This window comes from Macadamia integrifolia, chromosome 11, assembly GCF_013358625.1.
Source record: "Macadamia integrifolia cultivar HAES 741 chromosome 11, SCU_Mint_v3, whole genome shotgun sequence".
Taxonomy (NCBI): Eukaryota; Viridiplantae; Streptophyta; class Magnoliopsida; order Proteales; family Proteaceae; genus Macadamia; species Macadamia integrifolia.
The window spans coordinates 26,835,393-26,898,335 of NC_056567.1; the positions used below are offsets into that span (position 1 = coordinate 26,835,393).

Here is a 62,943-nt window from a genome sequence, read left to right on the forward strand (position 1 = left end):
ATGTAAGATCTTTTATAAATTGTTGATAATTTAATAAAATATATTAAAAAATTTCAAATCTAAGACAATTACAGACCGTTTAAGGCTTTATTAGTACATTATCCATTTAAGATCTGATTAAGAAAACACCTAATTAAAAGTTCAAACCCAAAATCCAACCAAACCCAAGTTATTCCTTAAATAGGTAAGTCACAATCCAAGGGTATAGCACACTAGACATGGCTAAGTCCGATTGAAACTAACCTGGCTTGACTGATTGACACCCCTAAGTGTACCACACCTCCCACAACTAAAAGCAAAAGTAGAGTAGACTTGGAAATTAGAGGTCAAGAAGAGACTTCTAAGGTTTCTTTGAGTCTTGGTTGCAGATTAGAGAATACATTAAGAAAATTCTTAAGCTTAAAATGACTTAAATCCTGGTTTTCTACCCAACTAGTCTTCACTATGAAACTTAAGTGACAACAGAGTGAAGCTTGATCATTCAAATTTCCTCTTAAAAGTCATACTAGGTCCTCCATATGTGGCTAACCATGTCCTCTATATAATTAACAGTAGCTACTGCATAAACTAGCTTCCAAAACAATTAAAAAAGATCCACCAGCTTCTGTAAATGGTTTCCAGGTTTCAATTGGAGAATGAATCCCAAGTGCTCCTATTTTTGAGCTTGGAGACCTTGAAAAATATAAGATGAGATGACTTCTATTTTTTTTTTTTTTTTTTGATACTTTGGGTGTCCAAATCTTTTGACCTGACTAATCCCTGAGGTCACTGTGATACCGCTCACACAGACCAGGTCAGTGTAAGATGAGATGACTACTTTCCGTATGAATGGAATACTGAAATTTTAGTTCCTTTTTTGCTTAAAAACAGAAACAGATTGATTCATTATCAAATCAATCTGGCTGTGATTGCCTTCATCCTGGCCAAGCAAGTTTATAGACATAAGCATAGGTTTTCCCTCCAACTCAACCTAAAGACTACTACTCGGCATCCGCAAAAAAAAAAAAAAAAAAAAAAAAAAAAAAAAAAAAAGAAAAGAAAAGAAAAAAAAAAAGAACTGCTATTCGTTCTGCAAGAATAATATAAAAGAAACACAATGTGTTTCAAACATGATTAATGATGAAAAGGTGGATATGATATTGACAGAAGGTATGATGAATGACCCCCCTCCCCTTGACAACTACAACAATGAGGTGTTCATACGAAGAGCGGGGAACAATTCCCACCTCTTGTGGGGGTAGGGTTGGGGAGAAATTGTCAATATACAAAATAAACAACTAATAACAATAGAAAAAAAATAAAAATACAACACATTTATATAGGCAGATGCAATATGCAGTTTTGACTCTCATATAACTAGAGACAGACTCCTCTGGCTTCCAAGGTTATATGGCTTAATCTCCCAAGAAGTAACCTGTTGTTCCTCCTCAGGATTGATGAAAGGCAAAGAGATCTCGCGGATCATCAGGTCACCACAAAATGGGCATTCACTGGCTATGGCATCATCCAATTGTGAACGTATCTATCCATCAAACAGACAAGAAGTCAGTTCAAGTCAACTCGAACTAGCTCTGCTTTCAAAGTCACAAAATGCACAAGCTACATTTATTAGCCAACTCTTGTTTACAGCAACTTAGTGCACAAGGCTCCCCCTATTGCAAGGACTGGGAGGGGCAAATGTACACAGCCTTACCCCCCGCTTCACAAGAGAGGCTGTTTCCAAGTTTCAAACCTGTGACCAACATGTTGCAATAGTGCAACTTAACTGTTGCGTACAGGCTCTCCACTATTAGCCGAATCTTGTTTCAATACCGCAAATGAGACAACAGAAACAAACCTTATCTGCATGGATCATACTACCAATGGGTTCCTCAACAACACTACCATTGGAATGATATGTGGATTCACCACCCAACAAGCTGAGCTGCTTCTGTAAATCCAATACAAATTCTGCCTGCATGAATTATCAAATAAATGGTTAAGTCAACCAAAACAACCTCCTTCAAAAAATTCTTCTAGCCAAACATCGAATAAGGCTGTAAATGACTGCACTTTGTTCAGTTAAACACATGGAAAGCATTAGGTCAGTAAAATAGCAACAGGGCAATTCCCAAGCCTGAAACCAAGACCTTAAATATGAGCTTGGGAATGTTGAGGCAGTGATCTGGAAGCAGCCAAACAGTCAGAATACCTGCACTCAAAATATTGGGCTCAAGTGGCACTTTATCTAGGGCCCCGTCTGTCATTGGTCTGACAAAGTGACAACCTCCAGAGCTGTACTAGGAGTGGGTTGTCACCCAATCTATAGCAGCAGTGATGACCGAAATTTTTAGATATGTTGGTTTAGGACGTGCCTCATTTCCGAACAGATCAATTTAACTCGAGTTTTTAGTTATTCCAAAAGAAAAAGAGTAATTTTTGTTAATAATTTCTCCTTCTATCTGTGCAACTGATCTGGTTTTATTATGTATGGACATGTCTAGAGGGTTGGACTTTCCATATCCTTTTCTTTCCTCTCCACTGCACCCCAGTGCTTTGGTAATTGACTGAGTGCTCGTGTCCTTATGGGTGATTTTAATCATGAAAACTGAGTCTCCTTGAAGGAGTGCCTCCCAATCCTCAACCCTTTTTTTATCCAATTATTTCCTCTACTTTCACTATATCTACTACTATGTTTTACGATAGTAATGACGATTTTATTAGGACTGTTTGTTTTCCATGTAAAAACCACTTGAAAGGAGAAAATCAAGTAATATTGAGCATAAAAATGAAATATTTGCTAGTAAATTTTATTTACAATCAGAGCCTAAAGAGAAAGAGACAACGATGGGAAATACCACTGTTGTACAAGGGCAAAAAGTTACCAAGACGGACGATCCCATGGCCATGTGTGAATTGGCTCCCAGTTTACAGTGGGGACTACAGACGTCTGAGATAGTTGTATGAAAAAGGAACTACACCACTCTGTATACCTCACCGAACATAAAGATGAGCTGGATTCTATTTTTTCTTCTTATACACAATGGACATAATAGCCATATGACTCTCCCTTCCTTTGAAGTGATCAACTGCAACATCTTATCAAAGTACCATAACCCATCAATATCCTCACCCTTGGTGGGATAGGTCCCATCCAAACATTTCTTAAAGAGTAGCTCTGCACCACCTCTTCAATGAAATTCTTGTAATAAGATTTTGTTGAAAAACTCCCATTCAGGGTCTAAAAGTATTGGTCCGTACCATATCCGTATCAGTGGGTATCGATACACGTATCGGGATACACATATTGGTATCTTTAAAAGGTTACTATATGAAAGGTTTAAAGTATATGTCCATGTCGTATCGGTATCGGTGGGTATCGATATGATACGCAATACCAATACTTCAAACCTTGCTCCCAGTCCACCTCAGATTCCATACCTTACCCTTTCTCCATTAATTTAATAAAAATCCCAGTTAAAAGGTTAAGGAGAACAGAACATTCAACTTATTATGGATCAACATAGAGCAAACATCTAGAGTTCGAGAAGCCCACCAAATAAGATTGTGCTTGGCCTATCAGAGAGAGAGTGATAGAGAGGTGTGTGTGATGGAAATAGTTAGATACCAATTTTCATTTTCTGACCCCCCATTCCAATCTACTATATTCCCAACAGTCGCAACTACCTCAGCTGTCAAAGAAGGCATTGACTTCCCACTGCCTTCCCCTAGAGGATGAATGACTCCTGCTCCAATCCTTCCCCTTTTCATTGAGATGTTTCGGATTGGATTTTAACATAGGAGTCTCCCCTTGAAAAAAGTTGCTGTCTATGTCTACCAGATGCTTCAAAATGAGATGAAGCCAGGTGCCAGTAAACCTAGACTCCAGATTACAACAACAACAAACCTTATCCAACTTAATGGGGTCGGCTACATGGATCCAAACAAGAAAAGTAGGCATTAAATGAAACAAATTAGTAATAACACTAACGAAGTAGAACACAGCTAAAGTAGAACCTAGATTCCAGATTAAGAATAAAAAATCAGACGGCTGCTCCACAGGCCCAGATTTTAACTATTTTCCAGATAAAACACAGTTGAAAAGTCATAATGGTTTGTTGATTTCAGCAGCATGCAATGGGAAAGAATTGAGGGAAGAAGAAAGAGAAGATATGGGGGGGTATTCTGGGACTGTGAACAGTAACTTCAGAAGAAAAGAGGATAGGAGAAGAGAGATATAGGAGACAAGAAGTCTCACAACTCTCAATTCACTAAAAAGTATCTTCATGAACCAGCGATTTGGGGGTCGTGTTACATGCATTTAAAGAACCAAGAAAATATAAATAAAAAATACTCCTAATATTTGGTTTACTAAAATAAGTAAACTAAATTAGAAAATACTACAACTCTAACTTGCTAAACTACTAAAACTCCCAAAACAGGAACTGAATCTAAAAGAACTCTTCTAGACTTATCTATGAGAGCGAAGGAAAGGGCCCACAAGATCCCATTAAAAAAAAAAAAATCCAAAGAATTAAAAGGCCAGACCCCATAGATGTTAAAATAGGACCAATTTTTGGACCGGTCTTGCACTAAAATTACTCCTGTATCCTGATCGACACTAATTTAGATGCAAGCTTCGTCTTAGATATTAATGCACTTTCTTGCCATATCTGGGTTGTTCAAATATGTATGCAATGGAGGAATAATATTAGGGTTTTCCCCCTTCTACCTCGGTTAGAGGGGGGCATACTTGTAATTTTGTTCCTTCTTATTTGATTATAAATAGGTAGCTAGAGGTGGAGAATCAATCATCCAAGCATTCATCCCTAAACATTGTTGGGGTACGATGTCTTGTATTCCGTCGCAGTTTAATCCAGGAAGTACTGAAGCAAGATCTCATCTCACCGAGGACATAAGCAATCTTGCCGAACCTCATAAACCTATGTGCATTGCCTGTTCTTGTTTTTCCATTATCTTCTGCATCGTTTTAGGGTTGCGTTTCTACAGACATTATTGTTAACATTGGTACTATAGGCTAAGGGTGTCAATACATAACCGAAACTGTTTATCGGAACCGAAACCGACCTGTTATAACCAAATCGAACCGCATCATAGTAAATTGATCCGGTTTTGGTTTTATAGGCCATAATTCCAGTTCAGAACTGAATGGAACTGGAAAACCGATGGTTAACTGGCACCTAGTATTAAAGACTCAAAGTGTTTTAAATTTCGATGGATCACTACGAAAAAAGGGGAGGGAAAAAAAAAAAAGAAAGAAAGTGCTAACCGAGAAGGGAGCTTCATTTTCACACAATCACACTTCTTGATTTTCTAATTTATATGATCATACTTAAGTAGTTATAATATGTGTAGTATTTTATATAGAAAGTATATTGTCCTCGGCAAAATGAATGTATATTGTCTTAACTCTTTAGGAAATTTAATATATGTAGGATTCACACTAGTTGTAGGATGCAGACCATTTTCTAAAACAACACTATTAACCCCATGTAAACCGGTTGTGAACCGAATAACAAAAACCGATTAAAAACCATTAAAACCGAAACCGGATGAAAACGATTCTGATTTCACCTTATTCCTATCCAGTGCGGTTTTGGTTTCACTTTATCAAAATGTAAACCGAACCAGAACCAAACCGAATAACCAAAACCACACCATTTGACACCCCTACTATAGGCTTATACTCCTATTAACCTTTAAATTTGACTCATCTACTGAAAGCAACAGTAGCTATAGGGTTTCCCCTTCAGGAGAGAATTATTCACCTTAAATTGAGGTTAGCATTGCTCTAGAGATATAAGGGTTAGTAAGACTTTATTTTGTTTTACCTTTTTATGAAAAAAAAAAAAAAAATTAAGGATTTCTTTATTATTCATTTTTAGTCATTCAATGGGGATTTTTCAGCAGATGACATCATAGCCAATGAGCCTGAGCTGAGCTAAATGCCAACAATTACAGGCAATAGAAGCCCAAACAAATTCAAAATCTCATTCACTACAAATCAGTAGGTGTGATTTTGAGTGAGAAAATCTTGGGGAATTGATGCTTGAGAATTTTAAGGAGTTACTCCATTTCCTCAACTACAGAGAAACTGAAGAATTCTACCAAAACAATAATATACAGAACCTATTTCACGAATGGTTGTGAAATAAGAGCTTGTGCATGATAGTACATGTATTAGCAGAAAAAATTTAGTACTTGTGAGGTTAAGGCACATTTCTGTCAATAAAGCTAAAAATGTATACAAAGGTTACCTATTTCACAGATGGGTGTGAAACCAAACAACTGATACTGAAACAACACAAGGGGATAAATTCCAACTCATAAAACTTTATAAATGCTTTGGCAATTTCTTGATGAGAGGAAGAGTTCCAGAATGCATGTACGACCATATGAGTTTGCACCGTTAATGTGAAAGAAATAGTTAAACTACTTCTAAACAGGAAAATAGACCATTCGTAAGCTTACTTGAGCTTGGTTGCTACACCCGGTCACATGTGCAATAAGACATTCTGCATGAAAAGCATGCCCACATGGAAAGACATAAAAAGGGGCCATTGGTCCTGCAGAAGTATAGCCCCTTGCCACTTGACGTGTCCCCCCAACGATTAAGATTTTCCGTCTACAAACCTGATAACAAGCCCAGGCAAAAAATCAGACCCAAGGTGTTGCCATGTCACAAATGCAACAGGATCAATTCAATGTGATTGATGAAATGATGGAGAAGATTAACCCAAAAGCACAGTAGTTCCACAAAGACTTCAGATATTTTCAAACTGTGCAACTTCCAAGGCAGGTATGTGGAACAGGATCACACAAAACCAAAACAAAGTAAATGGACTTGGTTTTGCTTCAGATATCAGACACCAAATGCCCAGACGGTTTTGAGTATGAAAGCAACTGCCAACCATGTAAACATAAAATCAGGAAGATCAATACCCCACAATCCTCATCACGATCAATGACAGCATATCTTTGAGCAAGGGCACTGATATCATTTCTGATATTGTCCGCACCATGTGTTGCATCATTCATTTCCTGTTTAAGCTGTTCGATCTGCTTATTGTAATCCTCCAATGACGAGCAAATTGCCTCCTACAAAATATTGAGGAATTTAACTTATAATGGCAAATGAAGGTAATTCAGAAGTTAACTACCATGTGGCAAGTAAATAGGTTGAGACTTCACAGGTTGCATAAACTGAGTTGTTAATGCAACTTATTTAGGAGGAACTGGAAAAGATACCATTTTCAGAATAGATAGAATTTGTGTAGGTAGAACAGAAGGTGTCATTATAGCAAAAGCATGAAATATAACACAACAGAATTGGATATGCATAAATTGTATATGTGCATGAATGGACAAGATTATTGTCAAAAACTCCTTGTAGCAGGACTTACATGCTTATATACGCATTATTGTCATTTGATTTTGTAAGCCATTGAGATTGTTTAGTACTACCACAAAGGCTAGTTTGGGAATATCATATATGGGGTTATATGTAGCGGTTTATAGACCATAATATATATTGGGTTATAGACCAGGGTATACTTGTAATTGCCTTTGTTTTTTCCTTTATTACAAATACATCGTATTGCTCACAGTTAGGGTATTCTGCCCAACTGTGAGCCAGTTTTCTCCCTGTGACTCTCCTCTCTTCTTCCTTCTCTTTTCTTCCTTCTACTTCTCCTAACTTGAGGTTCTGGTTTATCTGCTTCTGATATTGTTTCATGGTATCAGAGCAGGTTTAATCAGTGACTACCTTCTTCCTACCTGTTTTGAGAGAATCTTCTTAGGTTTTCTTGTGGTGTGCAGCCAATGATTGCTGCCCTTCCTTATCATGAAACCCTACTTGGTAACATATTTGTTGATGTTGGCTAATGTCCTATTGAAGTCCTACTGCAGTTTCTGATTACCCTCATCCATCATGATGAACATTACATTCTGCACATGAATATTTCTTCTCTCTGAGTCAGCTGGAATTTGAGTATGTTGCTGACTTCATCTCCCCATGTGGCTCTTGTACGTGGCTGTGATTGATTCGTGGTGATTTGATCTACCCTCTTCCTGATCATATTAGATCTGTTTTTCCTCAAGTTCTTGCAAAACCCTAATTTCTGCAAGATTTTCAAGAACCCTACGTTCACTGGTCAGATCTCCGAGAGATTTTACAGACTTATTTTCTATATGTATCTCTGGTTGTTAGCAAAGTTTCAAAACTATCAAGGTGGATTTATCCTATGCGATTTTAGGGTTTGTATTGTGTACGATTTTTTGATGACTCTTCTCCATGTGGTTTGTCTTGTACTCAAGGATTAAAATAATGGTACAGATCGTCGTATCGGTCTGCTAATTTAAGATACATATTGGAGGGTATCGTATTGTATCAGAGATACACTAAAGATATGCACATTAATGGACAAGATACAGATTTTTATACAATTTTGCATTAAAATAAAGGAGTTAAAAAGCAACCCAATATATAACATGTATCATGCATAAACATTAAAATGGAGAACACCGTACTGAGAGACAAGTGTATTCTATTGAAATTGTTCAAAAGGATGAGGTTTCTTATATGTAATAGTCTATTTTCGAATTTCTAATAAATTTTGAAATCTACGAATAAATTGATGCAATAATTCATGTTTGATGCAATGTTTTAGTTCGTTTTATCTAAATCTACTAAAAAAAAAAAAAAAAAGTAAAAGAAACTTAATTGTTTAATCTTACCATCCAACTTCTTATAAAAAAAAAAAATATTAGAATACTGCAAAAGGGATGACAGTAACTAGATCAATTTCTGATAATTTATAATGATGTTGTGGATGTAGACCACTTGTAAAATTGTGCAACATGCTCACCGGGTATTGTTTGATCTTGTCATCTAGCAAAGTTGAAATGTTTCCCAGGAAGGGTAGTTAGAAATAAGGACTAGGGTTCGAGATGAAGGAAGAAGAGAGAAGAGAGAAGAGAGAAGACAAAAGAGAGAAGAGAGAGGAAGAAGAGGGACGGAAGATGAGAGAAGAAGAAAAAGAAGAGTGAGCAAAACGTGAGAGATTCCTTTGCTCATCTCACCTATATTAGATGCAACTAATACTTTAGGGAATTACATATTCCTCCCTAAGGGAGATGAAAGAGAAATAAAAGAAAATACATATAAGGACAAGTTAACATAAGACAGTTCCTAAAGTACCCCTATTACCCTTCTTTGGAAGGGTGGTGACCACCCTACATTCCTTCATCCTTTGAGTTGGGCTAAGGTCTGCCTCCCTAAAAATAGGAGGGGCTTGGCCTTTGTAGAGTCAAAGATTCCAACATTCCTAACATCATTAAACTCATCTGGAACATTGCATAAAAAAAAGAAGAGCATTTGGGTTGAATGGGTGTATTCTAGACTTCTCAAATCTAATTCTATTTGGACTGTTCCCATCCCCATGGATGCTTCTTGGGCCTAGAAAAAGATCTTGAAATATCGATCTCTTGTTTCTGATCATATACACTCATCTATTGGTGATGGTTTTGACACCTTCCTTTGGCTTGATAATTGGCACCCAGATGATGAGCTATTATTAAAGTATGGTGACAAAATTAGATATGATGCGGCTCTGATAGGCTAACTAAGGTCTCATCTATCTTATGTGATGACCTTTGGCTTCCTGGCCCTAGGACTTCACATTCTCTCATTGAGTTTTGGAGCAAGCTTCAAGGTATTCAGCTGCATCCTAGAGGTACTGATGACCTTGTCTTGTAGGGTGCTGATCCTTAAAAAAACCCAATTCTGCCTAGGATCTAATGCATTCAAGAGCTCCTTCTGTTCCTTGGTATAGGATGGTTTGGTTTAATTCTGCCATTCCCCGTCATTACTTCACCTTTGGAGAGCAATGACTAATTCTTTCCCCACCCAAGACTTTCTCTCTCAGATAATTTTTCCATCCCTAACTGCTGCTTTTGCTGGAACACTACTGAATCTGATGTGCTCTTACTATTTTCCCTTAGTGGGCTGTTGAGCTTAATCCATTATTTTAACATCACAGATAACTGAGATGGTGGTATATGCTTGGAGCGGATTTCGAGGGTGACTCGAAGACTTCTTTATTAGTTATTATTTTCGTTTTCCTAGATGGACGTTGTGATGACAATTAGAGTTAAAGTCTAATAATATGGATTTGAAAGTTTAACTAGGACGTACCTTAGATTGGAACCAGGAGTACTTAAGATTTATGACAATGGTGGCATATTTTTGTTGAGACTTGAATTTAATGAGTTTTATTACGCACGATTTTGTGAGTGTTATCAATTGTTTGATCAGCGCCCGTGAGGGCTGTACCCTCACCTGAGTCCCTGACATCTAGGCTTGAGTCGTGACAGCCCCAAACATTTGGAGCTTGTCATATATGTTTAGCACTCTAATGCCTCAGTTTAGGACATAGGAGTGAAAACAGAAACCAGATGAGGCCCATTAGGCACATCAAGAACACAAGAAAGAAAATGGAAAGGAATAAGATATGCGCCAAACCGACCAGTTTGATTGCATCAGAATCCCCAGATCCAGTTGACAGGTTTAAACAGAACAGGCACAACTGATGTTACTGATCGGATATGTGTCCAGAATTGATTGTATTGCAGCAGTCCAAGTGACTCTGGACACATAACCGTGGGCCTATATAACTGGTACCAGCCAACAATTTTTAATTTAATTAATTATTTTTTTAGTTCTTTTATTTACTGGGTTTCTCAAGTCTTTAGTATTCTTATTTGTCTGTGTTGGACATTGCAGTACCAGATTTTAGTACCTAAGCGAGACTATTTGTATTTTGAGTTAGAATTAGGTTAAAGTGACGGTAGAGATCTATTTAAGATCCATTTAACAGCATTATAAATTTAAAAGCCCTTCTTCATCACTCATTTTCCAGAAACTTTACAGCAGACCAATTGTTTGGCTGATTATCTCCTTTTCTTGATTTTTAGCCAGGAAAATTGAGGGCTTAACGCTCTCATTCACTTCCTCTACATTTCCATTACAAGCAGTAAGCTTTACAGTCCCACTCCACTCCCACTCATCATCATCATCATTCTTTGATGAAGCATACTTTGTATTATTACTATTATCATGAAATATCTTGTGGTTATATATTATGATAAAACGATCTCAAGAAGTGATTACCAACGTTGTAAATATATGACGAGAGATCAGTTGACCATTCTGTTCAATCACTTACAGTGGCACGAATTAATTCCATATGAGCAAATAAATTTACCATGAACTCTATCCATATCTTTTCTGTTTGCTTCAATGAATTTTAAAGGAAATCCTAACAGGTTTTTTGCTTAGTTGACATCATTCTAGGAAAAATAACAGACAGTAGCAACGCAAATATGAATCACTCTCTCTACTGCTGCCTAATATGATTATATCTATCATTTTAAGTTTCACTGATCAAGCCATATTTATTCTTGCAAGAAAAACCATAGGGAAACATTAAATTTGAACCTGCAATTACATAATTACTGCAAACCAGAATTCCGGGAAACCAAGTTTAAGGTATATTACCTTGAAATCATCAATCAGAGCAAAGTCTGGAAAGAATGGTAGAATATCCTCTATTTTTAGAAGGCCGTCAGTTTCTTTGAGAAATGCTATTGCCTTCCTTATGTTCTCCCTTTTAGCTCCTTTCTCCTGTTCAATTACATGCTTTGCAACCATAAGCCAAAGCTTCTTCCTCAAGTCTTCATCATCTTCAACCTTGTCAGCTTCTGCCATGGCAAGCTCTGTGTCCACCTAATGTACCAAAATGAGGAACATGAATCTAACAACAGTATTTAAGCCATATGGGTATTTACCACACATGGAGCAAACTAACCATTAAGATTATGTGTGCAGCCCCAAAACATGTTAAGAGCATTTTTACACAAGTGACAATTTATACTGCTACAACATCAGGGAGCAGAAAATTTGCACATTTGGTAATCTCCTAAACACGAAGTTCATGTATAAAGAACAACCAAAATCACTGTCAGTAAACAAGCACATATAAACCAAACAATTGGAAGTATCACTGTCAATTAAGGAAAACTGATAGAATAAGAAGCCAGTAATTCATTGCATGTAAGAAAAATGAAAATCACTCTTCATTTTTGTTAATTTTTGAATAATCTGAAGAAACTAACGGAAAATAATAAAAATACGATTTTTGTGAAAAGTTGCATCCAAATATAGCTAACACTTATATATTTTCAAATGCATACTGTTCTCTTGCCCCAATACTACATAAAATTCCAAATTTGTTCAAAGCCATCCCCTACAGTAAGCAAAGTAGGGTTGAAGCAATCATGTAATGAAACATCACTTTCTCCATGTTCCTGACAAATCATGCCCTTTACTTTTACAGTTTAAGATTCAGCATTCGGAAAGTCGATTCCAAACAATGAGAATTACTTTTCAAAGTCCCAAGATTTCAGTGACATGAACCGTCTTTCTGATATTTACTTCAAAAAACAAAAAATAATTAAACATTATAGAAGAGCTACAGAAAATACCTCGATATATAACTTCATTTCAGAAACATATTACTACTCATTCTTTCCCAAATGAGTGACTGTGTTTTCATCAATTTTCACTCCTCATTTCCCATGCCTTCGGCGTGTGCATGCATGTGCACACAGACTCTCGCGCGAGCATGCACACACACATACACAACTTCATAGGACCCATTTTTTATGACTTCCAAAGTTTTAAACTGCAGATTACTAATAGAAGGCAAAATAAAGTTTCAAAATGCAGATTAGCTTCTGTTGCTTGCATATGATGACATAAGACTTAATCAGAGAAAGTCAAATTTAACAGGCAGCTAGTTTTAGCTTTTAAACTCAAATTGGGGATTTAGGTAGGTAGGATTTAATGAGGTTTATGGTTTTAATGAGAGAATACATGGATGGCTGTAAGGAATGGTGCAGTTGAATCAGTTACCTGACCACTAAAGTTTATTGAGGGCTGGGCCAGGTTTCAGGACACAGAGATTGCCATATAGGGCAATTATCAGTTGAGGATGACAGTAGAGATTAGGGCTCAGAGGGGCCAATAGATTTCATAAAAAAGACCTAGAAGTGGTAGAAGGCATCACACATTGGTGGAGATTTTTAAGTACCAAAACGAGAAGCTATAGAATTCATCATCAATTATTGCAAGAAAACTTTTCGAAAACCTTATATAGGATCTCCCTTGTGTTGCAGCTTTCCCCTATTCAAAATTTCTTAACTGTATGCCACAAACTTAAATATGAAATACCAAAACTCATCTTATGGCAACCCAATCTTATGTTAAAAAATAAATGTAACATGTAAAATACATCCAAAAACAAATGAAGTTGACAAAATCTAAAACTTTGCCACATGATAACTTTATAATCGAAGTATGGAAAATAGCTCCACGGAATTGGACTAGGTAAATTGAATATTTAAATTTGACAAAATGGATACCTCACAGTATGGAAAATAGCTCCACGGAATTGAACCAGGTAAATTGAATAATTAAATTTGACAAATGGATACCAAAACATTGCAGGTAGCCCTGCTATTTTGCTTCTTTTTGGAACCATGGAATCCACTTGGTTTATTGGATCTCTCGAGTGCGTCCACCTGGACCAGGCTGAACCAGTAATATTTGAAATGATTGAATCCCCTTGATTTATTGGATCTCTCAAGTGTGTCCACTGCCAGATAAATTGTTTTACCCTTTTCTGGTTCTTTTATGTTGATCCCTATCAATTTTTCTTCCTCTTCTTATTTGAAATGATTGTATTATTAATTTAGGAGCAGCTCCAATACATGATAATTTGCGAAAAATCTGCGTGAGGTGGCATAGACATGTGAAACAGAGGCCTTTCTCAAGTACGCACAGGTGATTTGATTCAGATTGAAAGAACAAAAAGAGCCAGGGTGATGCAGGACGGCTTCCTTGGACCAGGCCGAACCTGTATGAGAGCCCCGACCAAGAACCGGGCCAGAATTGAGTTTTGGTTCTAGTAGGATATTAGTAGTTTATTTATTTATTTGGATTTATCTTTCAGTCTTTTGTTTTACTAAGGCAAAAGAAGTAGTAGTTTGATTCCACTATAGTTTTAGATTGGGATTAGGAGTCTTTATATTTTTCTTTATATATGCAAATAGTGTAACCGACAAACTTGCTTTTAATTGATAGAATGAATCAATTTGAGAAGCCTACGTGGCTGCGGTTATGCACCCTTCCCTTCTCTCTCCTCCCCCTCTTCCTAGCAATCTGGTTCCCCTCTTCTTCTCCTTCCTTCTCATTATACTCTCTTTACTTCTATTTCCTGATCTACTTGTTTGATTAATAACCAGTACCCTATTCTTCCGAGAGTTGAGATCCAAAAAAACAAAAGATAAAAGAGAACTCCCTCTCTCTGTCATGTCCTTCCCTCCCAGCATCAAACCTTCGGTTGTACTCACTATCAAAAGGTGACTTCCTCAGCATAGTTCCAGTCCAGAAGTAAGTCGGATTTGAGAGCTTCAAATCAAACTCAGTTCTGAACTTTCCTCTTTCCACGAAGCTAGTTTCAGATTTTTTTTCTTGTAAACTCTAATCACTGATGTGATCGAATGTTGGATGGGATTTAAAGTTAGTGGGTTAGCAACATCACCTTTAAATTTCAAGTTGATTGGAGCTGTACAGGATGAGTTACCATACGTGAATTGAGGTTGAGTTGTCACTGTTTCTGTCCATACTGTTCTCAGTCTTAAGGTTGAAGATGAAACCCCTCCCCCACGACATCTACTCTTATATTTATTGTCAGGATTACCCTCATTCTTTGATTGGTAATTCCGATCACTTCCATTCCTTCTTGTCTTCTTTATTGACCCCTTAAGATTCTATTGACTACCAAATTGCCACCCACCTTTGCAATCTTTAGTTCTCTTCCTACTTTTGGCTATTGTACAATCGGGTGAGTCTATAGAAAAGCCAAAGCAGGTTTTGGTTTCGTATCATACGGGTAGGCCTAAAGTGACTCTAGGAGAAGTGAGGAAATACATTGATTCAGTTGCGTTATCATGGTTGGATCAGCATGACCCGATCTGGAAACCCAGAACAAAACGAACTGGTCCCAAGACTGGATTTTGGTCCAACCAGAGTTGGTAGGGGGATTTATTTTATTTGTGAGAATATTGTGTAATATTTTATGTTAGGTCAGTTATTAGATACATAGGAGAGTCCTTATAGTCTTCAATTTCCTTGTTTAAGCTATTTTTCCTAAGTAGAGTTAGTTTCTATTTTCTGTTTGGAGTTTTCTCTTTATATATGTCTAACCAACTAGAAGTAGAAGACAGGGAGTGAATGAAATTGATTTACAGAAAGAATTGAGTTCTGTGTGTGTGGCGTGGCTTGCTGGCCTGTCATGGCTTTCTTCTTCCACCTCTAATCTTCTCCCAGGCACGATCCATCCTCAGGGATTGGTTCCTTTCTTCTCCTTGCTTCCCTCCAACTTCTATTATCCTTTCCTTTCCTTTCCTTCTCCTTTGATTTTTTCCTTCTCTTATTCCGTTGTATTTCCCTTCTGTTATTCCCATCTTCTCTTCTTCCCTGTCATAATAGTACCCTGGACTTGGAAGAGTTCGTTACAACTCACAGAACACCAGTCCTGCCGGTCTGGAATTTTGGGAGACGTGGACGGGGCCAGTAGGACACCTGTGGGCGCTGGTTTATCAATCCAATCTTTTAATGAGGAAGCTTGAGCTTGCTTCCTAATATTACAGAAGCTGGAAAAGCGGGACGATTAGCTACTTTATTCCCTCCTTATCCTCCTGCTGGTAAAGGACCTTAGGCTAGCATGACTCTTTCTCATAAGCTCGAGTGAACTCATTACCACATTTGTTAGCCGCAAATTAGAACTGCAGCAACTTCCCGGTTGGTCACTTTGGAAGGTATCTCTGGTTATCTCTTACCCCTTTTTATGGCTGATTGCGAACATCAATGTTTCCCACTGAAACTAGTACCTTATTCTTTCCCACTGTTAGCACAGCATCGAAAATCGTCATCTTTTATTCGCCTAGACCCATATGTGACAAATGCATAAAAAAGCAAAATTGAGAACTCAATCAAAGAAATTTCTTCCCTCTGGCAACTAGACCCCTGGAGTTTCATCCCCAAACCCCCTTCCCTGCTGTGAGATCGAACCAGAGGCTATTTCTGGTTCTACAGACCACCACCAAGCTCTTTCGGGTTCCCCACTAGCATTCTAGCTAGCTGTTTCAAGTGGCTACTAACTAGAATTAATAGAAACTTGGTTGGTGATCCTACACATGAAATTTTAGGTCCCTCGGAGAATCCTCGAGTGACCTCTCACTGCCACAGGCTGGCTGGGTTCCTGCTGAGTGCTGGCTGTTGGTTTGAAGGTAGAAGACGACTCTTGTCCCCTTTATCTTATTCAGCATCTTCTTATATCTCCTTTCCAAAAATAACCCCTCCTCTCATCTTAAATTCTATCCCTAATTTTTTTTTATGTTAATACTTTGTCTAATCTGGTCATATGTTAGCAATCCCGCCTATATCCCTGCCCATATTTATCTACCAAACAAGCCCTTTAATATTATTTTCATTTTCAAAACTATCACAGTATCACTCCCCTTTAAAATTGGAGTCTTGTAGATTGCATGGGCCCATAGTGATCCAAATTAAGGGCTTCAGCACATGCATAGCTTAGGAATTGTAACAAGTATGACTTTGAATAGAGGTGATTGGAGAAAAAGAATCCATGTAGCCGACACCATTTAGTTGAGATGAGGCTGAATTGAGTTGAGTTGTATATAATTTGAGCACATCTAAATTATTGTTTATAATTTACAAAATATAAATGCAAATTCCAAACATAATTAGAAATTATATAGATGATCAAACCATAATTATAATTCGTTTATTAGAGAGAACTGAGTTAAACTTAAAATCTGGGATAGCCAGTGACAACATAAAAAATATCAGATGATGTGCAGAAATTTCTCTATGAACATCCACATTAAAACTAAAAATAAGCCATTACTCAATGCTGGTCCCATCTATGTGGGGTCCTGGGAAGGGTGAGATCCAATAAACTTTGGATAAAATTTTCAAACCGACAAGGTTAAAAAATAAATAATATATTCACACACTTAACACTAGCTGCGAGTTTTTAGTGATTACTATGATTTGCAACAGAAAAGCGCAAAAAATAATAATAATAAATAAATAAATAACAAACAGATGAAATTCAAAAGTGATGTCAATACCATTAAAGCAAGAGCAACAGCCTCTTCATGCATGGACATCATGCTATATATATGGACACAGGCACGCATTCGTTTTCCCTTGAGGCAAAGTCGTAGTGCATATTTGGGATCATAGAAGAACTCAGGGCCATTTAGTTGTCCTTTGCCAAACTTGCATTGTAGGAAACGCAAAAGTGCACTATCATCCTCCTGATTAGAAATCTCGCACAAAGATTAACATGAGTTCTATATGAACTGAAAGATGAGGATGACGATATTTAAACAAAGAGTGTTGCAAAGAGTCTAACAAATAATAATAGCTTGCAACATATAAAAAATGAACTGTGATGCAAAAGCTTCAAGTTATAACTAAACACTATTTTAACCTTATTTTTTTCCCAAACATTTCAGAAAACATTCTATTAGAGGTGGCTGGAAGAAGGGATGACCCAAGCATCAGTGCAATCACAGCGCTGATATGCCAAAGTATTGGCAGTACTGCAAGATTGAAATCCGTAAGGAAAGGTGGTGGCTGCAAGTTCAGAAGAAAGGGATATCACCCCTCAAAACCTAAGAGAGGCAATGAGAATAGAACTCATGACAAGGCATTGTCCATCTGAACGTCCCTGGAAGGCTGGAACGTGTGCTGGCATAGGAAATATTAATTGGACTTCGATTTTTCTTCAAATGGAATCGTTGGAATTGGTAGACGCGCTTTCCAATCCAACTAGTTTTAATGTTTGAGAGGTTACAATACTATGTCCAATAGTTTCTGTTCGATACTTTGTAAGGCGGAAAGTGCAATACTCATGAGCTCTGTGTATGGTAAAGCAGGTGTCTTTTCTTAGAAAGCAGAATGGATGTAATTTTGATGCTGCCTGTTGAAATAAATAAAGGAGACAGACACTCATGACCAGACAATGTATGACAATTAACATCAGTATACCAGCCGAATGGTATTTGTGCGAGAGTATACTAATATCTACAAAGTACAACAAACATTAACAAGTATATTTTACATTTGTAGTCAGAATATTGCAAATCTAATGCATAAATTTCAAGAAAAAAACTCAAATATGACTGTTCTGTTAGCAACTCAACCTGCTTTGCATACAATGAGAGCAACAAGTTGTGCACACCAGGGTCTTCGTTAAGCAAACGATGGACACAGAATTCCAAATATTTGATAACTTCATGTGTTTCATTCCTGCATGTCGTACATAGTAAGAAACAGTAAACTCAAAGAATAAATTACTAACTATTTCTTAATATAAGAAGATAAATTACTGACTAGTAAGACATTGATTTAAAGCTTGACAGTCATAAATGTAGTGTCCATCATTAGAATTCCCATCCGAGGTGTGAGAAACATAATCTTCCCAAACGGTGAACAGAGTCTATACAAGTGCAAGTTAAGATATTCAATTATTCTAAAATTGATATAATTTTTCTTTTTTTTGGGTGAACAAAAATTCATTATCCAAGGAGGAGGAACAAAAGGGGCCCCCAATGGGGTGCAAGTTAAGAGATTCAATAATTCTAAAATTAATATAATTTTTCTTTTCTTGGGTGAATAAGAATTCATTACCAAAGGAGGAACAAAAGAGGCCCCCAATGGGAAAGAATATAAAAAGCACTAGGCCCAAAGAAAAACAAAATACAAAGATTTCCCAGCACTATAAAGAGAGTGGGAGACTGGGAGGTTCCAAGAGGCAACAATTAGCCAATTTCTAGGGGAGTCAACACACTGAAGGGCACTGCAGGAAAATTTCTTTTGACATCAAAAGAGATGGGAGTCCCAAATAATGTAAGGCTGAATACAATCCTTTGTTCAACAGATTGAATCTTCAGCTTCCATCAGCCCGATGCCATGACCAACCGTGACCTCCGATGCCCCTACCTTCTCCAGCGGCCCCTACCGCCAGTAACCTTCCCAACCTTGTCGAAAACCTCCACCCTCTCTCCGACTGCACCCTACCTACCTCCTCTCCATCGTCTCTTCCATCCCAGCCCACTCCTCTTGATCCTACTCTTCCTGAGAACTGCTCCTAGGTTTCGGTCGTTTCTTACTCCTCCCCCTCCCCCTCGCCCCCTGTCCCCTCCTCCATCCCACCCACTGCTGGCCACACCCTCTTCTACCTACCTCCAGCTACCCATAACTCCTCTCCCGTGGGCCTTTGTCTGCCTGGCTTTCTGGACTCTCAGAGATTTTGAAATGGAAGAACTGCATAGTGAGTTCCTTTTTGGGAAGCCGACCTCTCCATCGTCAAGTCTTCACTTATAAATCAGTGGAAACCGGTGTGCTCCCTGTCCACTTACATGCTATATAATGGGACGTTGATCTTCAACTTTGATGCCAACTCCGACAAAGCTGTGCCATTGACGGAGGACCTTGGTACGTTGGGAAGAAGCCAACCATTCTAAGACAATGGGATGAGCATACTTCGTTCAATAAAACAGAACCCACCTCCATCCCACTGTGGGTTGTCTTCCCCAACCTCCCCCCCCCCCTCCACTTCTGGTGTATCAAAGGTCTCAGTTTAGTCGGCTCCCTCATCGGCAAACCTCTCTACTCCGACAAAAGAACCAAAGTGATAGACAGACTCTCGTTCGCGAGAATCTGCATTGAGGTGCAAGCAGATCAAATCCTCCCAAATTCGATCAAAATCATGGACAGTAACGGACATGCGTTTGCTCATGAAGTCAAGTATGACTGGATCCCCCAAGTTGCTCGTTCTGCAAGTGCTTTGGTCATAAAACCTCACTCTGTGAAAAGCACCCAACCTCTGTCCAAGGGGCCTCCGATGATTAATCCACTATAGCCGGAAGAACTCTGGTCGCTGATCCCGCCTAGGATGCCAACTTCAAGCAACATCACAAAAAAAAAAAAAAAGAAAGAAAAATGAAGAAGAAGAAGAAGAAGAAAAGAAGAAGAAGAAGAAGAAGAAGAAGAAGCAGAAGAAGAAGAAGAAGAAAGAAATTGCCACTCTTAGCCATAGTTTTTAAGGCGCTGCTAAGGTGTTGCCTTACCGGTGCTGATGCAGTCTATAGATGGTAAGGCTACACTCTACCTTATGTGAAGTGGTGCCTTATGGGTTTTTTTTTTTTTTAAACACATTTTAAAATTACTTGATGAAGATTCCAAATATAGATTTTTTATTAGTAGATGTATGGTTTTGTTAACACTTGAGATGTATGGGATCAGCTTACTCCACCAAAAATAACCAAAACAAACAAAACAAAAACACGATTCATAAACAGGGTTTGGATTTTGTCAAGGGTTTTAAGAAATGGCTTTGAGAAGGAATCAAGGAACAAGGAAGAACCACTGATCCAAGCGACCGTTTTGCTCCTGCAAAGGTGAGCTTGCTCCGGCAGCGGTGAGCTTCATTCTTCTTTGACAGGAGTAGAAATGTAGTGGATGACCTTAGGGCTTAGGCACTCATTTTGGCATCATAAAGGTAAGTATAATAAATAGTTGTATTTTTTGTCTTATTTTCTTTATATTTATAATTTTGTTTCATAATTATGTATTTATATTATATGTTAATATGTTATGATGATTGATGATTGATGGTTAATGGTTGATGATTGATGAAGATGAACTTAGTTTATTCACTTTATTGATTTTTTTTCTTGATGAATATCTTACATTGGTATGAATATGAACCTTTAATATTTATTTAACATATGAGTAATAGGATTCAACTAGGATTTGAGCCAAATAGATTGGTTTTATAAGAAAATTACACAGGAACGCTTTAGTCAATAAGGCGACACTTTATGCCCGCCTATCGCTAAGGCGCTCCGAAAGACCCTCATACGCCTCCGTCGCCTTACCGCCTTAAAAACTATGCTCTTAGCTGTTGGATCCAGATCCGGTGACTCTTTCGGCGAAAGAAGGCAACGTTACAACCTCCGGTCCTCTGCCGACCTCAATATCCACTGGTCATAACCCCTTCTCGATCCTTGAAATGGCAGACCCTGATATGGCTTCTAAAGGTGACCTCTTAGCCCCTGAACGCCTCTGATGCTACCATGGTTCTTCCATTTTCGGAATCTTCTCCTCCTGTTAGTCAAGCCGAGATTGCTTCAACCCTGGAACACCTAACCCCCATCCCCAAATCCTTTCTTCTGCCTCTGTTGCCTCTCCCTTTTGTCGTTGATCCCTCTACGACGATCCTATCCACGAACCCTATTCCTCTTTCCACGTCCCCTTCTCACTCTTATCCCAACCAATTAACCCAAACCAGCTCCAAAACACCTTTTGTCCCACTGAACCAATTCCTGCCGGTTCATTTACTTAACAAGTGGTGGACCACCCTCTATATCTAGGATATCTATATAACCCGACCCATCCAACACCTCTCTTCCTAACTCGCTTCCCTCTCCTTCCCCTCTCGTCGCTGAAACTCCTGGTTCCTCTGTTGGTCACAATTCATGCTCAACTCTGACTCGTCCTTCGTCTCCACTTGACTCCACCACTATTGCCACCGCTTCAGGCTCTCCCCCTTGCCTGGCTCTTCTCAACCAACTGACTCTACCTATCTACGACTCTCGCTCCAATGCTGCTCAAGCTTCCGCCTCTGTCTCTAGAAACGTCAAAAGCTTGCCTGATTCTGATTCCTTGATTGTTGACTGTCTCAAAGATCCCCCATTGGCCTCAGATGGCCCATCGGTCCTCTCCTTCAACTCGTTAGTCAGCACCACTCCTCGGCTAGCCTCGAAAGGCCTCTCCGCCCAATGCATCAACCTTCAAGCTTGCACTACCCCCTCTCTGGCCTTGGAAGGCCCCTCTTTATGCTGCGATAATCCTTTGGAGCCCTCAACTTCTGGCCTCCGAAGGCCTAGCTACCTCCACACATAGGTTGCTCCATACAACCTCTTCTCCTAGGAAGATCCATGCGCCCCCTTCCTGCTCCCCAAGGCATCCAAATGACAATCCAAGTTCTTGACAATGCCCCACAACAAAGCTTCACCAGCAATTCAGAGCCGAACAGAACAAAACAGAATCAGACCTCTGTCTTCAAAAGAAACTCCCAGTGATTCGGATGCTATTGCCCTGAATGGTTCTACTCAAGTCACCTTAACTAGTTCTCTAGATGTGGAACCTTTGGTTAGTCAAAACATCCCCATCCCTAACATCATCCACCAGCCTAACTCCATCCAAGAAACCCCCACCACGACCTCCACCTTCACCACCAACCAAAAGAAGCAAACCAAAAAAGCCTCCTCCATTACTACTAGATCCACTACCAACACCATTGTTCCCCCTGTCATCGGTTATAGCCACCTGGCCCCATCCACCTCTGGCCCCATCATCCCAAATACACCCCGTAACTTGTCTAAGCGTTCGTTGCCCTCCTCCTCTGGTTCCTAATGATTCCTTGGACTATCTTGAATGTTCAAGGCCTCAAATCCTCGGCTAAGCAAGCTGAAATCAGAACCCGTATTCGCTCCTCAAAGTCCAATCTTTGTTGTCTCCTAGAAACCTGAGTTTTGGAGGATAATGCCTCCCGGATTGCCTCACTGATTGCCTCCTCCTGGTCCTTTCATTCCAACTACCTTTATAGTCCTAATGGAAGGATCTGGATCCTTTGGGACCCCTCCTTCCTATCCATCTCTTGCCTTTTCTCCTCTGCCCACGTCACCCATATCCCCATCTGTCATCACTCCGGGCCCTTCATCTGCTTCCTCTCCATCGTCTATGCTCACAATAGAGCTTCCCATAGGCTTCCCCTTTGGTCTAACCTGATTTCCTTAGCTCCTTCCGTGGGTCCCAGGCCTTGGGGAATTGCTGGAGACTTCAATGTTATCCGATACAACCATGAAAAACACAAGGAAACCCCATTGATTCTCAGGTTGTCAACTCATTCAATGATTGCATTGATAGTCTCAATCTCACCGACCTCAGATGGCCGCGAGTCAAGCTTACTTGGCACAACAGAAGATCTGGCACTCATAATGTGGCTTGTAAGCTTGATAGGGGCCTTGTTAATGAAGCATGGTTGGATGCTTTTTCCTTCTTCTCATACTTGCTTTGGTCTTCCCGGGATCTCGGACCATAGCCCCATCTCTATCCATGTCCTTCCCTTTCGCTCCTTCGGTCCTAAACCTTTCAAATTCTTTGACATGTAGATCTCCCACCCTGATTTCTAGCCTCTGGTCCAATGTGCCTAGAATATTCCCACCCCCCGCTCCTTGCTTTCACCAAAAAGCTTAAGAATCTTAAATCCACCTTAAAGCTCTAAAACTCCTCCACCTTTGGGAATATCTCAACTCAGGTATTTGTGGATCGGGAAAATCTCCTCTCCATTCAATCCAAGCTCCAGCTTGATCTCCACAACCCTATCCTGGCTGAGGAAGAAAAAGTAGTTGCAACCGACCTTTCCTTGCTCTTGGTACAGGAAGAAAGTTTCCTTCGTTAGAAATCCCACATCAAATGGCTTGAATTGGATGAGTCTAACTCGGCCTACTTCCATTGCTCTCTCAAAGCTAGGAATAATGCCAACACCATTCCTAAGCTCATCTCCTCCTCTGGGATTGAGCTCTTCTCCCCCGATCTCATCAAGTTTGAGGTTGTCTCTCACTTCTAAAAGCTCTTCAACCCCGCCACCCCTTCCCCCTTCATCCTCAACAAGTTTTCCCTTGATGATCTTCTCCCCTTCCTCTAGTCCATCCCCAACGAGGAAGAAATTCTCTCGGCCATTCTTCCCACAAGGCTAATAAGGCCCCTAGCCCCGATGGCTTCAGTATGGACTTCTTCTCTACCTGTTGGAATATCATTCGCAATGACCTCATCCTGGTAGTGCGTAGTTTCTTCTACAACCCTAACCAAATCGGTGGGATCAACCACACCTTCCTTTGTCTAATCCCCAAAAAGGAGGGTGCAGTTTCCCTGAATGATTTTATACCCATTTCTCTCTATAACCTCCTCTATAAGTCCATTGCTAAAATCCTAGCCAACAGGAAACAGAAAGTCATTGACTCTCTTGTCAGTCAAAATCAATCCGCTTTCATTGCTGGCAGAAGCATCTCAAATAACATTATTCTCTATCATGAGATTGTCTATGGTTTCGCCCGTAAGTCACACCCCGACTGCCCTCCTTAAGATTGCCATTCATAAAGCATTTGACACGATTAGTTGGGACTTTATTACCAATGTTCTGCTCCAAATGTCCTTTCCGGCCTCTTTCGTACACTAGATCCGTTCTTGCATCTCCTCCCCTCGCTTCTCTGTCTTAGTGAATGGAAGCCCAGTCGACTACTCCTCGGGGCGCGGAATCCATCAAGGATGCCCTCTCTCTCTCCTCTTATCTTCTCCATCTCCTTGGAAATTCTTTCCCGTTCCATCTAATCAACCACTAACCTCCATCTCATTTCTCCCATCCCGAAATGCAATTCCATCCTCATTTGGCTTTTGTTATTGACATTATGTTCTTCTCCAAAGTTGATCCCTTATCCATCTCCAATATCATATCCACCCTCCATTCGTTCGAATCCATTTCGGGTCTCAAAATCAATCTCCTTAAGTCCAACATCTTTCTCTCAGGCATCTCACCTGAGGCCCAGGCCACTTTTTCTGGTATCTCTGGTATCCCGCTGGGTTCCTTACCTGTTAGGCATTTGGGCCTCCCACTAATTACCACCAGGCTTTCCTCCCATCATTGTGCCCCTTTGTTTGACCATTTTAAGAAAAAGCTCTAGCTTTGGAAGGGGAAACTTCTGTCTTTCGCTGGCCGCTTAACCTTGATTAGATTGGTCCTCCAATCCCTATATCTTTACTGGTCTAGCACCTTCATCCTCCTTGCCTCTATCATCAAGGCCTTTGAGGGTCTTCTCTACTCCTTCCTTTGGAAAGGCTCTAATTCCTCTAAATTCCTCAAACCTCTTAGTTGGAAGAAGGTCTGCCTCCCTAAATTTGAAGGAAGGTTAGGAATCAGGAGAATCAAATATGCCAATTCAATGGGAGTTCTTAAGCTCATCTGGAAGATTGTCTCGAGCAGAAAAGCATTTGTGTTGACTAGATCCTCTCTAGTTTACTTAAGCATAACTCTCTCTAGACGGCCCCTTCCATTTCTGATGCTTCTTGGATTTGGAGAAAGATCCTCGAGCATAGGCCCCTGGCCTACTGCCATTTCCTATTCCATTGGAAATGGTAGTCTACCTCTCTGTGAAGGACCCCTAGCATCCTTCAGGCATTCTGTCCCATTTGGTTTCCCCCAGAGTCATCTACTCCTCCAGTCTTCATGCCAATGCTTGGGTCTCCTCTATTCTTTCTCTCAGTGGTTGGTCGCCTCCCTCCTCTGCCCTTCCTCTGCTTGATCTCTAGTCTTCCCTCCCCCTCTCCACCCTGGGTATAGAGGAAGAGAAGACCACTGTATTTGGCTCCCCTCTTCTAATGGGATATTCTCTTCTGCCTTCACCTGGTCCTTTATCCGTTCCCCTTCCCCGACGGTTCCTTGGCACAAACTAGTCTGGTTTCAGGGTCATATTCCTCGTCAGAGTTTCACTCTTTGGCATTGCTTGTCTAGTTGTCTTCCCACCCAATCCTTCCTCATCCACCGTCATATCCCTGCCAATCCTTCCTGCTGCCAATGCCACCCGGGTATAGAGGATACCCTCCATCTCTTCTTCTCTTACCCCCTATCCTGCCAAGTCTAGAAATATGTCCTTTCCATATGCTAGCCTTTTAGAAGACCCATCCTCCCTTTTGACAGAGAATGTATTTGGGTAGATATGTTCTTCTCTGATTTGACCATTTGTGACACTATTGGTAAATTGGCCTTTTGTGCTACTATAAACCATCTTTGGATGGAGCGCAACATTCGTAGATGGACCTCCAAATCTCGATCTTCGGATAAGATTTGGAAAGCTATCTCCTTTGATGTTGCTTCCAAAGCCCAGGCCCTCCTTCCTCAGCAGAACAACCCTGTTCCTAACTCCCCTAGAAACTCCCACCTCATTTTTTCTTGGAACCTTCAAGTTGTCCTCTCCCAATCCCCCTGACTGCTTTGTGGCTCTCCACCTCCCCCATCCCCCCCCCCTCTCTTTTATAGTTTGTGATAGTTTTGTGTAAGTTTTTTATTTTCTCCCCTTGGGTTGGCTTCTCCTTGTTGGCTTAAGCCTCCCTCCCCCCTTTCCCCCTTGTATATTCTTCTTCTATTCGTAATGAATTATTTATTCATCCAAAAAAAAAAAAAAATGTAAGGCTGAATACAAGTACCCAACCCCCCGCCCCCCACAATAAATAACCCCAACACTATACTAATGTTAGTACACAAACAATCCACCCAAACCACTAAACCACAACAAGAAGTCCCATCGGCTAGGACCGAAAACCCAATAAAATCCAGCAAACAGTGATGCAAATAGATCACCTAACTCAGGTGATGAAAAGACTAAAATAACCCCTACAGTGGACCTTAAAAACACGTAACAAGACCCTAGGAAATAAATCAACAATGCTGGACAAAAAAGAAAATACCTTCAACCAGAGAAAATAAGGCAAACTTCAGAAATTTGATCATAGTTGTCAAGGCGACAGCCGACAAAACGACCTAAGGAGGTGGAGGGGCACCTAAGCACTTGGGTGACAAGGCACCCAACGGTTAGTTCCCCCGCCCCCACCCCACCCCCACCCCCACCCCCACCCCCACCCCTTCTCTTTATTTTTTTGGATGGGTAAATAAATGTATCAAAGAAAGGGGAGGGAAATCATAAACCTGAAAGGGTAACAAAAGCCCACATGGACTAAAAGACGAGCTAAGAAGCCCATTCAACTCGAAGGACTGCAACCAAGGCCCAAAGGGCTTCAAGTCTCACATGTGCAACACATCACAAAGCCCACATGGCTAAAAACAAAGCAAGGAAGCCCATCTAGGGCAACCAAGTCAAATCCAGTTAGGCAAACATCTCCTCTTCATCTATCCAGCCGCCAAGGGAGCATCGCTGGAGAGAGGGTTGTCACTTTGAAGGGTGCTGGCCTCGCGGAGGGCCACAACCAAGCTTGCAGCTCTCCTAGCAGAGGTGACAGCCACAACTGAGCGCCGACCTTGCAGAGGGCAATGGCGAAGGGGCTGCCGACTGAGCATAGCTGGCAGCTAAACGGCCGCTTGCCATGCAGCTGGCAGAAAAATGGCAAAAGCAGAGCGAGCCAGGCAAAGGGTGGCTGGCCAAGCAGGGTTAGCGGTGAACAGTTGCAGACCAAGTGGGCTGGCAGGAGACCCAGCGGTGAAGGAACAGATCGGCGGAGAAAAATGGCAACTAGTGCTAAAGCAAGCAAACGAGATCGGAGGCGATGAGGTAGCTAGCCGAGCGGGAATCCAAATGAGCATAAAATCCAGCAGGGATGGTGACCTACAGGGCAGGTGGCTAAGAGGAGGCAGCTGGCCAAGAGGGAATCCAAATGAGCATAAGATTCAACAAGGATGGTGACCTACAAGGCTGGTAGAGATAGAGAGAGAATGAGAAGGGAGGAAGAGAGGCAAGGGAAGCATTGGCTGAAAGGGAGGTTTTTCTTAGCTTAAGGTTTGCATGAGGGGAAAGGGGCTCTCGTCCAGTCCCCTCCTTTTCTAACATATACATTATATAATTAAAAATTAACATTAAGCCAAATCAAGTCATCAAAAAGAACAATTAAACTACATAAAATTTTCAGAAACATCGTAAAATAATTATTTTATAAAAACAAATAAGCTAATAACAATAAGAATTAATGAATAATGCAGCAGAAAAAAAAATCATATTGTCGCATAATAATATGCAAAGAGTATTTGGGTTAAATCAAAGATGTCAACACTATGGGCATCTTGAAGCTCATCTAGAAAACTACCTCAAAGCATAGCAGTATTTGGATCTCTTGGGTTTACTCCTCGCCCCTCAAAAATAATTCCCTTTGGACTGCCTCCCCCTCCTCTAATGCCTCTTGGATCTAGCACAAAATTCTTAGCTCCAAGTCTTTTGCTCTTGGTGCTATCTCCCACGTCATTCGCAATGGCTCCCTCTGGTTGGACCCTTGGCATCCCTTTGGTATCTTCCTCTCCTTGGTTACTCCTAGAACCATCTATTCCTTTGGATTGTGTAGATCTGTCTGTATCGCCTCCTTCCTCTCCCCCAGAGGATGTTCTCCTCCCAGGCTCCTAGCTCCCCCCTCCCCCCCTCCCCTTGCTAATATATTGTCCTCCCTCCCACCCCAATCCCTCTGGGACACTGGGGAAGAGAGGATAAGTTTCTTTGGCTTCCCTTCCCCTTGAGTTTGTTTACCTCTGCCTCTACTTGGGATTTCATCCATTCAAAAGGCCCCTTATGACTTGGCGCAGTATTATTTGGTTTAAAAGTCACATCCCTCGCCACAGCTTCACAGCCTAGTGTGCCATCTCCAACTACCTCCCTACGTAGTCTTTCCTCATCTACCGGCACATTCATGTCCCCTCCTCCAGCTGTCTTTGCTGGAATGGCATTGAAGATGTTGATCTTTTTTCTCCTACCACATCTCTGCTTCTATCTGGAAGAGTGCCCTTTGCTCCTACAAGCCGTCTCGCACGATCATCCTCCCTTTGTCTAGAGAATAGATTTGAGTTGACATGCCTTTTGGTGGATCTACTATTTGTGACATTGTAGGGAAGTTTGCCTTTGGTGCTACCATCAACCATATTTGGATGGAGCGAAATCTTTGTAGATGGACTTCGATGTCAATTCCAAACTTAATTGTCTCCACCATCGTCCAGTTTACGATTCCTCAAGGAATAGGCTCATTGTTGTCTCCTAGAGCCTCCCCCCTCCATTATTTCCCCTCCCTAATGTAGAACTAGGATTGACAAGTCAATCTAGTCCCAATGTTGCAGGATACTCTGTAAGAACTTGAGCAGATCAATAACACTTTGTGTAGTTGAGAGAAGAAGAAGATGAGTTAAGGAAGAGGACCTCTTGTGCTTCACACCGCTGAAAGTCAATTGGATCAAACACCAATTCCATCAGCCTTGATCAAACACAAGACAAATCTCCATGTAGAAGACAATAGCAACAACCATTAATTTTTTTATCAAAATCATCTAGGCCTTTAGGAGCCTCCTCTTCTTTATTTATAATGTTAATGGGGGAGGGAATTACAAAATAGAAGGTTCCTCAAAAGGGAAACCAAATATTCTCCTAATACAATAGCTACTAAAAACTGAAATTAGAAACTAACTGAAATTAGAAACTAGTTGAAAAAGGAAACTAACTACTAAGGACTTGACTCAATTAATAACTTGACTCATAAGGAAACAAATATAACTCAAATCAAGCCCAACTAGAAAGGAAACTAATGAAAATGGAAACTAACTAGTAATCCCGTACTCAATCTTAGAGCCCCATTTTTAGACCCATAAAAGTGGTCTATTATACTCAAAACACATGGGATCAAAAGCCTAACATGTATGGAACCCAACCCTAGGCTTATTCCTAATAAAACAAGTCTATTTTGGTAATTAATCTGCATCATCTCTCCCGGTCTTAAAAGAACTCGACTCCGTCGAGTTAGGTCGTGCTCCCAAGATTCCCTTGTAAATCGCTCGCCGATGAGGTGGCACATATCTCGAAATAGAAGGGAGCATAACTCCAAGAGGAGGGAGAGTAGGTTGATGTGTCACCGGAGCAGGAGTCAGTCGACGACGTGGCATGTCTGATAATGCATGTGGCCTCATTAAGTACATACGACCTCCTTGCTTTACCTTTATAGTGTTCCGTGCGCCATCATAGAGAATGCCTGCATGTCGCTGCCAAGGTCGCCCTAGAAGAATGTCGCAGTGCGCCAATGAGGTGACCAAGCAGGTGACATGGTACTGTAGTGGCCCAAACTGTAGATGTACTCGAACAATTGCAGTGGCCTCTTCTCGAGCTGTGGGTCCAAAACCTCGCACGTGAATCTTCTTGAAAAGCTGCTTCTGTGGAAGGTTGTGTGCTCGAACAAATTCAGCAGATATAAAATTTGCTTCTGCCCCAGTATCAACAATTGCATGAACATCAATAGGGTCGGAGCCGTGCAGGAGAGTACCCTTCTGTCTGAAGAGAGGAGCTTTATCAACTAGTCTATTCGAAAAGGATGAAAGGCTAGCTGAATGAGCTTCTACATCCTCATCTTCATCATCGACAATATCATCGTCCTCGAGCGGATAAGGATATAAATGAGATTCATCTTCGCTCTTCTCTGTCGGCTGCTTCTCTGCTACGTTCACAGAACGAGTCCTGTTGGGACACTTGTTAGAATAGTGACCCTTCTCGCCACAACTATGGCATATGATATTCTTCACCCCAACACTATCCTTGTTGAACTCTGACCTTTTCTCTTCAACTCTGCGAGCTTCAGGCTTCTTTTCCTCCATACGCGGTGGAGGTCTATAAATTGAAGAAGTCTTGAGCATACCCTTCCAATAAATGGACTTCTCTTCAGCTGTCTTGGCATGTGCCGCTGCCACATCAACAGACCTGAAATCAGTGTTAGCCAACTCAAGTCGAATCTCAGTACTTAACCCACTGATATATCGCATCACCAGTTGTTGGTCTGTTTCCTGAAGTCGACACCTTGAAGACAGTTTGTGGAATTCGAGGGTGTATGAATCTACATCTTTGTTCCCTTGTTGCAAGTTAAGTAATTTATGGAACATTACCTTTTCATAATTAAGAGGAACAAATTTTTCAGTCAGGATCTGCTTCATGACTTCCCAATTGATAACGGGTCCAAGTGTTCTGACAAACCTTGCATGTAGTACATCATCCCACCATGAACATGCATACCCAATAAACTTGGTGATGATGAGTTCACACTTCTTCACGTCTGGAAGAGACTTATACGCAAAAATTCTCTCCACTTTGGTAAGCCAGTCAAGAAATTCCTCAGGTCCTTTTTCACCACTGAACTCGGGAACCTCCACTTTGATGCCATAATCTCTGTCAAAAAATTGCCGAGTAACATCTTGGGGAACAATTGGATCAAGTTGCTGCCTCTGAGGTGTATCTTCGATCCGTAAAGTGTTGAGCTGAGGAGGTAATGTAGAGGGTCCTTCTTCAGCTCGCTTGTCGGACCTCTTCATAAAGGCAATCATCTCTTCCATAAACTTATCAAACTTGGCTTCAGTCCTCTCAAGCCTAGCATCAGTATTCTGTTGGTTCTCGGCTAACTCACGATACAATTTGTGCAACTCAGCATTGGTGATGTGACTTGCCATGGTTAGAAAATTGCAGGAAAATTTGCTCTGATACCACTTAATGTAGAACTAGGATTGACAAGTCAATCTAGTCCCAATGTTGCAGGATACTCTGTAAGAACTTGAGCAGATCAATAACACTTTGTGTAGTTGAGAGAAGAAGAAGATGAGTTAAGGAAGAGGACCTCTTGTGCTTCACACCGCTGAAAGTCAATTGGATCAAACACTAATTCCATCAGCCTTGATCAAACACAAGACAAATCTCCATGTAGAAGACAATAGCAACAACCATTAATTTTTTTATCAAAATCATCTAGGCCCTTAGGAGCCTCCTCTTCTTTATTTATAATGTTAATGGGGGAGGGAATTACAAAATAGAAGGTTCCTCAAAAAGGAAACCAAATATTCTCCTAATACAATAGCTACTAAAAACTGAAATTAGAAACTAACTAAAATTACAAACTAGTTGAAAAAGGAAACTAACTACTAAGGACTTGACTCAATTAATAACTTGACTCATAAGGAAACAAATATAACTCAAATCAAACCCAACTAGAAAGGAAACTAATGAAAATGGAAACTAACTAGTAATCCCGTACTCAATCTTAGAGCCCCATTTTTAGACCCATAAAAGTGGTCTATTATACTCAAAACACATGGGATCAAAAGCCTAACATGTATGGAACCCAACCCTAGGCTTATTCCTAATAAAACAAGTCTATTTTGGTAATTAATCTGCATCAGTTCCTCCATCTCTGAAGAGTTTGAGGTTCCTCCTTGTCATGTCTCCGAGGAGAAATCTCAAAACTTCCAGTCTGGTTCTTAACGTCCGATGGCTTAACCTAGAAGAAAATGGGGAAAATTGTTTGACCGGTGGTTCTATAAGATCCCAGCATCTGATCAAGCTCCCAAAGGCACCATTTGCTTTCTGCATATCTTTCACTGAAGATGGCTACCGAGAGCTTGCAGACTTTTATTACTCTTAAAAGCTCCGGCCCAATGTCTTCTCCTTTCCACAGATCTTTGCTGTCAATGAAAGCATGGATTCCATGATCCTTCAGTGCTCTGTAAAGGTGGCCAACGAAGGTATTGCGGGTGTCTTCGCCTCTGAAGTTGATAAACACATCATAGCTTATGGATCCAACATCATAGCTTGTAGATCCAACATGTGATTCCATGAAGATTGCAGTTTCAGATAGAGAGATGCGATTGTGAATTTGTGTAAGAGCGGATTGATTTGCGTTGATTGAAGAGGGTTAGATGATTTAGACAGAAAGTGACCGCTCTGTTTCTTACTTCCTTCTGAAGTGTGGATAATGGGCATGGGATTGAGGAGGGAAAAAGTGGGGAACAGAAAATTCATTTGCATACATTATTGGAGTATTGGACTGACGATTGAGTTTTACACAAAAGAAGGGGCTGACAAGTGAGGATTGGGTGGGGACTGACGAGGCGATAATGTAAAGAAGAAAAGAATGCTGACAAGTTCTCGCCCCTCGCAGAAGAAAAGGTTAAATAAATTTTTTTCTTTTTGGACAGAAGTTAAATAATTCAATAATGATGCCGACACGCTTGGAATACATCCTCGTATCTTCTGCAGAAGGCATTGAACGGCAGTGAGCGGTGATGAGGATGAAAGATGGGATTCATGCTGAGTCATTCTAGCCGTTTGATCTCATTGCCACTCACTCACAAAGAATTTGAACCTTTTATCTTCTCGCACAGCTGGGTGTACCGGGTGTTCTTTGGGGTGTGCACTTATGTGTTGGAGTGCATACATTTAATATATGCAAATTGCTTGAGTGAGATTCAAATCGTCTGGTATTCTTTATTTTATTATTCTCGTGTTATTCTAGGAGCAAAAGACGTAGACAATATTAGTGGACCTCGTGAATTTGTATGTATTACTATTCTTGTTTATTTATTATTTTTTACATCGATTTTAAGATTACATTTCTACACCTTTACCCTTTTCACATAAAGTTGAACCCATTATGCTATTTATCCATTAAGGAAAGATTAGTGTTACTGTATTAGTAGGATAGAAAGAGCTATTGAATCATTTTCAACTATTTATTTCATAAATTTATTACTTGGCCTACACGGGAAAAAACTGCATCACAAGTAACTACATATCTACGCTATGGTGTGTGGAAATATTCAATCCAAAAGTATTAGGGCTCGTTTGTTTGGAGAGGAGTTGGGTGTGGGAATATGATACCCGTTGGTTGGGAAAAAGACAAGGGAAGTACAAATATGGTGAAATCTATCTTTTCCGCCCAGCAACCTTTGGATGGATGAGAGAAATGGAGAGAAGGAAAGAGATTACCGAAGTTTAGGGGTCCAATCAAGATCCGATACTGAGTCCATGAGACCACCATCTCGATGTGGCAGTGTATCAGGACAGTTAGCGTCTTACTCGAACTCAACCTCTAGAGTCATACTCACACTCAACAATCTCTCCTACATTGTAGGCATTTTCAGTGAGCACAAACTCTAGAGACTACTTGCAGTCCAAGACTATCTCATGAGACAGCAGAGTTAGAATAGGACTCTCACATGTGATAATAGACTTTCTGTCCATTATTCACAGATGTTAACTGAGTCCTACCCCATTACTATTAGAGTTTGAGTCTCCCACATGTGATCATAGAGTTTGTCTATAACTCAATAATTGTAATCTCTATATAAGAGCACCATTGTACACTCATTAAAGCTAATGCCAATATACAATTTCAACACAGTGACATTCAGGGCTGCAGCAACGTTTGCAGCAGTGATATTAATCTCATCTGTTTCTATGGCTTGGGTTGTTCTAGTTTTAGGGTTTTCTGGTAACTGGTTCAGAGATTTTGGGGTTCTTTTTTATTTTGGGTGCAGGTAATCCTTTCTGTTGAGACTTGTGAATCTGTCCCTACCGAGATGGCTGGTGCGAATGACAATTCGTCTTGGTCTTCGTCTTGGTCTTCGTCTTCGTCTTCATCTTCAACTATTGATTCCACGGTTTCAGTTTCTGTTGATGTTTGCGGTAGGGACAACGATGGGGGTTTATGACACGGACGATGATGAAAGTTTGCAGCAGGGACATTGCCCAATGTCTGCGGCGATCAAGGGGATGTGAAATCGTCTGCAATTTCGATCTCGTACAATTCCGTGCAATACCACCTTCACGCGGTGACACGTGTATTGATACCAATACAATGGCCCATATCTGATTTAAATGTCTTTTCACTTAATGTTTTATTAGTTGTACCAGATATGGGCCATTGTATTGGTATCAATACACATGTCGCTGCCTGAAGGTGGTATTGCACGGTATTGTAAGAGATCGGAATTGCAGACCATTTTTTTTCCAGAGGATGGAGGTTTGTGGCAAGGACAATGATGCCCGATGGTTCAGGGGTCCCTCCGAGATTTTTGCCGAACTCCCCATCAATGTCTCACCGATTTGGTGAGACTTTGGTGATGGCTGAGGTGGGAGAAAAGGACATCCACGTGGGCTGTCCAATAAAGTTATCATTTGGGGTGAAACCGGCCGGGTTTCTTAAAACCCTAATCCAACCTTAGGTTCTCAAAATTCAATCCAGGCCCAATCTAATCCTATTGGATTCATGTTTTGGTCCAACTTTATCGGGTTCATACCAACCCAACCCAACCCAACCCTAATTGACCCTATCATGCCGGGTTGGGTTGGGTTGGATTGGCCTAGGTTGGATTGACCTTGGTTTTCATAATGGTTAGATTAACCTTGATTGACATGTTTTTTCCATTCATGTTGCATATATTAAAAAATTATAGATAAATAAAATACCTATTGGAGCTCTAATTTCTATTATAAAGATGCAAGGTTAAATTTCGAGTTGGGTTGGGCTGGGTTGAGGCCTCAACCCTAACCCAACCCAACCCAACCCTGACCTAGGGTTGGGGTTTTTCAACCCTAACCTGCCCTCAAGATCAAAAAACTTGGTCCAAACTCTGATCAGGCTTAGGGTGGGCAAGGGTGGGTTCGGTTTGTCGGGCCAAACTTTCATCCCTAGTTATCATGTTTCTCCATAATCCCACGTCATTTAAACAAACGAATTATCCCACCCCAGCAAAACCCCTCTAAACAAACAGGCCTTAGGTGAAAAGCCTACGGCTATGAAAATCTAAGGACCCAAAGTCAGTCAATGTGGAATTGGTCTATGAAAATTCAAGGACCCAAATTTAGTCAATGTGGAAGAATATGTTTATGGCATTTAGAGGTCAGAACAGGGAAGGAGGGTGGGTGTGAAGGGTGACCCTTAAAATTTTCTCTTTCAAGGTTCATTGTGCATCATTCATGTCAATAATCGTTGGGAAGAATTCAGAACGGTTATAAAGTGATAAGGATAGGTTTTGTTTGTGGATTTTGATTATGAATAGACTCAATGGATGGGTGGATGACTAGTTCATCCCTTCTCTACGAGGTTATTTCTATATCTAATGAGCTTGTGGCTCTTTTCTCCCAAATTTAGTCATTCAGATTTTCCAAGTTTTTAAACCTTGTTTCGTAGAAAGTATAAAGTATATACTGTATGAAACTCTGGCTTCCCTACATCAAAAGTGATCATCTAATAACATTGACATTTGAGCTACTTCTATTAATTCTCCACTGTGTTTCTGAATTCAAATCCCATTACATTCTTAATAGAATAATAAGCTTGTCAAATGATTAATTCAGGCATTAATTGCTCTCCAAATAGTTATTAGAGATTCCAGGATGAGGGCATCAAATAAAGGAGAACATTTCATATGCATTTTGCTTTCCATCTCTCAAATCCATGAAACACTCAGATTGTAGCCAGAGACTCGAGTCATTGATGATCATGCAGTTTCTTTTCCACAAGCTGCTTCAAGAAACTTTTCAGACTTCCTTTACGCACGAGCATATCTCTGTATCAATAAATTCCTTTTCATTGATGTGAATCCTGGAGAAAAAATAAATAAATAAAGCCAGAGGCATAACTCCCAACTACAAACGTGGGTCCCAATGAGGCCAAATTTGATTAAAAAAATGGATGTTATACACTGGGAGTAGTTACACTAGTCTGCATTTGGTTTGTGGTTGCTGTTCATTGCTTTAGGAATCTCAACTGTTTTACTTTTGGTTTGCTAACATTCCTAAGTAGTAAATTCTGATTATTGTGGCTTTGTTTGATTGTAAGGGGAATACAAATTTTTTATGTAAAATAAAATTTTTTTCTCAGAAAAAATAAAGTTAAATGTTTGATTGCAAGGGAATTATATTTTACATGTGAAAAAAAAAAATTCACTTAACCGTTAAAATTTCCCTTTATACATCCCCACCAAAATAGGAAGAAAAAAAAAAAACCCTACTCTCACGATCTCTCCCACTCTCGAGACTCTCACCCCGTTCATGACACTCAACAATCTCTCTCTCTCTCTCTCTCTTTCTCTCTCTCTCTCTCTCTCACGACTCAATTGGATTTATTTTGACCAAAAAACTTTGGGTTTGAGCCAGATGGAGCATTACTAACTTATTGGGTTTGTTTTGACCAAAAGACTTTTGGAATGGGCCTTTCACTTGTTATCACTTGTGATCTATTACTATTTTCTTTGTGATTATCTTTTATATTATTTTAAATATTTGTTTATGCTGCATTCATTTGATATATAGAATGAAATGGTTTATTTTGATTGGTGAGAAAACATAGTATCTGATGACATTTGGTTTGAGTTGGTACAGACCTTGAATGACCTAATTCACATAACCAATATAAATTTTGAGGAGCTAAGTGGGTTCTGGATTGAAAAGTACTCCCCCACCCCCCCCCCCCCCCCCAAAAATCTATTTTGAGGAGTTTGGTTTGATTATTAGTTTTTTAAAATTTTACATCTATTTTACATCCAACCAAACAACTCTGGTAAATTAATTTCACTTCACTTTTATTGCAACCAAATGACTCAAAAGAGAAAAAAAATTCGCTTCACTTCCCTTCCCTTCCCTTCCCTTCCCATTTCCCTTGCAACCAAACGCAGCCTGTGTGATTCTTATTTCCACTCTAGGAATTGGTTCCCACGTTCTGTAGGGAAAGCTGCACATCCAAGAGGTCTCTATGAGCTCCCCAGTTACACATACTCCATTGCTTTCCCCTTTCTTTCTACTTGTGCCTCAGATCACGACTTTTGCTTCTAGCAGTCTCAGACCTATACACAGGTTTAGATGCCTCAGATCACAACTTGCGAGCCAGGATTCCAAGAACTTCAGGCAAGACACTAGCGCGTATACCACGTGGAACAAGATCCATGTAAACGATCCCAAGTAGCTGGGACAAGGCCTAGTTAGTTGATTTCAGTTGCCAGATGCAGAAACAGAGCACAGAGAACATGCGACCAAGAGCAGAAACTAAGGCAGGAGCACCTCAGACTAGACGAAACAAACGGCGTCATCAGTGTACAAGAAAGAGTTTATCTAATAAGAACTCAAGGCTTAGCAAGAATGCAGCAGAACAAACAAAAGTTAACTGATCTAGAACCAAAAAGCAAACATGTAGATGAATGAGCAGCAAATATCTAACAACCATGAGAGAACTAGCTTCAATATCACCAAAACATGAGTGGGTACACTTGAGACTTGAAGACCAACCTCCTGAGGGGGAGACCACAAGCCAACAACCATTAATGAAAACCCTGATAGATCACTCCTAATATTGATCCAATCTATTATATACTCAACTAAGAGATACATCCTCCTATTTGCCCCCATGAAACACCATAATCTACATACTTCCAAAGAGGACAAGATCAAACACCAGTAGGACCAATAATGTTTGCAGGAAAAACTTAATAGATTTTAAACAAACAATGCTTCTAGAAGTGCAAGCAGCATCTTTACCACTCCCACTTTCTGCTCTTGAAATTAACTTTCTATTGTAAAATAAAATAATTAAAATAAAATGCAACAAAATTTTGTCTGCAATATGTCCCAAAATATAAGTTATGTTATCCCAGAATTAAGTACACCAGTGACCAGTCAACTTCCAAAAACAATGAAAAGAAAGACTAGTCACCAATATGATTGCCCCAAAACTTCTAACATCAATTTTATCAATCAAATCTGAACAAGACCAAACCAAGAAATGAAAAAACTAGCCAATTAATCTCTCTATTGCAAAGGCTGACATTTCCCTAAGTTATACATCTGGAGACTGAAGCATCTCAATCAAACATCGGACAACACCTCTCTGTACAATGTATACCTGCAAGAACCTGATTATTAAGAACCTACATTTTTTTAGGGGGGCTGGGAGGATACAAACTAATAACATCAACCCCTTAAAAGGCAAGAAGCAAGAGATTGGCCAGAAATAAACTCATTGTTAAAAATGGAAAACTAAAATATCGAAGCAGAAGCCTCCCTTCAAATTTAGGAAGGGTCTAGAGGAAAAAAAAAGGAAATGACGATTGCTATCCACCTTGCAATCTGAATCCCTTGCAGAAAATTATCCAAGTAACAAAGCTGTCTCCCTTTGGCTCTTCAAACAGCAGGAGCTGTCATCAAACACATAAATTTAGAATCTCTGGAAGAAGGAAATCATTATTCACAGCAACTTACAGTAATAACAGCTATACATCAACAATAGTAAGACCATCTCTGGCTGAACCAACTTGGAGAACACATAAAGATGATATAGAGTCCAAAATTAGAAATACCTTAGTCCAATGACAGGTTGTAAAGCCCCAGCAACTCAGCAAGGAGAACGAAGGACCAGATTATCATTGACACCAACCTGTTAAAAACACAAAAACTAAACCAGAGTATGACACTGATGCAGGCCCTATATGTAAAAAATTGGATAGAAGTTATACTGCCTCACAATATATAGCAGCATCCTTGGACCAAAGCATTAGAACCAGTGCAGGAAGTCCATCTCAGATCTCTCATTATATTTGTCTTTATAATGCCTCTGTTTTGCGGCTGACGAATGCTAGGTGACTTGTGTCTGAAAAAAGTAAGTTTCCGTGGCAACCGATAAAACAACAACCGGTCTTGTGAGTCTGGTAAGAATTCCCATGATTGGCGATGAACACAAAATTGGACTAAAGTAGAGGGCAGCGGTTTGCATCGAAGGTTGTACATACTAAGTTCAACGTAATGCAGAGACGTCATATTCTCCATTGACCTTGGCATATACATGAGATCATCCCAATGTGAAAGATGCAATACCTCTAGCTTTTTTAACAGTCCAACACCATCAGGCAGTGTTTTAATATTTGTTTCATTCAAGAAAAGATCAACCAAAGATTCTTTTAAGTCACCAATGGATTCAGGCAACTTATCCAGTGAGGTGCAATGACTGAGAATTAATTTTTGAAGAGAACTCAATCTGCATATACTGTTTGGGAGTGTCTTGAGAGATCTGCATTTTTTCAAGTTCAAGTAAACGAGCTCCCGAAGATGCCCAATAGATTCATGTAAATCAACCAAAGAATGGCAATCATCAAGATACAAACTCTCCAAGAGAGGAAATCCTGAGAAGTCGGGGGACTTAGACAGAGACTGACAGTGACTGAGTTTAAGAACTTTCAATTGTTGAAACACCTGTCAAACAAAGAGATGAATTCAAAACATTAATGTAAATTAATACTTAGGTTATAAAATGAGAGAAAAGTAAAGACAAATATAACTCACCTTATTTTCATGCCAATTATTCCAACCTCGTCTAACTGAGCCAAAACTTAAGTCAAGTGTAACTAATTCTTCATGATAAAAACTGGCAGATAGTTTTTTTAATGGACAATTCTGCCAACTCAGCCATCTTAACCTAGAAGGAAGAAATTGAAAGCTCCCCTTCAAGGTTGCTCCATCCACTTGTAGTATTCTTAGTCTAGGCATCTTCTCAAAGGCTTTAGTATATAAGCAAGGGGGGCTGTCATTTGAATTGAATCTATGGAGGAGACCTTCAACCATATCATTCCCCTATGGTAGAAAAATAGTCCATGTAAATAGATATTGATAAAACATAAAAATGTAGAAGCTTTGTCAATGTACTCCATGCTTATGCGTTTGGTCCTAATGCAATTTATTTCAATATCTATTTATATATTAAAATTGTATGCTTACCTAGAGTAACAGCAAAGGAAAAATAAATAAATAGATTCATGTAATTGAATCTTACCTTTCCACCACTCAATACTCTGTTGATTTTGTCACGGGACCATAGCCTGCTATGTTTACCAGGTTCCACAGGACTTTGATTGTAGGCAATTCTCCTTCCCATATCTCGAATCTGATCGTGCATCTCCAACTTCTTCGATTCATTAATCTTTAAAAGGGATTTTCTACAGAGAACTTCTATGCGGTAATTCGGTTCAAAGCCACAAGCTTCCCATATGGAAATTACAGTTTCTTCATCCCATCCTATAAAAAAACATGCAGCATCCAGAAACATGGCTTTCTCAATATCATCTTGCAGATTATCGAAGCTTATCTTTAATTTTCCATAGACATCATTATGAGGAATTTGTTTCAACATCCGATGCATGCTTTTCCATACTTCTTTGTCTTTGGTAATAGATAAATCGGAACCCGAAACCTCCAGGGCTAAGGGTAGCCCTCCTGTAGTGCATACTATATCAACTGAAAGCTGCATGTAATCAATGGGAGGTTGTTCTAGAGAAAAAGCATATGAACTGAAGAGTTGAAGACTCTGTTCATCAGTCAATCCTTTTGGCTCGTATATTTTACGATTACTGTGAGGAATTCCACTTAGAACACTCCTATCTCTGGATGTAACGATTATCCTACTTTTAGGACCAAACCAATTGAGATCACCAGCCAATGTGTCTAATTGAATACAATTGTACACATCATCAAGAACGAGAAGAATATCTGTTTTTCCAAGTCTTTCTCTTATCAATCTTGATCCTTCTCCAGGACTGCATATTGTTATTTTCTTCCGAAAAATACTTTTAAAAAGTGTTTCTTGCAGAGAAACCATACCATTGGGCTGTGATGCTTTCTCTCTAATGTTATCAAGAAAACAACTTTTGCTAAAATTTCTAAAGATGCGGTTGTATACGAATGTTGCAATGGTTGTCTTCCCAATACCGCCCAAACCACAAATGCCTAGAAATTGAACATCGTTAGAATTGTTATTTGATAGTAGAGATAATAGAGATGCTATGCGGGGCTCTAATCCGACAGGGTGTTTAACTTCAATCAAGGGGACTTTATTCAATCGGTCCCAGGCTTCATTAACAACTGAAGTTACTAACTTTGATTGATCCCTGCAATTAGTTCATCGAAAAAGGGAAATCACAACTCACAATACAATTGGAAGTGAACTCAAATCCTAAAAGAAAATATGAACGAAGTATTTTTGAGGGGACTGAGAGTGAGACTTACCCAACATCAAAAACCCATCCGTTCTTATCTCCTACCACTCGCAGAGCGTCCTTCCATCTCCGTAGAGTTTCAGGTGCCTCCTTACCATGTTTCGCAGACGAAATCTCAAAACTTTCGGTCTGGTTCTTAACGTCCGTTGTCTTAACCTTGAAGAAAATGGGGAAAATGACTTGACCATTGAGTCTATGACATTCCAGCATCTGAGCGAGCTCCCAGAGGCACCATTTGCTTTCTGCATACCTTTCACTGAAGACAGCGATCGAGATCTTGGAGCCTTTTAGTGCTCTTAGAAGCTCTGGCTTAATATCTTCTCCTTTCCAAAGATTTTCGCTGTCAACGAATGCGTGGATTCCATAATTCTTTAGCTCACTGTGAAGGTGGCAAACGAAGGTATCGCGGGTGTCCTCGCCTCTGAAGTTGATAAACACATCGTAGCTTTCAGATCCATCCTGTGACTCCATGAATAATGCAGTTGCAGATACAGAGATGCGATTGTGAATTCGTCAAGAACTGCTACTCTTGTGCGAATTGGGGCACAAATTTGGACTGATGAAGTCAAGCATAGAGGAGCAATAAAGTCGGCGTCCCAATCTTCTCACGCGTAGTGGATGCTAACATTTTTTTTTTTTTTTTTTTTTTAAATCCAATGATTGTAGAAATTTTCAAGAATTCAAATCTCTTTTAACTTTTTAAAATGCCATAAATTTCAAGCTATTCATAGTCCCACCTCTTAAAAGAATGTCATTATTAGATGGACACCGCAGTATAATATCAACAAATTATATTCAAATCCTCTACCAGTCACTATTAAGTAAAGAGTTAAAATGACTCTTGTACCATTTTAACTAAAACACATGTTTAACTCATATTTTACCCAAATCCCTCATCACTCCTACCTCCATTCACCTTCACCGTGGAGGTTCAAGAAGGTTTTTTGTGCACAATTGGGCGTGCTTCAACCCAAATGAAAATTGAATGGATTTGAAGTTAGGGTTAAAGAGAAGTGAAGAACGATTTGAGGAAGAAGAACATACCTGTTTCAATTTGGGGAAGAAGTCATCACCTCTGGAAACATGAAGGATTTGGAGATGAAGAATACAGTATTGATTTGGAGATGGGGTCTTTTTCAATTTAGGGTTAGAAACTTATTAGAGGGTATAATAAGTACTTCACCTTTTGCAAGGACATTTTGGTATTTAAAAAAAAAATATATATATATATATATATATTTAAAAATATATATATATATATATATATTTAAAAATATATATATATATACACTAGCTGACATCATCATATAAGGTATATTTTGTAATAGTAACTGACGGCAAGGGGTCTGAGTATAATTTGGTATTATACAGGAGGTATCTCTCTAATAGTGACATTTTGCAGGGTTTGGCGTTGTAGTATATAAATATCATGTGCACATAGAGAATTGTACAATAATTACACAATTAAGAATTAGAGAGGATCAAAATCACTCGTGCGAATCTTTAAACATAAGAAAAATTTCTACTGCCACTTAAGTTCACTCCGTTGGTTTAGGAAAAAACTGTTAAGTAATGGCGTTAGAGTGTTCCATTTATTAAATATGACTTGTTAAATACTTCGTCTACTTCTCATGCTAAAATTGAGCATATCTGGCCAACTTTTACTTCTCAACCTAGAAGTAAGCCAACAGAATCTGCTTCTCAACCAAGAAGCAACCAGTCTGTCTTATTTAAACCTCCTCCAACTCTGGATATTCCAAAAAAGAAAATTGAGAAAATTGAATCTAACATTCTTGATGAGATTGTTACTCGACTCCAAGAGATCCAGGTATCCAAAGGAAAATTAAAAAGACAGTCAAGCCCTGACTCTTTCTCTTGCCAAACCTTCTGATTCTGAAATAGAATTAGCAGAGAGAGAATTTCAGTCTATACTACCTCAACAGGCAGCAGTTCCTGAGTCTCTTCCTCAACTTAATCAAGTTATGAGGAAAGCTCGAAAAGTTATGTCTACTGCTCCAACAAACTATTATTACCCTCGACCTTCTCCTGTCGACCTTCAGTTTGAAGTAGAAAGAGAACCTGCCAACTTCTCGATCAATGGTAATACTATTTTTGAGTGGAATATTGATGGTTTATCTGAGTATCAAATCATCAATCTTTTGAAATAGATGTTTATGTATGCCACAGCAGCAAAATTAAATCATTCATCTGATTCTGATGTTGCTAAAATGATAGCAACAGGGTTTTCCGACTAACTCCGTGGTTGATGGGATTTCTATCTGTCTGAAGAAAATAGACAGCAAATTATAAATCCTATGATCCTAGTTGTAAACGAAAAACCACTTCTTCGGAATTGTGGACTGAGTCTTGAGTCCTTCCGGATGTGCTAACCTCAGAAGATGAGGATCTCCTTGAGCTGGAGCGAAAGTATGAAGCTATGCTATAGAGGTTCGAGTCAATAAGGGTCTCTGGTCAATATATTCTACTGTCAATCCCGCCTACTGTCAATACCTTTTCGCCTTCAAACGTCTATCTGCAGTAACACAGCTGAGTATGACTTGGTGTAGGTCGACAAGGCTTGGGTGTAGGTCTATATGACAATAAGTGAAACACTACCAACTAAATGGTCCTTACGACTTTGGCACATTTTCTAACTTGGCTCTGATACCATTTACAACCAGGATCACAGGATGAATGGTTTTAAGCAGTGAAAGAAGCTATTAGGCTAAGGAGTTGTCTTTTCTTAGAATAAAGCCTGGATAATTCAAGGGTTTCTAACTGATGAAGTACAGAGAAGTGGCTTGGATTTTCAGGAAATAAATGAATATAAAATTATATATATGCATAAGAAATATCAATCAAATTATCTAACAAAACAATCTCTTCTTTCAATTTTCTAATTGCAAACATAATATCTGAAATCAAAAATAAGGAAGACAAACTTACATGAGAGACTATGGTTTACAAACTTTGAACAGTTGTAGAGAACACTTATTGACTCGAACCTCTATAGCATGGCTTTATACTTTCGCTTCAGCTCAAGGAAATCCTCATCTTCTGAGGTTAGCACATCCGGAAGAACTCAAGACTCAGTCCACAATTCCGAAGAAGTGGTTTTTCGTAATCCTAAACCATAGATTTTTTAGGAACTGGGCTAGGCCTAGTATTATCCTTAACTAAGATGATATACCCATGTAAGAGTTGAGCCTTAGTTGTAGGATCATTGACCTGGTCAATGGTTTTTAAGAGAAATGATTTTTCAGATGAGAGAACCATCAAACCATTTTCCTTTAGCATAGCCCGATAAGGATTGCAACTACAATGGAGAGTCTGAGATTTAGACTCAGAGGAATCACTATCGAACTCAAGTTGGGAAATATCTTGATCTGAGTTAGACTCAGAGTCTGGCTCAGGGTCAGATGAGCTGTATAGTAAGACCTTTTCAAGATTTTACTTTTGAGAATCATCAATTTCTAAAGCATTGATTCTAGCTTTAGTTCGACAGTTATTCTTATAATGTCCTACTTTTCCACATTTATAACAAAATAGGAGGTTTGTTAGGAAAAGTGTTTTGAGGACGAACTTTTGAAAAGCGTTTCTTGAAGAAGCACTTAGGTTTAGTTTTATACTATTTGCCTACTTCTAGGTTGAGAAGTAAAAGTTGGCCAGACATGCTCAATTTTAGCATGAGAAGTAGACGAAGTAGAAGTTTTCAATGAGTCTACTATCATCTCAATACGATCAGTTTAGTTTCCAATTGACTGAAGACATAGATTAGTAAAGTTATTTTGTTCAACAACCTGACTAAGATGAAATTCAGTCAGAGGAGAAGAGGTATGGCTAGAAGTTTTAAGAGGAACAACCATTTTGTTTCCACCTATTCTTAAGGCTTGAAAAGGAGGATGAACAGATTCAATTTCTGTTCCGTCTTTTGAGACATAAGTGGTTGTTACCTTCTTGATCTCACTAACCTGATGAGGGTTAGAGGATTTATTAAGAAGATAAAGTTTTAACCACTGGAAAAAAGAAAGGTTTATTTGATGAGTTTCCATGTGAGAAACCCATTCTCATGAAGCTCTTTCTGCTCATAACCAGAAGGATAATGTTTTTCAAAAAATTTTCTCTTTCCTTCATTTTTAGCGGATTTGTATTCCTGAATTAGGAATTTCTTATTAATTTGGAATTTGGGTTCTTCTGTGATATGAAGCATCATAATTCCTGAAGGAGCTTGCATATCAGAAAGAGTTGGAGAAAAAGACCTAGTTTCCCTATTAATAGGAGTAAGAGGAGGTTGGAATTGAGCCTAGGATTGTTCTATTTACAGAGGACCACAAACAGGTTGATTAACCTGGAAAGGGGTACGGTTGGTACCCTGAAGGTTTATAATTCCATCATAATTCTCGTTTTGAATTCTAAAAGTAGAAGCACGAAAAGGTGCTTGAAACAAAGGATATTTAGAAGAAGAATAAATTACAGAAGAGGTAGATCTTCTTAAATCATTTGATCGAAAGTAATTTCAACATCACCAGAAGGAAGCTGAGTGATGCATGATGGAGAAGTTCTCATGGGTGGCTGAGGTTGAGCCACAGAGGTTAAGGTCCAAGAGTCAGGAAGATTAACTTCTGACCATCTGATACAGCGGGGCACAAAAACTTGAGATCTTTCAGAATTGACTTGAAAATAGACGGTTTGACATTTTGCATCTATAACATTAGCATTTGGGGCATAGGTGGTCATTGCCTTATAATAGATATGATATATTACTGCAATATTCTGAGTTCCTGGGAGAATATCGTATCCAAAAGTCCTTAAAGTAATGACAATACCATTTAATATATTTGAATCTGTGAGAGACATGGGTAGATTTGGTCTACTTTGAAAATAGACTGGTCCTTCACAAAGACTGGTTTCAACAAGACCCATTAGAGATTCATTAAAATTATTCATTCTTGCATCTCTAATGGCAGCAAAGACTGCACTATTTAACCCTTAACAAACTATCCTTGAAGAAGGATCAACTTACTCTTTTCCAGCTGTCACCTAAGGGATGGCCGCAAAAGACAAAGGCAAGAGGTCATAAACCATCTTGCTAATTGATTTTGTTCTTCCATCTTTGGCTCATCACTGATACTTCCGCAACGAAGAATGTTTTGAGGTTTATAAACGATTCCGATTGCGAAGAACATTAAGTATTAATAGAACACATCAAGTCAGATAATTTGAAAGACAAAACTCTTTCAAGTATGATGGCATCACTTACCCAATTAATGGAGTGGGTTACAACTTACTGAAGAGTTTCCGTGACATGAATGAGTCACTTGAGCTTTCTGACTGGTTCAAATTGCTTCAGGATATTAATTCTTCTTCCCCAGAACCCAAAGATGATTTTGTGCTTACTAAAATTGTTAATTGGGTGAGTAATCAGAAGGTTGATGATCGAAATATAAATGGTTGACATTCATGTTGCAATCCCAACGACCAGCTCCAACGAACTGCTATCCTCCAAGCCAAGCGAACCCTTTAATGTTTGCATGTCTTCAACTAGTAAAAATTATATATTTCTTTTGGTTGATATTTTTTTCATAAAATAGGGGTTACGTTGAATTCGAGTTAGTTGCAAGGGTGGTAGGAGAAAATTTCCCTTAAACATAAGGGAGAATAGGAGCCTCTCCAAGAGCATGGCTCCTACACGCTACACAAGCCCCTGTGACTCACCTTTATAAAAGATAAAAATCACTCCCCTGTTGATATTTCTTCGGGTGCTATAATTGCTGCGACAAGGAAACATTCATTTCCAAAAAAAAAAATAATAAAAAATATACAAGAAAGGGGAAGAGATGATGTACCAGTTAACAACTGAAAATTGAGCCTTTTCAGAACAAGGGAAAAGAAGAGGTAAAGATTTAAATGTAGGGCACTATCAGACACTAAAAGAAAAGGTTATAAGTCTGAAGACTCCTTTACGCAAGGTGCAAGCATATCTCTACATCAAAAAATCCCTTTTCATTGAATAACTCCTTAGTACAAAAATGGAAACCCAGTGAGAGCTTATTTGGATCCATTGACCAAATTCAATAAATAATAAAAAAAAAAAAGGATGTTTTACACTGGTAGTAGTTACACTAGTCTTTATTTGGTTTGTGGTTGCTGTTTATTGCTTTAGGAATCTCAATTGTTATAGTTTTGGTTCGCTAACATACCTGAGTAGTAAATTCTGATTATGATTATTCTGTGATTCTTATTTACAATACCAGAGTTACTTCCATTCTAGGAATTGGTTATTAGTTTTTGGTTCCCAGGTTGTGTAGGGAAAGTTGAACATCCAAGAGGTCTCCATGCGCTCCACATTAACACATAATCTGTAGGTTTCCCCTTTCTTTCTACTTCTGCCTCAGATCACAAGTTGTGCTTCTAGCAGTCCCAGACCTAAATGGTTTAGGTGCCTTGGATCACAACTTGCAAGCCAGGATTCCAAGAACTTCAGGCAAGACACTTAAGCATGGATACTACATGGAACAATATTCATGTAAACGATCCCAAGTAGCTGAGACAAGGCCCAGATAGTTGATTCCAGTTGCCAGATGCAGAAACAGAGCACAGAGAATATGAACCAAATGCAGAAACCAAGGAGGAGCACCTCAAGACTAGATGAACAAAAATTAAAGCGACCTCATCAATGAACAAGAAAGATAAGCATAAAGGAATTGCTATCCCCATACAGAGTTTAATCTAATAAGAACTCGAGGCTTAGCAGTAATGCAGGACAATAAACAATGGAGTTGACTGACCCAGAACCAAAAATGCAAGCAATTCGATGAATGTGCAAATATCTGATGGCCATGAGAGAATTAGCTTCAACCTCACCAAACCTAAGAGAGGGTAAACCAGAGACTTAAAAAGACCAGCCTCCTGAGGGTAGACCACTGGCCAACAACTATTAATGAAGAAGCGCCCAAAGGACAAAATCAAACAACGGTAGGCCCAATAATGTTTGCAGGAAAGGCTTACTAGACTTCAAATAAACAAGGCTACTAGAATTGCAAGCAGCATCCTTAGCACTCCCACCTTATGCTCTTGTAATTCAATTTCTTTTGTTAAATTAAATAATAATAAAAAATTCAACAAATTTTATCTACTACAGGTACCAAAAATTTTGAGAGTTATGTAATTAATACCAGAATGAAAGTACACCGGTCGACCTCCAAAAACAAAAAGTAGAAAGGTTAGTCACTAATATGATTGCAAAAAAATAATGTCTTCCAACATCAATTTTATCAATCTGATTTGAACAAGACCAAACCAAGAAATGAAAAAACATTAATCTGGGCCAATCTCCCCATTGCAATGGCTGCAGTTCCCTAAGTTGTACATCTGGAGACAAGCATCTCAATCAAAGGCCTGATAGCATCTCTGTACAATGTACAACTGCAAGAACCTGATTATCAATAACAGAAGCCTCCTTTTTTTTTTCCCCATACAAACTAATAACAGTAACCCCTTAGAAGGTTAGAAGCAAGAGACTGGCCAGAAATAAACTCGCTGTTAGCAATGAAAAACTAAAATATAGAAGCAGAATCCTCCTTTCCAATTTAGGAAGAATGAAGGAAAAAAGGAAATGATGATTGCTATTCACCTTGCAATCTAAATCCCTTGCAGGAAATTTTCCACAAGTAACAAAGCTGCCTCGCTTTGGCTCTGTGAACAGCAGGAGCTGTCATCAAGCATAAGAACTTAGAATCTCTGAAAGAAGGAAATCATTGCTCATAGCAACTTATGGTAATAACAGCTATACAGCAACAATAGTTAGACCATGTCTAGCTGAACCAAATTGAGTACACACAAAGATGATAAGAGTTGTCCAAAAATTAGAAATACCGTAGTCCAATGACAGGTTGTCAAGCACTCAAGCCCCAGCAAGAAGAACTTCTTTCTTAATATTGGTGCAGGAGTGTACCAGATTACCAATGACACCAACCTGTTAAAGACACAAAAACTTACTGTAGTAAGCAGAGTCTGACACTGATGCAGGCCCTATATGGTAAAAGATCGGATAGAAGTCATACCACCTCATAACATGTAGCAGCATCCCAGACCGAAGCATTAGAATCAGTGTAGGAAATGCATTGCATTCTACAATCTTGCAATCATGGAAAATATTTACGCTTGCAAATTAGATATTCCTTCAGCTTGCAAACTCCTGCAGCTGGAAACTTGATTCATCCAAAGAAAAATAAGTGAGGATCCAACTCTATTCATCTCTGACTTAACCCATTTTCATATCCAGCCTGAGTCAACAACTCAGCCTTATCCCAACTTAATGAAGTCAGCTACAAGAATCCAATCAAAGACAGCAAAAGGACTAGAAGTAAAAAGGGAAAAACACAAACACAACAATCAGTAAAATCTCACCTAAATGGTGTCGGCTACATGGATTCTTGCCCTCAAATGAGATCTATTCGAGGTCATACTTGGGACATGACCTAAACTATACATGTCTTTCCTTGCTACTTCTCCTATGATCACATCCAACCTGAGTCAGTCAAGAGAAAAAAAAGAGCACATAATAATGTAATCTCACATCATTCATGGGTAAGAATTGTTCCCTCTGTGCATAAAAAAAATCTCAGAAAAATTAAATTCTGAACATACTAATAGAATAGAAAATTTTCTAGTAACCATGAGAGAACCAGCTTCAACCTCACCAAACATTATTGTGTGTAAACATGAGACTTAAAGACCAAACTCCTGAGGGGGAGACTACTGGCCAACAACCATTAGTGAAAACCCTGATAGATCATTCGTAATACTGATCCAAACTATGATATAATCAACCAAGAGATACAATCTTGAAGACAGTTTACATCCCCCTATTTGCCCCCATGAAGCACCATATTCTACATACTCCCAAAGAGGATAAGATCAAACACCAGTAGGACCAATAATGTTTGCAGGAAAAGCTTAGTAGATTTCAAACAAACAATGCTTCTAGAAGTGCAAGCAGCATCCTTAGCACTCCCACCTTCTGCTCTTGAAATTAAATTTCTTTTGTTAAATTAAATAATTAAAAAAAAAATGCAACAAATTTTGTCTGCTACATGTCCCAAAAAATCAGAGTTATGTAATCCAAGAATAAAAGTACACCAGTCAATTTCCAAAAACAAAGAAAAGATAGATTAGTCACTAACATGATTGCCAAACAAATGTCTTCTAACATCAATTTAATCAATCTGATTTGAACAAGACCAAACCAAGAAATGAAAAAAACATTAATCTGGGCCAATCTCCCCATTGCAAAAGCTGAAATTTCACTAAGTTGTACATCTGGAGACTGAAGCATCTTAATCAAAGGTCAGACAGGTTCTCTTTGTACAACGTACACCTGCAAGAACCTGATTTATTAAGAAACTACTTTTTTTTTTCTGCAGGGGGACTAGAAGGATACAAAATAATAACAGCAGCCCTTATAAGGTTAAAATCAAGAGATTGGCCAGAAATAAACTCACTTTTAGCAATGAAAAACTAAAATATAGAAGCAGAAGCCTTACTTCCAATTTAGGAAGGGTCAAGGAAAAAAAGGGCAAATGATGATTGTTATTCCCCTTGCAATCTGAATCCCCTGCAGCAAATTTCCCAAGTAGCAAAGCTGCCTCCCTTTAGCTCTACCAACAACAGGAGCTGTCATCAAAGGTAAAACTTCAGAATCTCTAAAAGAAGCAAATAATTGTTCACAGCATCTTATGGTAATAACAGCTATACAGCAACAATATTTAGACCTGGCTGAACCAACTCGAGAACACATAAAGATGATAAGAGTCCTCCAAAACTTAGAAATACCTTAGTCCAATGACAGGTTATAAAGCTCCAGCAAGAACTTTTTTTTATTTATTGTTTATTATTTATTTTTTTTTGGGGGGGGGGGTGGGGGGGAGTGGACCATATTACCAATGACACCAACCTGTTAAAGACACAAAAACTTACTGCAGAAACCACAGTCTAACACTGATGCAGGCCCTATATGCAAAATATCAGATAGAAGTTATACCACCTCATAATGTATAGCAGCATCCTTGGACCGAAGCACTAGAATCAGTGTAGGAAGTGCACTGGATTCTCCAATCTGCAAAGTCATGAAATGTGTAATAAAATTAACAAAATATATGCACTTGCAAATTAGATATTCCTACAAATAATTTCATGTTGCATGGAGAAACCAAACCTAATTTTGTTTTCATCATTTTTGAACACTAGGGTTTGGAAGGCTCCTCTCCTGCAAGCTGGAAACTTGAGTCATCCCAAAGAAAAATGAGTGAGGATCCGAATCTGTCCCTCTCTAATTTGACCCATTTGAAGGAAAAGTAGACAAGAACCCATCTGTAGGGAAATGAATAAAATACTTTTCATATCCAGCCTCAGTCATTCAAGGCAAATGAATAGAATACATAATAATGCACTCATACCATTCACAGATAATAATTTTCCCCTCTTCGCACAAAAAATCTCAGAAAAATCAAATTCTAGACATAGTACAAGAATAGAAAACTTTCCAATCGTTGCCAACCCATTTTAATATATCTCAAACAAAGATTGAATAGTACTCCGAAGATGCAGAATCAACAAGAATAAGATTTTTCAAAATAAGATTTCCAATGCATCTTACCTATGGGCAATTTGAAAATTAATTACTGCCAAAGGCTTTTTAATTCATGAAAAGAAACCAACAAAATGCATTCCAGTTCATGCAATCCAAAATTCCAATCCTTTCCTAACTAAGGCATGGATAGTTTGGTAAACTGTGTCTTAGGCTTGCTTAGATCATAAATACATATAAAAATCACTTTTCTAAGCTTTTTAAAAGTTATCCACATGGACCATCTAAAGAAAATAACATAATTTCAGTCATTTCAAACATGGACAGTCAACCAAGAGTTTCGGGTTATTTCAGAATCACCCAACAAGAAGTACCTGACCACAGAATCATCTCAGATGTGAAAGAAAATCAAATCATTCAGTCAAGGGCCTCGGGCTGGAATTACTCAAAATAAGTCGATGTTAGTCCATCAAATGAATAAATCCCAAGAACAAAAATTACTCTGTGTCTTCCTCCCTTTGTGCATCTTGCCAAATGGGGAAGTCTCACAAGCTTCCGTTTGCTCTCAACAATGCCTCTGCTACAAACCCCTTTCAGTTGCTTCATTCTGACATTTGGGGACCGTCCTCTGTTCCCTCTGTTAATGGTTTTACTTATTACATTTCCTTTATTGATGACTTTAGTCGCTTTACTTGGGATTTTCCTCTTGCCCATCGGTCTAATGCTTTATCTGTATTCATTGCATTTTATAAGCATGTTCAAACCTTTTTTAAATGCAATATTCAAGTCTTTCAGTCTGATGGTGCTTAGGAATATCAAAGTTTTGATAAATTCTTTTCCCTCCATGGGATCACTCATCAATACTCCTGCTCCCACACCTCTGAACAGAATGGTCAGGTTGAGCATAAGCATAGACATATAGTGGAAACTGGTTTAACTCTATTGGCTCGTGCCTCTCATCCCATGAATTTTTGGGTGGATGCCTTTGAAACAGCAGCATACTTAATTAACCACCTCCCCACCCCAGTGCTTCGTTCTCAATCGCCATTTCAGGTGTTGTTTGGCTATGATCCCGACTACTTGATGCTTCGCACTTATGGTTGGGCAAGTTACACATGGCTGCGACCCTACAGCAAAATAAACTCCAGTTCCGGTCTCTACAATGCATCTTTCTTGGTTATAGTAGTCGTCACAAGGGATATCAGTGTTTTGATCCCTCCACTTGGCGCACCTACATCTCTCGTCATGTTGTTTTTTATGAGAACGTCTTTCCAACTGTCACTGGACCACTTGCTTCTGCTACTTCAACGACACTGCCATCGCCACCACCCTGGTGTGTGACCCTGTGCTGCTTCCGTGCACCACCCCCTCCCCCGGCAATGTATCACAAATTATCCCCAATTATGTTTCCCCCACCCCCTTTGGTGATGTATCAACTCCCTTTAATAGTGATGTATCCTCCCCCTCCCCCGATAATGTATCCTTTCCCTCTTCCCCCCCTCCAGTGATGATGTCACTACTCCTCACCTGGCTCCCACTCACTCCATGGTCACATGCTTGAAGGCTGGGATTACCGAACCCATCACCAAGCTCCACTGCCCCTCTGCCACGCACTCAAGGCTCCACATTCGATGATGTTACTCTCTACTGAAGCACTGTTGGGGCTCTCCAATATCTCACTCTAACCTGCCCTGAGATCGCCTTCTCGGTCAACAAGGTATGTTAGTTCATGCACTCCCCTACAACAGATCATTGGATTGCAGTCAAGCGCATCCTCCGCTACCTGAAGGACTCCTAGGACCTCGGTCTCCATCTTCACCCATCCCAATCACTTCAGCACTATGCCTACACCGATGTTGATTGAGCTGGATGCCCTGACGATCGATGCTCCACCAATGGCTTTTGCATCTATCTTGGCTGCAACCTTATTTCTTGGAGCTCCAAGAAGCAGCACACAGTCGCTCGTTCATCCACGGAGTCAGAGTACAAAGGCCTTGCCAATACCGCCGCTGAACTTTTATGGTTGCGCCAGCTACTCCTTGATCTTGGCATTTCTGCTCCACCGCCCACTCTCTACTATGACAACATTGGTGCCACATACCTTGCTGCCAACCCACTCTTCCATGCCCGCACAAAGCATATTGAGATCGATTTTCACTTCATTCGTGAACAGGTTGCCACTAGTCGTTTGTGCATTCGATTTGTTGCTAGTCCTGATCAAATAGTTGACATCATGACCAAAGGCCTTGCTGCACCTCGCTTTTGCAACCTACAAGACAAGCTCATTGTTCATTCTCGACCGCTTCGCTTGCGGGGTGTGTTAAGGATATGAGTTCACATCCATCTCAAATACTTGAGAAAGAGAAGATCAAGTCTTACGGATGAGACCAAACCGTTACACAAGTTGAAGACCAGTGGACTCTATCTTACTGTTACACAGGTTGAAGACCATTGGACTCTATGGACTCTATCCAAATAAACTGGTTGAAAACCACTGGACTCTATCCTACTGTATTAGTTGAAGTCCACAGGACTCTATCCATCTGTGACAACTCTTATTTATAAACACAATAAACAACCACAAGAACAACGTGGGATTCATAAACAATTGTCAAGGCCTATTAAACTTTACATTAAGTTAGGAGATCACAAGAGTACATTCTCATAAAGTGACACAGGAATTTACTTCGCAAATAAGGGGATCTTTTGGGACCAATTCACTCATTATCTAACTTCAGAAAATGGCAAATGGAATAAATTCATGAATTCATAAGCAAATCGAGCAAGATTAAGGAATCAAACATGATTGAATGGAATACTAAATAAAATACGGGTGTGCTATTCTGATTCATCTGAAAAGAGAAGGCAGTGTAATGTTGGAGACTGACACTGAGTTCAAGTCTCTCACCTCAAGCTAAGCAACCACGAGTGGCAGGGTTGTGAGACCCATACGACTCAAAGCCACCAGGAGTCCACAAGGGCAGACACCGAAATGAAAATCCCCACCAAGCCTCTGGTTGTGCACCTCAGGTGCTTTGTCCCTAGCCCCAAAGCTGAAACAGGGGATTGCATGCCCCCTTTGGAAACTCAATCGAGTGACTCGCACACGTTCGCGACAGATCCCATTCAAGCATATTTGAACAAGAGCATCACATGTGCAGCAACTGCCTGACAACACAAGCCAAGCAATTTCCAAACAGAGATCACATCCCTTTTAAAGTAAAGGATAATTGCGTGAAATCTTACCAGATTCAAGCCGTTTGATAAAGTATGGATCGGGAGGTGGCGGAGGAGTCAACCCTGGTACCAGTACTCCACTGTTGAAGTGTTGATGCACTCAGTCTCTATGTTGAGGGGCTATCATGGTACGGAGGAGGCCAGAATATCCCGTAACAGCCAGCCTTGTTGTGTCTGACATCTTTGGTTGAATGTGTTGGCCTTGGTGTGGTTGCTTTTGCTCTCGAAGGAGGAGGTGTTGCTACTTTTTTTTGTTGAGACGCCGGGAGTTGCAATGTATAGTCCCACATCGTTTAGTTTTCTTTCCATCTAATGAATTAAGTTTCGCTTTCACCTCTCCTTTCTCACAAATGGTGCAAGGGCAAATATTACCGAAAAAATATGAGTCTGAGGACGAAATAGATTGTGAAAATTTATCTCACTCTGGGGCGGACTTCCACAGGTTACTCTAATGAATACACCCTTCAATTTGAATTAAAGTAGTAGATGGCAGGTTTGTTATCCATCGAAGGATCACAAAGTGTAGCATTGATCTGCATCGAAGCCGTATAGAGCGCAGCTTTGGTATGCATCGAAGCAGCACCTTGCTAAAGAGAACTCTGTCTTCAGTTGTATCTAGCCAGTCAAAGCCTCAGTTTAGGGTTCGTGATAACAAAATTGCAGCAGCAGCAGACATTGACATATTAAAATGTCGGAGTGAAAGAGTTTCAGCTAAATCTACCTCATCAAAACCTATGGGTAAGAATTTTGATAATTGGTAATGAATATGAAGTTGAATTAGAGGAGAGGCCAGCTTTGGGATGCATCGAAGCTTGTTATGCCCACTAAGTTCAATGCGACACAGAGATGTCATATTCTCCATTGACATTGGTAGATTCAGAAGCTCATGGCAAAGTGAAAAATTCAATACTTCTAGTTTTTTTAACAGTCCAACACAATCAGGAAGTACCTTAATATTTGTTCTGGTCAAAGAAACTCCACCAAAGATTCTTGCAAGTTACCAATGGACTCAGGGAACTTGTTGAGTGAGATGCAATGACTGACCATTAACTTTTGGAGAGAACTCAACCTACATATACTGTTTGGGAGTTCTTCAAGAGAAGAGCATCTTTCCAAGTTCAAGTAAACAAGCTCCTGATTCTGGCCAATGGAATCATGTAAATTAACCAAAGAACTGCAATTATCAAGATACAACCTCTCTAAGCAAGGAAATCCTGAGAAGTTGGAAGACTTAGACAGAGATGAACACCAACTGAGTTTAAGAACCTCCAATTGTTGAAACAACTGTCAAACAAATATATGAAAATAAAAAATTAATGTCCAATATTAATACTAGATTATAAAATATTGACAGATGAGAAATGATAAAATGCCACACAACTGATTCTCAGGCCAGCTATTCCAAGCTTGTTTAAATTGGCCATGACTTAAGTCGAGCATACCTAATTCTTCATGATAAAATTCGGCAGGTATTTCGTCCAATGGGCATTCCCGCCATCTAAGCCATTTTAACCCAGAAGGAAGACATTGACAGCTCCCCTTCAAGGTTGCTCCATCGACTTGTAGTAATCTTAGCTTGGACATCTTCTCAAAGCTATTTGTGTGTAGACAAGTATTGTCTTTTGAACTGAAGCTAAGCAAGATACCTTCAACAATTTCATTCCCCTATAGTAGAAAATTATACCAAGTAAATAAAATTAATAGACATAAAAATTTAAAGGCTTTGGCAATATAATCCATACTAATTGTGTTTGGTTTTATGCACTTTATTTCAGTATCTATTGAAATATTAGGATCACATGCTAACCAAGATAAGAGCATAGGAAATAGATGCATGTAATTAGCTCTTACCTTACGACCCTGTAATATCCCCATGATTATGTCACGAGACCATAACCTGCTTTGCTTACCAGGTTCCAAAAGATTTTGTTTGTTGACAATTCTCGTTCCCATGTCATGAATCTGATCGTGTATCCACAACTCTTTTGACTCATTAATCCTTAAGAGGGATTTTCTCTTGAGACCTTCTGATGTAGGGAGTTCCTAGGTGACTAGGTTTCCTACAAGATTAACTAACTAGGTAGGGTTAACTCAAGGGACTTGGGTAGATAGGACAAAAAGAAACTCAGCAAACAAGATTAAGCATGCGAAATAGAATGAGGCTAATAAACAAAGTAGCAAAAAGCAATAATAATCTAGGCAGAGAAACACATAAACTCTTACTTAAGCTTCAAATGGGGAGATGGGGAAGGGAACATGGCAGCAATTATGTGTTAGGTTTAGCACAAATCAATCAAGATACTAAGCATAATAAACAACCTGCGCAGTTCTCTGAAATCAGTCAACTAATGAGGTAAAACAGCAGAGATTAATTTCAGGTTTCAGCAGAAAATAGATGGCTCGAAAAACAGAGATTAATTTCAGATTTCAGTGGGGGAGATAATGGGGATAATAGGCAGTCAATGGATGTGGAATAGGGGGGGTTTTACTTACCTTCTTGCTGTCCCGATTTGAGAAGAAATGGAGAAACCGAAGCCCTCGAAAACAGAGGTACAGTCCACCTTATTTGACGAGGAAAAAGGTCCAGCTTGATGATGTAGTGCTCAGCGGCAAACCAGGTGGGGTTTATTCAATGGAGGTGATCTCCAGTTACTGTGAACAATGGCTGCAATAGTGTAGCAGCAACAGAGAAGACAAAAACAGCAAAAGAGAGAGATGAAAGTCGAGATAAGAGAGAAAATATCCTTGAAACTCTTGTAGCCTTCTGTGCACATCTGCCTTCGATTTATATTGCTCATTGCTCAGTGCTATCTGCTTATACCTCATGACGACTGGGATTAGTTCTATGGGTGCCCAGGGCTGGTATCCTGAACAGATCTCAAAGGGGGACAGACCAGTGGTACGGTTCTTAGAACTATTATATGCAAAGAGAGTGTNAGTTACAATGGAAAAGTCATCCCCCAACTACCAAAGGTGGAAAAGTCTTCATCCCCCACCTACCAAAGGTGGAAAAATCTTCATCCTCCACCTACCAAAGGTGGAAAAGTCTTCACCCATCATCACTTACAAAAGTGAAAAGTAAAAGTAAAAGTACCTTCTAAATACTTATTGAACCCATGACTGGTTCAACTAATGAACCAAACCACTACTAGACCTATTACCATGGTTTAGGCTCATTAAACTATTAAAGTAGCCTATTACATTAAAAAACCCTTGGACCAAAGGCCCAACATGCATACAACCCAACCATAGACTTATTCCTAAGAAAACAAGACCATTTTGGTGATAAATCTGCATCACTGATCCTCCGAGAAAAAAAATTGGGTGGTAGGTAATGATCCCAAGAAGCTACCAGTTCAAATGTGAGCCTGTGAAAACACTTGGGATGATTTGAAACTAGGAAACCAACTTGTAAGGTTTTATTGGCATCATTGGAAGACCAATACTAGTTGAGAACAAGAGATTGAGAGAATAGATTGGCTTGTTTAGAATGACAAAATTCGTTCTATATTTATAGAGATGATAACAAATACAAATATAGTACGTTAGGTAAGATTGAGTCACAAGTCTTATCCTAACATAACAAGAAACTAAATAGTCTAGTCGTCTAGTCAAAATCTATCCTTAACACTCCTCAAGTTGGTGCATAGATATCCCTCATGCCCAACTTGAATACAATAGGATGGAATGACTAAGAAGTCAATCTGATGCAAAATCGGGGCTGAACCGAGTTAACCCTTCTGGCAATGCCGACTAAGACAAATCGGGTCCACTTAGAATTTTGGGTTCAGTAGGATATTTTAGGACTAATTTTATTTTGAGGGAAACTACGTAATCATTTTTATTTTGTAGATATTAGGCTAAGCAGGAATTTCCAATTTGAGTTTATTTTGTTTCCAATTTAATTGGCTTAGATCTTAGGAAGTAATTAGGAAATTTATTTCTATTCCAGTTTTAGACTTTAATTAGGAAATTTTAATTTGGGTTTCTTATAAATAGGTTTGTTACCCCATTCATTGGGCTATGTTTTGAAGAATGAATTGAATGAATGTTTATGGTTCTGGGTAGGTTCATAATCATGGTCGTATGACCACTTCAACTTCATCCCCCCCTTTGTGCGATCTCTCTCTCTCTTTCTTCTTTTCCCATCAATCTGCCCAAGGTTCAAGGTATCAGGTTTCGACCCTTGGGGAGACCGGAATTTCGGTTGAATTCTGGGAAATTTTGAGGAAACCAGGGAATTGTTCCCGGCTGTATGGAATTTTTTGGTTTCGACCCCAAAATGTTTTTTTTTTTTTGCCTATTTTTTTGTACGTCTTATTTTAGACATTTCTAACACATTCACATAAAGAGTTTCATGGAAAAAACACCTAAAGTCATACTTGTGGGGTGAACCAAAGTTTGGTAATGTACGTTGAGTCGTTGGATGAAACTATTCTACATAAGTACATAGTCTACATTATATGTAGTGACTGTAGTCTACAATCTACAAAAGTACATAATACATAATGTAAATGATCCAAAATAAATGATAATATTACATAATTGTGAGTTATCTCTCAAGTCTCAACTCTCAAGGCTCAACACTCAACACTCAACACTCAACACTCAAAAGTCAATTCCAAGTAGAGTGTCTAGGCAGTTCCAATCCACGAGTTGCATACCACTACAGATGTCATAGTCGCTCCTCTGAATACACCACATATGAGTCCCATGACATGTTTTGGTCCAAGCTCCCTTCTTTAGGTAGATTTTGCAAGGTCCAAGCTTAGATTGAAATTTTTTGGGCACAAGGGGGAAATCTTGAGTGTTTTCCCAAGTTTTCCACTTTACGGAGAAGAAAATATGGGCAGAGGGTCGAAATTTTGAAAAGAGAACACTTGATTTCCCATTAAGCATGTTTTATAAGGGCTAGTTTCACCCAAAGGGTCGAACCCATTGGACCAGTTGAAATTTCCCACGTTTCAGTCAAAACATGTGATTTTATAAAGTCACAAGCTATATGGTATCGGAGTCATGGGATACTGTCGAAATGTGGAAAATTTTGACGGTATCGATCGAGTTCTTGAACTATGAATCTGCGACAACTTCTTACTCAATTCTCTGTTTCGCTTCCGCAACTAGTCACAATACTAGACTTTAAGAAAAACTCTTGTAAATTCATCATCCCCAATTGATTGACCTTGAGTTTTGGAGTGTTGATTCACATCCCTAGGGTGATTCATACTATAGAGAATCATACCCGAAAGCTCTCATTATTCTGATATTAAAACCAGATTTCAGTTCTGAACCTAAGTTCCACCACCAGATCTGTTTCAACAGCCCTAGATCTTGCAATCACTAGTTGTTTGACCTGATGGTTGCTTGCAATCAAGAGCTTTATGAGTGCAAAGTCTCTCCCTGAAGTTTCAGACCCATCGAATCCCTATCTAGGGAGTTCTCTCCACCTGAAGACTCCTTGGACTTCCACCCTGTTCTTCTTGGCTAGAGGTTGAAGACAACCATCATCGTGGGTTATCAAAACCCTTTAATTCGTCTTTTCCCTTAGTACCCCTCTCTTTCTCCCATATTCTCCTTTATCCTTAATTTCCTTTTAGTTCCAAGATTGTCCCTGAACTATAAATAGTATACCTTATTTAAGTCCCTTTGTTTATTTAGTTACAAAAACAGCCCTTGGAATTTCTGGAATATTATGAAATTGCCATTGGTTATTAGATTTGAGTTATTTGTCAATCGGATGGGCCCATAAGCAATCCGATTCGAGATTTTGGAACTTGGATCCGCATCATGCCTTGGCTTGGCTGGACCGAACCGACCCTATTTGGAGGCCTAAGCCAAGATGTAACCAACCCAAACTGATTTTTTGACCTAGCAAGGGTTGGTAAGTTCCATATGGGATTTTATTCCTTTCTTATTTGATTCTCTTTGTTCAGAAGTAGATACATTGGAGTGGTATTTTAGTTTATTTCCTATTAGAACATGCTTCCATTCTTGAGATGTATTTCTCTTATTTATATGTAATCGATGGACAAAATTGTTTAGGTTTTGAGAATTGAATGAACTGATTGAGAAGTTGCTCATCATGGGTGTGGTGTGAGTGCTGTGCAAGAACCCCTTTCCCTTTCTCAGGCAAATCAATTTGAGACTACAGCTGACTTTGATAGCTCCAGTACTACAGGATCCTCCTTCTCAACTGACGAGATGGCCATGCTTCGTCGTATGCTGACTCAGATGGGATCCTTCGATGCTACTGCTGCTACTGCCTCCTCTCCACCAACAATCACTACCTCCACTCAGCCCAATCGGGTACTATATTATGTGGTTATAGTGCCTCTGTTGCCCCCAAGCTTGGCTAATAGACTCTGTGGCTACTGATCACATGACTGGTTTGCACACCGTTTTTTCTACCTATTGCCCGTATTCATGTAATACCAAAGTTTGTGTTGCTGATGGTTCCCTTTCACCTATTGTTGGAACAGGTTCCATTCAGTGCTCTCTTTCGTTGTTTTTGTCCTATGTGTTACATGTTCCTCAGTTTTCTACTAATTTATTGTCTATATTGGTAGTATTACTAAAGATTTGAACTGCAAGGTCAGTTTCGTTCCTACTCACTGTGTGTTTTAGGACTAGATGATGGGGACAACGATTGACAATGGTAGAATGGGTGGTTGTCTCTATTACCTGGACATTGGTCCCCCATGTGCTCCACACACATCTTTTGATTTAGCACTCTCTAAGCTTTTGGGGTGCCATCGTCGTCTAGGTCACCCCCATAGGGCACTTTATCTAGATCATTTCTTGCTTTAGTTAGACAATGCACTATGGATCACTTTACTTGTGATGCGCGTGTTTTGGTAAAACAAACTTGGAATGTTTATCCTATTTCTAATAATCGAAGTACTGTTCCTTTTGCTTTGATTCATTCTAATGTTTGGGGGGCCCTGCCCGTCTTGTCTCTATTTCTAGCTATAGATGGTTTGTTACTTTTATTGATTCCAATACTCGCTCTACTTGGATTTATTTATTGCATCATAAAAGTGAGGTGTTTCTTTTATTGATTCCAATACTCGTTCTACTTGGATTTATTTATTACATCATAAAAGTGAGGTGTTTCAGTGCTTTCGGGAATTTCTTTGCATGGTTAGGACTTAGTTTGATGCTAAGATCAAGATATTGCATACTGAGAATGGCAGGGAGTATATGGATGGTGTCTTCCAATCCTAATTGGTTTATTATGGGATCATTCATCATACTAGTTTTGTGGTTACCCCATAGCAGAATAGGGTGGCTGAA

General features: G+C 39.5%; 3 protein-coding genes across 28 annotated transcripts; all 3 read right to left on the reverse strand.

Moving 5' to 3' along the window:
* Positions 1-1,083: 1,083 nt before the first annotated feature.
* Positions 1,084-18,498, reverse strand: LOC122093300 (vacuolar sorting protein 18-like). The gene is made up of 7 exons (XM_042663584.1): positions 18,361-18,498; positions 17,281-17,469; positions 11,558-11,785; positions 6,943-7,098; positions 6,472-6,633; positions 1,838-1,954; positions 1,084-1,522 (listed from the first exon to the last, which is right to left on the reverse strand). Exons 2-7 carry the CDS (start codon positions 17,347-17,349, stop codon positions 1,349-1,351), a joined length of 906 nt encoding a protein of 301 aa, XP_042519518.1. The 5' UTR covers positions 17,350-17,469; positions 18,361-18,498; the 3' UTR covers positions 1,084-1,348.
* Positions 18,499-37,397: 18,899 nt separating this feature from the next.
* Positions 37,398-42,469, reverse strand: LOC122092712 (disease resistance protein RUN1-like). 4 transcript variants are annotated; one of them, XM_042662953.1, is made up of 7 exons: positions 41,836-42,469; positions 40,607-41,717; positions 40,120-40,407; positions 39,305-40,029; positions 39,141-39,235; positions 38,903-38,978; positions 37,398-37,854 (listed from the first exon to the last, which is right to left on the reverse strand). In XM_042662953.1, exons 1-5 carry the CDS (start codon positions 42,294-42,296, stop codon positions 39,142-39,144), a joined length of 2,679 nt encoding a protein of 892 aa, XP_042518887.1. In that variant the 5' UTR covers positions 42,297-42,469; the 3' UTR covers positions 37,398-37,854; positions 38,903-38,978; position 39,141. The 4 variants fall into 4 exon arrangements, with proteins under 4 accessions (XP_042518887.1, XP_042518889.1, XP_042518886.1 ...); XM_042662955.1 differs by lacking the exon at positions 37,398-37,854 and adding an exon at positions 38,395-38,686 and having other exon boundaries at positions 39,141-39,217; XM_042662952.1 differs by lacking the exon at positions 37,398-37,854 and adding an exon at positions 38,395-38,686.
* A 6,571-nt stretch (positions 42,470-49,040) lies between these two features.
* Positions 49,041-57,744, reverse strand: LOC122092845 (disease resistance protein RPV1-like). Of its 23 annotated transcripts, none has more exons than XR_006144346.1 (9): positions 57,093-57,738; positions 55,322-56,934; positions 52,042-52,196; positions 51,868-51,942; positions 50,235-51,500; positions 49,889-50,035; positions 49,701-49,800; positions 49,459-49,520; positions 49,041-49,250 (listed from the first exon to the last, which is right to left on the reverse strand). XR_006144346.1 is itself a non-coding variant. In XM_042663140.1 (4 exons), exons 1-3 carry the CDS (start codon positions 57,601-57,603, stop codon positions 56,617-56,619), a joined length of 705 nt encoding a protein of 234 aa, XP_042519074.1. In that variant the 5' UTR covers positions 57,604-57,744; the 3' UTR covers positions 53,936-54,682; positions 55,322-56,616. The 23 variants fall into 23 exon arrangements, 1 of the variants encoding a protein (XP_042519074.1); XR_006144347.1 differs by having other exon boundaries at positions 49,041-49,345; XR_006144332.1 differs by having other exon boundaries at positions 49,459-49,536; positions 57,093-57,737.
* Between the last annotated feature and the right edge of the window lie 5,199 nt (positions 57,745-62,943).

Bases quoted from the DNA above. Each gene is read 5' to 3' on its own strand.
- LOC122093300 (XM_042663584.1), bottom strand. From the start codon at position 17,349: ATGCGTGCCTGTGTCCATATATATAGCATGATGTCCATGCATGAAGAG. The intron at 11,786-17,280 runs GTATTGACATCA...TTGGTACATTAG, and splicing joins CTGTTGCTCTTGCTTTAATG to GTGGACACAGAGCTTGCCAT. The intron at 1,523-1,837 runs GTTTGTTTCTGT...TTTGATGGATAG, and splicing joins GTATGATCCATGCAGATAAG to ATACGTTCACAATTGGATGA.
- LOC122092712 (XM_042662953.1), bottom strand. From the start codon at position 42,296: ATGGAGTCACAGGATGGATCTGAAAGCTACGATGTGTTTATCAACTTC. The intron at 40,408-40,606 runs GTAAGATTCAAT...TTTCTACCATAG, and splicing joins GAGTATTGAGTGGTGGAAAG to GGGAATGATATGGTTGAAGG. The intron at 39,236-39,304 runs GTGAGGCAGTAT...ACTCTGGTTTAG, and splicing joins CAAGGATGCTGCTATATATT to TTTTTGTGTTTTTAACAGGT.
- LOC122092845 (XM_042663140.1), bottom strand. From the start codon at position 57,603: ATGGGAACGAGAATTGTCAACAAACAAAATCTTTTGGAACCTGGTAAG. The intron at 57,316-57,501 runs GTAAGAGCTAAT...TTTCTACTATAG, and splicing joins GGATATTACAGGGTCGTAAG to GGGAATGAAATTGTTGAAGG. The intron at 56,935-57,030 runs TTGTGTGGCATT...TTTGTTTGACAG, and splicing joins ATAGCTGGCCTGAGAATCAG to TTGTTTCAACAATTGGAGGT.